General features: G+C 37.8%; 1 long non-coding RNA gene and 1 pseudogene across 1 annotated transcript; both read left to right on the forward strand.

Moving 5' to 3' along the window:
- Nucleotides 1-1,267: 1,267 nt before the first annotated feature.
- LOC130541037 (uncharacterized) lies at nt 1,268-7,031 on the forward strand. Its single transcript, XR_008955079.1, has 5 exons — nt 1,268-1,289; nt 1,480-1,506; nt 3,616-3,661; nt 4,481-4,564; nt 6,779-7,031. It is a non-coding gene; the product is annotated as an uncharacterized LOC130541037 (long non-coding RNA).
- Nucleotides 7,032-37,193: 30,162 nt separating this feature from the next.
- Nucleotides 37,194-38,152, forward strand: LOC100985408 (nucleoredoxin-like; annotated as a pseudogene).
- Nucleotides 38,153-72,089: the final 33,937 nt, after the last annotated feature.

The following is a 72,089-nucleotide window of genomic DNA, read 5'->3' on the forward strand; positions in this document are numbered from 1 at the left end:
GAACATTTGTATTTATAGGAGGTCAGAATATCAACATTAACAGAGTTTGGAAGAAGCTGTTTACAACCCTCAGGGATGACTTTGAGAGATTAAAGTGCTGGGTGCCTGGGTGATATTTCAGATATGAAGGGAAACAACAGTTAGCTACTTACCATTTTCTTCTTTTTTTCAAGACGGATGGAGACTTGCTTACTAAGTTAAGTGATATGTGTGAGGATTCACACTGGGGAAAACCAGAGGGAGATAAATGATGCCACAGAAGAATGGGCATACTGTGTGGCTGAGAGGCAGGAGGCAGAGTGGATCCAGAGTGGCCAGAGGCTGCATAGATGGGAATTTCCAGGAGAAAGGAGAGAAGTGAGGAGCTGAGACTAGGAGAAGAACACTAATGGATAATGGGGGGAGCACGGAGATGGCCAATAGGTGCTAGATAGGCTTCTCCTCTGTGATGTACATGCACCTCTCTTCAATAATTCCCCATTAAATTTGATTAAACATTTTATTTCTCATTGTGGAGTTAAATTTATTTCAGCAATGCATCAAAGTTCAGTCTTAAGGTGCAAGGCAAAGACTGAGTACCCAGGCTGAGACCTATGACATCTGGGTTACAAGTGTGAGGTAGCATATCTGGTAGCTGTGGATACTAAGTGGAAGAGTAGCCAAGGCTGGATCTTCTAAGAAATGTGTGGCTTCTTCAGAGAGCAATGGGTCTGGCTTTGTATTTCTGATAGACAACTCTTACCACTTGTGTTGTTACACTACTGTGAAACTCTCTGGTTTCTCTAAGTATAAAAGAAACTCCTGTCTCTATTCGCTGGTCTTAAGAAAGTCAACATCTGGCTTGGTTTGTGACCAGCCTTCCGTGATCTTTCCTGGGCCAAGGGTTTTCCTCCCAGTCATTTGACAATTTGAGACACTGATGATGCTGTTTCATTTTTCTGGTTTAAGGAATGGTTCCAGATTAAGATTCCACAGTTGTCAGGGATGCTATTGTACTCTATTATCCTTTATCAGCTAGTGTGTGTATGCATTTGACAGCTACCCAGTTGGCTCTGATGAGGTGTAGAGAATCCTACTGAAGATAGGGCACATTAGCATACTGAGTATTTTATGCTGAAGGAAATTGAGAAAACTGCGGAAGCAGAAAGTTACCTATGACCTTCTCTCTTAAAGACCCGCATGTGACAAGTGTCCTGCTCTATACACAAAGGGAAGGAACTACACAAACAGGCCAAGAAGAATCTGGAGAAACAGTCTTTTCTAAGCTCTCCCCAGTTTACTGACACTAGGTCATACCTCCTTTTTGTTTAATTATACCTTTACAGGACTATCTATTCTTCATCAAACCTAAGCATAAAAATATACAGTTTTCGCTGGGTCTTCATTTCTGAAAGCTGTCATGTCAAGGAAAACTTATATTAAGCTTATATTAAATAAATTTGTCACACTTTTATCTTGTTAATCTATATTTTGTTGTAGGAGTCTCAGCCATGAACCTAATGGTGGGTAAGTAAAGAAGATATTATTTTCTCCCTTACAGCTGACAGCAACTCAGAGTCATCATCTTTTCTGCATTACTGCCCTCAACTAATGGGAATGTGCTTGGCCCAGGGGGATACATTCCCCAGACTTTGGCCAATCTTTGGCTGACATGGGGGTGCAAAAGTCTAACCCCTCTAACTCAAAGTATGACCAGCTCTGTGGTACAACTTGTGCTCCAGAGCTCCTAGGGGGTCAGACTGAAGCAAGTCACCACCTGACACTAGGTGTTTAGCTTTTCTCCCCTTCCATTTCTTTTTCCCTTACTCTCCTTCTCTTGAGACTACTCCCCTAATAAATCACATAAACAGAATGTCTGTCTTAGGCTTTGCTTCCAGGAGCTCTATCCAAGACAATAGTTGAATCCAATCCCAAAGTATCAGCTGAATTCAAATGAACCTTTAGTCTTGATGTTCTCATTTTCAGATAATGGAAAATCTTTATTCATTCAAATATTCAAGTGGGAAAACATGAGTCGTTCTGGATTTTCACAACTCATATCCAGTTACCAAATTCTGTTCATTTCCTCTCAAAAATATACTTCAAAGATATCCACACATCTCCATACTGTGCTCTGAGTTCAAGCCTCCATAATCTCTCATCTCTGAAATAGACTTTGTGCCTCCAAATATGTTCTCTATACTACAATCATAGTAGCATTTCAGAATTTGGTGCATGCTTATTAAAATCCTTCAGTGACTCACTATTGCCTATAGCAGTGGTTCTCAGTGGAGTTTATTCAAAGCTTCATGAAGTGAGACATCATAGTCAAAGCAGATATGAAAATCCAGGTGTCTTCTAGTAAGCAGATATCTTAGAGACATTTGCAACAATGTAAAATAATGACACTCCTTCCTAAACTTTCCTTGTTTTGGAAGACATATAGTTATTTTTCCTAAAAGTATTTTATCTAAGTTTGCATATAATGAGCTTATTATTTTTAAAAAATAAGTTAATAAATGTTTCTTAAAATGCATATTTCTCAGGCTTAAATTATAATATGATGAAATAAATAGCTGTGACTCATATAAACAAAAGCTCTTTAGGGTTCTTAATACTTTTTAAGCTTGTAAAGAGATTTTGAGATGGAAATGTTTGTGAACCACTGGCTTACACAATCAAGTCAAAAGTACCTAGAATGTCATCCAAGATTAGCCAGGACTTTGATCCCACCTTTCTCTTCATCCTCCTCTTTTGCCACTTTCTGCCTTTACTCTATATCTTGGTGTAATAGATGCTTTGATAGCTGCAAACCCTGTGCCCCACACCCTTTAAGCCTGAGCATTCATTCTCCCAGCTGCTTGGAGTGCTGGCTTCTGGTAGATCTCAGATGAATTCCTTTCTGGGAATCCCTCAGTCATAGCATGCAGTCTCAACCAGGGTTTACCCTCCCTGGCTGAGGACAGCCTGAATTCACTTACTTGTCAAGGCAAGAATACAAAGGCCTGGACCATTTGCATCAATTTCCAATGCTGACTCTGCAGGACCATTCCAGCTCCAGAGAGTCCCACAAGCTTGGTCAAGGCCTCTGCTGCAACTGTGTCTCACTTTTCCCTCATTCAATCCTGAATCCTCGCTCTCTCACAGGTGATTTTCCCAGAGCTCCACTCAATAAACCTCTGCCTCAGAGGTAAACCTCTGCCTCAGAGGTGAACCCCTGCCTCATTCTGTTACCCAGGGAATCATCCCTTTAACTTCTGGTGACTCTGAACTGTTTATAAATCCCTGGACATCCCATTCTCTTTCATTCTGCCTGATATTGTTTCCTTTACCTGACTACATCCTTCAATCTATATATCTAGATAACGTCTACATAATCTAGATCTCAATACTTACCTCAAATACTGTCTCTTCCAGAGGGTCTTTCAGGAGGGCTGCATGCTCCTAATTTGTGCCTCTGCAGTAATTTGTTCCTCACTCTATCAAAGACATATCATACTATATTGAAGTAATCTGTCTCCTCAACTAGCCTGGATGTCATAATGCCCAGGGCTTGCGTCTGATTAATTGTATGTCATTTATATGGCCTTCCTTGGAGAAGACACTCAGTAATCCTATATTAATCTCTTTTATGAGGCTTGAAAAGTGGAGTACGGCTTCTGCATTTCTATACAACATTAAGGTCAGTAAAGAAGCCTTGTGTGGCCTTTCAGTTGCTGTTGCTTATGAAAATATTCTGCATTTAGAAGACATTTAGCCTGCTCTGTGCCAGAAAATAAAGTTTCTCTGAATCATAAGTCAGGGTTCTTGAGACCTATAAGAAACTACTGAGGCAGATTTATTGAGCATTGGGGCCAAACTTGGGAATACGATGAGAACATACGTGTGAGAAACCAGCCGAGGAAGAAAGATTTGCGTCTTGTGGGAATATGGTTATCCTACAGCAGCAAAATTTAATGAAAGTGTTTCAAGAGTCTCAGAAACCTTCCTGTAAGGGATCCCTGAATAATCAGGAAGTGCTCCTGGGAGAACTCAGAAATTTCCATATGATGGCATGTGTTGGCCAACGATATGTGTTCATGGCCAATATCTTAACTATATATTTTTGAGAGACCCTGAGCCATATCCAAACAGCTAAGCCACTCTGGAATTCCAAAGTTTTAAGGCAGTTTTTGTTACACAGCAATAGATAACTAACACATGTATCCAGTAAAATAAGTGAAATCTATTTCCATCATGTGCTTTACATTAAAATTCAACCAAAAATATGGATTGTCTAATATAACGTCACATCTTTTGTGAAGTGTTTCAAAATAAATTATCTTATTCACATTGTATAACCCTATTAGGGGTGTATAATTAAGCAGATTTTTACATGGTAGGAAGCTAGGTCTCAAAGAGGTAAGGTGACTTAACCATGTTTTCACATCTAGAAAGTGAAGAAGTCAGAACTCACACCCAGTTCTCTCTGACCAGAAATCCCATTTTTTTCTTGCTACAGTTTCAAAGGACAGATGAAAGCAGAAGAGCCATAGAAGAAGGCTCTCGGTGCTCAGTTACTGCTACATCTTTACCATCCTGCACGGTACACTCATTATGTTAAACCTTGATTGAAAATATGACATCATTGCATAATCTATATTTCTTTATGTTTGATCTAATTTTTCCAGAATTCCTTTTTTTTTTCCCCCGAGATGGAGTCTTCTTCTGTCACCCAGGCTGGAGTGCAGTGGAGCGATCTCAGCTCACTGCAACCTCTGCTTCCTGGGTTCAAGCAATTCTCCTATCTCAGCCTCCTGAGCAGCTAGGATTACAGGCACTCGCCACTGCGCCTGGCTAATTTTTTTGTATTTTTAGTAGAGACAAGGTTTCACCATGTTGTCCAGGCTGGTCTTGAACTCCTGACCTCGTGATCCGCCTGCCTCAGCCTCCCAAAGTGCTGGAATTACAGACGTGAGCCAGCGCACCCAGGCCAGGGTTCTTCTTTAGACAAAATATCAAGTGAAAAATCCACATATCGATTCTGGCTATTGTGAAGAAATAGGCTTTGTGAACGTCAGTTTGAAAACTATGATTATGTTTTTTATCTGGGTATTCAGACAGAAGAATACTGAAGATTATACCTCTTTATTATACTCCTGTCTACAGAATCACAGAAGAACAGATAAAATGCGACATTAAGGCATAAGCCATATTTCATGTTTATCCCTGTATCCTGAATACCGAATTCCATGTCTGGCCTATGTTAGATAATTAATAAGTAAATGTTGATTATTATAACATGTGATAGATGGGCAGCTTTATAAAACAAATAGACTCTTACCTTCTAGCCAACGTTGGTTAAAGATATATATAGCTGTATAGAAAGAAATGCATGAATCTGACAGGAAATAATTCAAACATGAACACATTTCTTGATGGAGATTATTCAAGTTTTATACAATAGTACCAGTGAACGATGTCTGAACCTCATTATATTTAGTTATATTAAAGAAAAAGCTGTTACATTAAGGAAAATACTGAGCTATCACTTTTTCATTTTATCCAAGGAATATGTGGCATTTTTCATGCCTCATATTGAATGAAATTACTTGCTTTCTACATTTATTCTCTATTAGCATTTTGCCATTTGGGGTAACATTATCATTTTGATGAAGATAAGCATTTCATGTAGGAACATTTAAACAAGTTGAATTGCAGTCCATGTAAAAATTATACTTGTTTGCTTCATGAATACTTAATAATTACTTAATTATAAAAAACAAGCCCCAATGTCTTTTATTAGGTTAAGGTAGAGAAACTAGCAGATTTTAGACTGTATGCTTAAGGGTTATAATCATTCTTATTTTTCTTTCACTCTTTTCCACTGTAGTCTATTACCTGTCAAATTCTATTTGGAATACAGGGATTTTTTTCGTTGTTGTTGAGAAGAAATTAAAAACAGATTTGTTTAGCTTACTATTCTACTTCCAGTGACTAAAATTGGTATCACTGTATTTGACAATGATGATGTGATTTCTGCTGTCTTTGAGGAATTTCAGCTCACACAATTTGGCATTGCAGAACCAGGCCCTACTAAGAGGATCCCATTCACTGAAAAATAAGGAGGAAATTTCAACAAAACAACCAGTGTTGTATGCTTAAACACATTTATAGGAAGACAGTAATATTGTTCTGTGCTAACAGTTGCTTGATTTCTGGTCTTTCAGGGAAAAAAATGACAAACAGTTTTTCTATGTAGTTAGAGGGGTCACTTTGCTCAATTTAGGCCACTTAGTCTTCTTCAATACTGAAGATGAAAACTCGGAGCTACACTGCCTTAGTTAAAATTCTGGCTCTGCCACTAACTAGTGTGTGATATTCAGCAAGTTGCCTAACTTATCTGTGCCCTTGTCCTTAACAGAAAGATGAGGTTAATAATAGTATTTATTTCAGTAAGGGTATAATGAGGATTAAATAAACCAAGCTTACTGAGTGCTTATAATAGAGCCTGACACACAGTAAGTTCTCAGTCAAATTTAGCTACCATTCATTTATTCAACAGTAGTTTTGTTATCATTTTTCTTTTATAATTCTACTACAGTGTCTGTAACTCATGGAACTAACAGCAGTAACTCTTTCACAGAAGGTATTTTCTCACATTGAATACGGTCACACCAAGGCTTCAGATTGCCATATGGGTTACCATCTAAAAAAGAAATTTATAGTACATTCTCATAGAATTTCTCAAGAGGCCATGGAGAAAATTCCTCTCAATTCCATATGATTGATAAAAGCATATTTCTTCTCTTCTCTGCAGCCTCTTTTACTTATGGCTAGATTCCCACTAACAAATGTTGGATAAGAAACAGTATCTGAATCACAAGAACAGAGAGGTTAGGAGAAATAGTTTTGCTCACTCCTTGGTGAAACATCTATTAATGCAATACTCCAGTCCTCTCTCTATCCTTACTCACATGAAAATGCAATGGTTCGATTTGTAAAGGTAAATAAACAGATGTGTTATTTTGCATGTATCTACATTATACTTGATATTTGAAATCTGCCGTCAACTCTTTGCCTCAGTAGTCTGCCAGTTTTACTTAGTAAGTGGGTAGCAGAGAGTCCAAGTCAAAGGATCTACAAGATTCTTTCATTTCATTTCAAAGATGGAAAATGACAGACACTAAAGCTCACAGAAGGCAAGCAATTCTCTCAAGAGTAAAGAATATATATGTTAATAATGCATTAAAATAATATTCCTTACATTCTGGTTATAAGTATACTCTCCAAATTGACTGTTTTAGTTTTTTATGCAGGAAACACTCTTAACCATTTATTCAACTTACTCCCCATAAGCATCTGTTTTTACATCTGCAAAGCAGGGAAGTTCATAGAAAACAGTAAATCAAAAGACAATAATCTGTGTGAAGTGCTTAGTACTTTGTGCTACATAGCAAATCCTTGATTAATGGTTGTCACTATCATTATTAATAATATCATTGTCATTGTCATTATTAGCATGACAGAGGCAATACCATATGCAAAGGAATATTACTACCAAAAACACAGTACCTCCGGAGACCAGAAAATTGTTGGTTGGTGATATGGTTTGGCTGTGTTCCCATCCAAATCTCACCCTTGAACTGTGTCAAGGGTGGGGCCAGGTGGAGATAATTGAATCATTGGGGGCGATTTTTTCTCATGATGAATAAGTGAATAAGTCTATTGAATAAGTGAATAAGTCTAGTGAATAAGTCTCATGAGGACTAATGGTTTTATAAATGAGTTCCCCTGCACAAGCTCTCTTGTCTGCTGCTATGCAAGACATGACTCTGCTCCTCTCTTGCCTTCCACTATGATTGTGAGGCCTCCCCAGCCATGTGGAACTGTGAGTCCATCAAACCTCTTTCCTTTATACATTACACAGTCTCTGGTATGTCTTTATTAGCAGCATGAGAACAGATTAATACAGCTGGACTGGCATGTTTTATGTATATCTTTCAGTGTCAAGAATTGGGGCTGTAAAATTGACATTGATACATGTTAAAAGCCTTTTAAAGTGTTAAAGTTTTATCCTATGGGCAAGGGGAATCCACTGATATTTTGATGTCAAAGCATGAGAATTTGGTGTTAGAAAGATAATTCTGGCAGCAAAGTGGAGCATATACTAGAAAGTGTAATAGTCTGTAGGCATTGGCCAGCAGGCTCAAAAGATGAAAGACTGAGTTCTAATTTAGGAGCTATAACAGAGAAAAGTCTTAGATTCTTCATTTTTGGAATTGAACTAACTTTTCTGGTCAGCTAAGCCATAACATCCACATTCTTTCTTTCTTTCTTTTTTTTTTTTTTTTTGAGACGGTGTTTTGCTCCTGTTGCCCAGGCTGGAGTGCAATGGCACGATCTCGGCTCACTGCAACCTCCACCTCCCGGGTTCAAGCGATTCTCCTGCCTCAGCCTCCCAAGTAGCTGTGATTACAGGCACCCACCACCACGCCCAGCTAATTTTTGTATTATTTTTAGTAGTGATGGGATTTCACCATGTTGGCCAGGCTCTTCTTGAACTATAGACCTCAGGTGATCCGTGCGCCTCGGCCTCCCAAAGTGCTAGGATTACAGGCATGAGCCACCGCCCACTGCCAACATCCACATTCTTTTAAAAAATGCGCTAATATAAGACATGCCATCCAAATTTCCAAAATCCTTTACAAATTTCTAAATTATTTAGGAACCAAGACAATATGACAGATTAAATTATGAAATGCCTAGATGTTGTTCAGAGAAATATTTTGGATGTTTACGATCAATATTTTTAAAGAAAGAAATGAAATTTTTAAGCAAAGATTTTCTAATAAGGATAGAAATTCTGGTTATATTTAACATACTAAGAATCAGATAATTTAAACATTTTCCATTATCATTCATAAAATATAAGTAATGACTAATTTTCTGTGAGTTCACTTCTTTTCTCAAATATCCAGAATGATGGGCCTAATCTCTGGAATAATGAATCCTTAACAACTTATTCTGTAAAGAGAAGTTTGTGTGTGTGTTGAACTATTTTGACTTTTGGTACGATTTGATTGAATCAAGCATTTGTTTATTTTCCTTTACCCCTTAGATTTCTTAGCTTGACTTAGAGGTCAAAACATAGCCAACCATGCATGAGTTATTCCTTCCAAGGCCCTGGTGTGCTGATATATACCTATCGTCGGTACTTAGCCACATTTCTTTATAATCTTTAGGTGGCAGCTCCTGGTATGTAAAACTCACCAAAATTAGATGCCAATCTCTAACTGCAGCCTCAAACCTGTCTAACAATTAAGACACTCTTCTCTGTTAACAAAATGTTTTGAGAGTAAGAAGATAAAATTTTTACCAAATCTTTAACCAAAAAATATATAATAATAATAATTAGTATCATCATCATCATCATTATCACCACTGTATTTACTCTGAGGGAATGTCAAGTTTGTTTTTGTATTGGATTTGGTTTGGCTTTATTTTGTAAATCTCTAAGAATCAGAGTTTAACCCCTTGGATGAAGTAAATTTCACTTCATCCAACAGTATTTGTTGGATGGAACTGTATTTGTTTCAGGTTCTAATATCAAGACACTTGTTAGTTTTGAGAATTAATAAACATTTTTTGAAAATCATTACCACCCAAAAAATAGGGGTGATTATTTTCTTCTCCTTTAATTTTTCTTTATTTTCTAAAATTCTATAAAGACTAAAAAAACCCATCATAATATATATAGCCCAGAAACTTTTGAAGGCTTTTTCGCATATAGGAAACTTCCTATTTTGAATCCCACTTCACGGAGGTAGAAGCCAGACACTCGCTGTTCCAGTCCCTCTTGCAGCTGGGGTACAGGCTCTTTCACTCAGATGTGCTCATGCCACATTTTAATTTGGAAGATAGTGATGTGAAGGTGGTGCTCCCTGGAACTGGTTTTGTAGGGAGTAGTGGCAGAAGTTCTAAAGGTACCCACTTGCCCACATCTGCTAGGAAAGCTGCGGTCCTGGGCCTACCTACTAGTGGCAGCAGCATTCATTACTGGAGCTGCCCAGTTGTGTCACTGGATACATTTCTGGTGGTCTAGCCTCCACACCAGATCCTCTGACCATCACAGACATTCTGTGAGCTAGTCCATATAATTTAATACATTTATTTTCTGTTTAAACTAGCCAGAATGGCTTCTGTTCTTTGCAACCAAGGGCCCTGATATGTATGTGTGTATTTTTCTATACATACATGCAAACATCTTTTTAAAAATTTTTTAAAAAGCTACAACCACCACTATCTCAGTCTCCTGGGATAGTATTTATTTATTCATTCATTTGACAAAGGACAAAAAAAATATATTGAGTGGCTATTGCCTGAGGCACAACACTAGGCACTGATATCATAGACATGGTCCCAGCCCTCTTTGGCATGCAGACAGTAGCTCTTATATCCACTTTCATATTGATGCCTACCTTTAAAATACAATGTCACTACAAGTATCATATCACATAAACCATGCTTACTGCTTTAGATGAAATTGGTCCTTCACTCTTCCACAGCTGAAGAAACCATGGAGCGCCACCATTAAGATAATATTCTAATACAAGGGAAAGGTGAATTTATTATATTTCCAAAAACATCAAATTTATACATTTATGAATAAAAGTAAAGGACTTTTAAAAGAGCAAAGTTAATTAATGTATACACATCAACTAGCTATTTGATACCTAGCAATATGTTAGGTGCTAGAAGAGGAGTAATAATTAAAACTCTTAAGTTGCTGGAGTGCAGTGGTGCAATCTAGGCTCACTGCAAGCTCCACCTCCCAGGTTCACGCCATTCTCCTGCCTCAGCCTCCCAAGTAGCTGGGACTCAGGCGCCTGCTACCACACCCGGCTAATTTTTTGTATTTTTAGTAGAGACAGGGTTTCACCGTGTTAGCCAGGATGGTCTCAATCTCCTGACCTCGTGATCTGCCCTCCTTAGCCTCCCAAAGTGCTGGGATTACAGGCATGAGCCACCGCGCCCGGCCGGTTATTGGTTTTTTACTTACCTTATCACTAGAGTTGAATAGACAATTTGAGCAAGCATGAGACTGTCAGAATAGAAAACTATATATAACAAAGCAGGTTACGGATAACATACTATAAAATGTTAATTTTATTTCAAATTAATGATAATAACATGAAGTATACAATGAAGAAATAAATGTGGGCTGGAAAAGGCAGGGATATCTTTACCATGACATAAGATTTAAGCCCTTTTTTTGGCAATGGTAGTGTAGGTTTAAATTCTAGTTTTGCACCCCAGTTAAAATGGCTTTTATCCAAAAGATGGGCAATAGCAAATGCTGGCAAAGATGTGGAGGAAAGGGAACCCTTGTACACTGTTGGGGGCAATGTAAATGAGTACAGTCACTATGGAGAACAGTTTGAAGGATCCTCAAAAAACTGAAAATGGAGCGATCATATGATCCAGCAATCCCACTGCTGGATATATACCCCAAAGAAAGGAAATGAGTGTATCAGAGATATCTGCACTCCTATGTTTGTGCAACAGTCTTTACAATAGCTAAAATTTGGAAGCAAACTAAGTATCCAACAACAGATAAATGGATAAAATATACATATACACAATGGAGTAGTATTCCGTCATAAAAAAAATGAGATCTAGTCGTTTACAACAACACAGATAGAACTGGAGGATGCTTTAAGTGAAATAAGCCAGGTACGAAAGACAAACATTTAATGTTCTCACTTATTTGTGGAATCTAAAAATCAAAACAATAGAGCTTCTAGACATAGAGAGTAAAAAGATGGTTACCAGGCACTGGGAATGGTAATGAGGGGCTAGAGTGAGGGGCGCTGGGGATGGTTAATGGGTACAAAAAATAGAAAGAATGAATAAGACCTACTATTTCATAGCACAATAGGGTGACTATAGTCAATAATAGCTTAATTGTAGATTTTAAACTAATTTAAAGAGTGTAATTGGATTGTTTGTAACTGAAAGGATAAATGCTTGAGGGGATGGATACCCCATCCTCCATGATGTGCTTATTTCATATTATAGTCCTTTATATCAAAACATCTCCTGTACTCCATAAATATACAGACCTACTATGTACCCACAAACATTTAAAATATAAAAAAATAAGACATTTTGGTTCTGGCATTTACTTGTCGTAAACCTTGACCAGTTTCTTAGCCTGTCTGGCATCAGTTTCCTCATGGATAAAATGGGGGTAGTGAAAGAATCTACTTCTAATGTTGCCAGGATTAAATGATTTCTTATATGTAAAGTGTTTAGAGTAGTACATACTAATACATTTTAGCTATTAGTAGTATGCTTTAGCTTTTAGTATTATTAGTATGTGATTAATTTTAGCTATTAATATTGCTTATTAATATCAGTAAGGAGGGTGCATTTTTTGGAGGTGGAAGGCAAACAGTAAAAATATGACTTAGGACTGAGCATCACGCCAGCATGTTAAACTGCCCCCATACCATCAGATAATGCATTGCTCCCCAAGTTCTGTCTTTAAACAATGAATTGCTTCATTATATGTATTACCAATCTCATTCTTCTTTACTACTTCCATTATTCTGTTTCATACACAATTGTTTTTATTACCTGGATGACCATTATATATTCCTAGTAGTAAACTGCTTGCATGGGATTTTATATTCTTTAATGGATACTAAGGAATGTAATAATCATATATTCTTTTCATACCACCTAGGTGACATTACTCTTTTCTTAATAGCTTCTCTGAAAAACTACTAATAAGCTGAAGAAATGTGAGCATATAACATGCAGAACTAGTGGTGCAAATACAGAGTTTGTAGTGGAGATCTGTGATTTTTGTCTCCTGCTGCATCCTTATCTGAAAATACATTGACTTGCCATGGGAATTCATGCTTACCACTTCTCAGACCATGACCCCATCCCCTGATATCAAAGGTGAACACGTGACCTAGGCCTGATCAATCAGTCCAAATGAAGGGATCAGGAATGGGCTTAAGGCTTATGGTGTATGCCTTGTCAATAACAGTCTTCCCAGAATTGTTGCTAGATCTGGGGTTAGAGGGTGGAGGAAAGGACTCTCTTGTTGCCAACAGAAAGTAAGTTTATAGCTCCTGGTGGCAGCTTTTGTTACCTCCCAGGGGAAGACCCTCCCTAAGAATACACGTATCAAAGCAGAGACAGGAAAATGAAGGAAGATAGACTGTTAATGACAACATCAGGGCATTCTCATCCAGTTTGATAATTGGACCTTTCAATTGTGCAACAAAATAAACTCTTTGCATAAGCAGGTTTGAGTTTGGTTTCTGTCTCTTATGACTAGAAGGGTTCTAACTAATATACCTCCATACCCTTTAAAATCTCATTGGTGGTTCTCTTTGGCATTATTTTAATAAACATTAATATATTCATTATTTTAATAAAAAATTAATATATTCGATATCTGGATCATGAACTCATAAGTGGCAAAAATCTATATCTTGGTCATTGTTTTTCTTGTTACTTCTTAATTTAGTTCCAGGCATATGTAGTAATTCAACCAACGTATTTGACATGAAGCAAGTACTCGACGATATTTATTTCCTGCTTTTTCCATCCTATTTTTTCCCATTTTAATTTTCAAACACTGTTCTGGTGGCTGCGGGAGCACTGTGTACAGACAAAGTCTATCATCTTATAAGTGCACTTCTTAGTGGGGAGACATGAAATAAACAAGGAAACAAACAAATAAATAAACATAGCTTCAGGTATCCTTTTTAGGTGTCCTTAAAAAGAATAAAGCAGGATAAAGAGGCAGAGAATGGTGCTGATGGGATTTAAATAGTGTGAAATCCAAAGGTCTTTCTGAGGCAATGGCAATTGAGCAGAGACTTAACCAAAGTGTGGAAAGGAATTATGGGGAAAGAGCCTTTCAGGAAGAAAAACCAGCACATTCAAAAACACTGAGATGAGAATATGCTTGATCGTCTGAAGAACAGCAAGATGTTGGCATTCCCCTCCACTAAATTAGCATGCTCATTTTTATCAACTTATTTGCAAAAACAAAGTATGCTTATGGCAACGTGAACCATGAAGTGGGGAGGAGGTGCAGGATGCATATTTCAAAACGAGCTATTTAGCAACTTATTAAAAATGATCATTGGGTGTCTTGTCTTTTATACACCTTTGCATGCTCAGGTTAATGAGGGAATAAAAAGTGTGTTAAATAATCCTTTGATAACATAATCGCATATTATCCCTTTTCTTCTATGAAACTGAAAATAATGTGGCCTTGGAAGGAAAATGAATGGAGGATCATTAAGCTCCCTTACTTCAAACTTGAGAAAATTAAATAACTTGTCAAACTTATACAAGTTTTACACTGTTAAGCTAAACATTGCAACTTAAAGTAGAAACAATTCTCGACCAATTCACATGACATTTCATTAACTATTTCAGTCAATTCTATCAGTCTATCTCTTTGTGGGGAACAAATGTTAAGTAGGAGGGATGATATGATTGGGCATTTTAGCAAAAACCAAAATATGGCAAAACAAACCCTAATTCTGTTTATATGAGACTCTTGGTGCTTTACATGGCTTTATGTGGCAACAGAATTTTTTTTTAAACTGTCCTTTCCAGAGACTATCATTTAGTTTGTAGTACCTAGTTTAGCATTTAATATTGCTAAGCTTTTAAATTAGATGAATAAGTAATACATTTTAATATTAGCAAATGAAAAAAACAACGCTGATAATTCTTTAGCACCTCTCAGAATAAATGTTATATAAAGACAGTGTAAAAAAGTGAGTATTTGACAGTTAATTTTTAACGAATTAGACACCTGCTATCTCCATTAGTATTCCATTTACTACATATAATACATATTTTTTAAAGTATGAGTTGTTGTGCTTGCTCTATAGATATTTATAGTCTAGGTGAATGAGCCAATTATTAAGCTATCTATTGTCTCTCAATTTCAAGCCACCAACCTACACTGGCTTTACGATGCCAGAGCTGGGACTCTGTAAACAACATTTTGGCATTGCCAGCTGCATTCTGTTAGTTTCTTCTCATAGGAAGCACTAGACAAAGAATCCAAATCTGGAGGAGGAAGGGGGGATATATTTTCCTGTTTCTGATGTTGCTTCCTGTTCTTGGTCGGTGACATCCTAGCAACATTTTTTCACCCTGGAAGCGGCAGTTCATTCAAGTTGCAGTCACTGATTCTATTTTGTGGCTTTTCCAGCATTCACAGAACCAGCCTTCTCATGCCTCTCTAGAGACACCAGTATCAGCTGGACAGGACTCCTTTCTCAGGCATTGGAATATCAGTTCCACTGGGCTCCTTTCCCAAGAGAAGTCAGGGGAGCTATTTCCTGTAGTTATTGACTCCGTGATATTTTAGTGTTCACTTTTTGCCTTTTCGGTTTTCAATACCTGTGTAAGAGTTGTTTCCTTAGGGGTTTGAAGAGCTATACATATAAAACTATACACAACACCCACAAGTACAACAGATTTGTGAAGACAGAGAAATCAATGCAAAGTTGGAAGAATAATTTTTGCTAAAACACGTATGTACATGTCTGATAACAATATTTAAATAAAATGTTTATAGTTCTAAGTATTATAATTCATCATTCACATTTTCACATGTACCAAAGAGCATGAAATAGTTTAACAGGAGCATTTAGTGAGTTGCTGCTGAGCTAATAGTTAATGTATTTCAGGAAATGTCAAAATCTGTGTTGTTTCTTAATGTATGAAGCCAGTTTGCTCAGTTTATGCCTCTTTCTAAAAGATTTAAAATATTTTCTATTTTTCTTGTTGAGTAAGGAGAACACGACTTGGAGATACATCAGCAGTTAGATTTTGGAGAGATTTGTATTTGCTTTTCGTATCCCTCTGTATTTAAGAATGTTTCATAAGTGGGATGTATTATTATTATGTTTTATATTTTAAGCTCCGGGATATGTGTGCAGGATGTGCAGGTTTGTTACATAGGTAAACGTGTGCCATAATGGTTTGCTGCACCTATCAACCCATCACCTGGGTATTAAGCCAAGAATGCATTAGCTATCTTTCATGATGCTTTCCCTCTCCCCACCCTCTGGGCAGGCCCCAGTGTGTGTTGTTTCCACCGCCCATGTCCAGGTGTTCTCATTGTTCAGCTCTCACTTATAAGCAAAAACATGCAGTGTTTGGTTTTCTGTTCCTGTGTTAGTTTGCTGAAGATAATGGCTTCCAGCTCCATCCGTGTCCCTGCAAAGGACATGATCTCATTCCTTTTTATGGCTGCATAGTATTCTATGGTGTATATGTATCACATATTCTTTATCAAGTATAGGACATTTGGGTTGATACTATGTCTTTGCTATTGTGAATAGCATTGCAATGAACATACATGTGCATGTATCTTTATAATAGAATGATTTATATTCCTTTGGGTATATACCCAGTAATAAGATTGCTAGATCAGATGGCATTTCTGTTTCTAGGTCTTTGAGGAATTACCACACTGTCTTCTACAATGGTTGGACAAATTTACATTCCCACCAATAATGTAAAAGCATTCCTATTATATTTCTCCACAGCCTTGCCAGCATCTGTTGTTTCTTGACTCTTTAATAACCACCATTCTGACTGGTGTGAGATGGTATCTAACTGAAATGCCAGGTCACCTGCAAAGGGAGGCCCATCAGAATAACAGTGAACCTCTCAGTGGCAACCCTACAAGCCAGAAGAGATTGGGGGCTAATATTCAACATGTATTGTTTTATAAATGAAAATAAAACATCCTTTTAATAAAAATTAGTGAATAAATAAAGGACAGAAGGATGAGAAGAGGAAATAAGACGCAGAAGGGAGAGAATTTAGATGGCGCAGATTGGCAATGAACACAAAAAAATTACATGACATAAAAAATATCATCAGAATCAGGAAAAGAGAAGTACAGACTAGACCAGAAGACAGCAATTATCTGTGTTATACTAGCTAATACTTTTCACAAAAAAACCTGGTGAAAAGAAGTTGTAAGTTTCTATCAAAACCCCACATTACTGTGTTTATAATTTGAAGTTTGATGAGATTTAGGGAGATTTAAACTAACGGATTCCATTTCCTCACTAAGTCATGTTATCTGAAAACACTTGCCTCTAAGTCTGAGCTATGGCTTATATTTTAGGGAAAGAGGAGCAGGTACCACCTCTAACAATGAAGTTACCAGTAGTCTATGGGTCTCAATGCTGACCTTTTGGAATGCCAGTTGTTGGCAGGGAGAAGATTCTTAAATATCTGTAGATCCCTTCATATCAGAAGCCTGGAGGATTTAGTTATAACATTTTTACATAAGAGAAATCCATGCCAAACAGAGAGAAATGAAAATCCCAACTCTTCTACCCAAGCACTTTGTGGAAAGAAAGGCATTGAGAGTAGAATGCAGAAGGGTTTTTATATCCTTGCCTTCCCTTTCTTAAGGTGGAAACCCGAAGTGGAGCTGTGGCAGAAATATTCAAATTAGTAAGAAGGTGACCAAGAAGAGAAGTAAGGAAAAGGAATGTGTGGTGAGTTTCTCAGAGTGAAAGAAGAGAAGGTTTCAAGTCTTGAAGAGGTCCCCTGACTACAAGGAAAATAGAACAACTGGTAGGTGGCAGTAGCTAGACAGATCAGCCTCACGCAGCACCCTGGCTCCATGTGAAATGTGCAGCACATTAGAAATCTAGAAGTTCCTATGTGCTCCCCTATGTGAAGGGGAACAGAGTGCTGAGAGGTCCAAATAAAGCAGCATGACCCTGAGGGTGGAAAGAACAGGCTGCCAGGGATGGGAGACTCCATGGCTGGGGCAACTGGCTGGGACTACATACTTCTGAGGTGTTGCCAACATGTCAGGCAGGATTGATTTTACTTCAGCCATCACAAGTCCAAGGAACCAAGCAGAATAGTCATTTCACTCAGAAAGTGTGAGGACTCAGTTTTTAAGGCCTCTGTCTTTTTCCACAGCCCAGAAAAAGGGTTCCATAAAGCTCCTCCACTTATCCACCAAGTGTCATCTTGGAGGAGCAGTGGAAAGAAGAGGCTATCTGAAACACTGAAATTAAATTATTGGGTAGAGCATATTTGTGAGATTGGATAACAGTTTTTCCCTTATTTACAAGAGATAGAGACTCCTGAGGGAGATTAGAGTCAGAAAAAAATATAGAAATTAAATTTTCTTTGCACATCTAAGAGTAATATGAGTGAAATTTTCACCTGTCTACAACTGTATGCAAGTGTGCCTCACAAAAATGCATATGTTCTTCATTATTGGTAATTAACCTAATAATATTTATAAGGTCTCATGGTAAATAATTGCTCAGATAATATTATATCTATTGATTGGGTTCTCCTTAAATATTCTTTTCAAGATTCTGATTTTCTCCTAGAAGGAGCAAAGTCAGGTAAGTAGCTTTCATTAATAGAATGCTCTTTTATCTGGGTTTATTCTGAATTCCTAAGTCTATAATCAAAAGTTTCAGTGGTCTCTCCTACATCCTACCTATTAGACACTTCTGTGTTTCGTTGTCTCTTTCTTTCATAATCACTCAAGTCTTGAAGGAATTGTTTAGTGGTTTTCATAAAAGTAGTTCTTGGAATTAAATTATTAATACGACTTAAAATTGTCATTCTTTAACAACCATTTAAAACAGTAAGCTCCTTTTAGACAGTTAATATAGTGCATGTTGATGTTTGCAATATGTGGTAAGGCTAAACCACAACCAAAATTCCTCTGTATCCCTACCAAAAATCAATCAAAGGAACAATAACTGAGGTAGTCTCTTTGTGACTTAACATGACATGTCCATATTAACAAATTTGCTAATGATATAGTCTCACATTGTTCCTAGGACGTGGGGTAATGCTTTCATAAAATGAAGCAGACAGAATAAGCTCAATGACTAGCACATGGACAGCTGTTCATGCCAATTGCTTAGTGTTGAGAAAAATAGCCAGGAACTTGGAATCGTAGGATCTGGATTTGAGTCCTTGCATTTCCTGTTTGTGTCGTGTGGCTTGAGTAATGCACATATTCCTTCTGAGCTCCAGTTTTTTCATTTGGACAATGGAAATCATCCCTCACAGGACTGAAGGGATAATAATCTAGATCATGATTTGGAGAGTAGAGGCTCTGGTGCTTTAAAACGCTTCACCAAATATCCAAATGCTCTGTTCATAACACCCTTGCATCAGATAGGAAGAGGTTCTATTGTCCAAAGTGAGGACAAAAGCTCTCTCCCCTTCCATAAAATACTGATAAACACTTCTTCCTGGGACTTAAAAAAGCATACTATTCGAAAGCCATAAAGCTACATTTTGTTCACATGCCTCAAAAGCACTATATGAAAGAATGGCATGACCATATAGCGGTGACATTGCTACATAGAGGACCATTTTCTTCACCAATCACCAGGAAAGGATCTGTGGACAGGATTATGGTAGAATGAGAAGAAATTTTAAATGATTTTAAAAACACAGGGAAATTTCGTTTATCTCTTTGAGTTGGAAAATAGGAGGCCATCTGAATTTCACAAGAGTATTCTATTGTTACCAGACTTGGTTCTTCAGATATCTTACAAGCAAAACCCTCTTCTTTGGTCCCACACACACACATTCTCAAGGTCATTGTTCTCAATATTTTAATCATCAAATTTTATTTCTTGAGTCCCCAAGAGAGTTTCCAATTCCATGTTGAATCAAGTTAAAATTTTCTGATTATTCATAATGAATGCTGCCCTCTTACCTTTACCTCCAAAGTAGTTCTGATTCTTGCTAGAGATTGATTTACCACCACTGAGTAAGTCACTCAAATGTCCTCCCTTAATTGTCATGTCTCTTTCTACCTGTCAGACTTTTTTTTTTTCTTTTTTTTAAGACTAAGTATTGCTCTATTGGCCAGGCTGGAGTACAGTGGCGCAATCTTAGCTCACTGTAACCTCTGCCTCCTGGATTCAATTGATTCTCCCACCTCAGCCTTCCCAGTAACTTGGATTACAGGTGCATGCCACCGTGACTGGCTAATTTTTGTATTTTTTGTAGAGATAGGATTTCACCATGTTGGCCAGGCTGGTCTCGAACTCCTGGCCTCCAGTGATCCTCCCACCTCGGCCTCCCAAAGTGCCAGGATTACAGGGGTGAGCCACCACACTGGCCCCCTCTCCGACATTTTACATGCTGTTCTCACTGCCTGGAATGCCTTCTCTCATCCTCTACCAGCTGAATTCTGCTCAAGTTTTATTATCTCCAAAACATTTGCCATATCCTTCCTTTTATACAGTTAGCCTCTCCACTCCTATGTACATGCATGTATTCAGTTATGTCTTTTTATTCCTGTATTATTTGTAGTATTATGTGGGGTTTTTCTGCTTTTAATGCCAATGCCCTTGGTATATGGCAAGTGCTTTCATAACAAGGCTTATATTGTCTTCTGTTTTATTTTCTTTATTTTCCTCTTCTTCTTTCCCAACTTAATATTACATATGAAACATTGGGAGAGATTCACCAAAGCAGAAGAGAAGGTCTCTGCTCTCTGATGTTCACAAACGTTTTCATAAAAGAAAAAGTCATTTGACAAATCTGCCAGGTGCTGAGAGTGCACAGCTGTCTCATATAGTCCCGGCTTGTGAGATCTCTCCTGCTCAAGCACACACAGCTTCTTTACTCCTTTGCTGGAGGGTCCAATCATGGGCCAATCAGGAGCAGGAAGAGCAGGGAGAGAGAGGAAGGAGCATACTTTCTTTATGCAGTGTGTCACCTACAGCAGGACCAGCTGGGGGAGTGGAGAAAATTTAGATTTTAAGAATCTTTGAAGTTTTGACTATTATAAGGGACTATTACTAGACACAATGAATTACTGAATTGAGATTGCAGTTTTATCTTTCTCTTATTTCCTAAGAATAACCAGGAAATTATGAGGCTCTTCAAGTTTTTATCCTATGGGAAGGGAAAGAATATCCCCACTAAGCAGGTTTAACAATATTGTGGGAAAGAGAAGAAAACCGACTTTTATGATTGAGTCCTCATGAGTCCTGCTTGTATAGCATGATGTGATTTTTCCACTTGCAGTAGAATTTATCTTGATAGTATAGGTTTAAGAAATGCACCAAATCTCTCCATTCGCTCCTTCGTTGTTTCTTTTGTGACTAGCAATGTCTATTTTTGAGATATCTGACTTAAAGTTAGTTGCTGAAAATTGAACCATTTCCAACTATAAACTCAATTTATACAAAGTTGGAATGAACTTCTGATCTAATGAAACTTGAGCTGAGCATCACTTACCAAGAAGTAACACAACCATTTTTTTTTTGTTTTAAAACCTAGTGAGAACTTTTGAACAGACACCAAACCTGTATTTTTGAAAACCACTGAACCAGAATGAAACTAGAGCATCAGAATATTTTCTGAAATAAACTTGAACCAAATTGATATTTTATTTGGCCCAAATCCCTGGTTATGATAAAGTATGATCACGTAACAGAACAAAGTTAAACAGCCCACCCAGAGCTTAAATATGTGGCCTTTCACTCATTAGTACCATGTTTCAAAAACTAAAACAACTGAAACTTAAACTAATCACTATAATATGCATGAGTAGAGGGCTTAATGATCATTTTTCTCAAAAGGAAAGTCTGAATTTATAAAGATTCATGACTTACCCAAGATCATGTAGAATATCAAGGAAGAATTGGGATGTTTCAAACTCTGTTTTCCCTTGGGTTTTGCATAAGAAGAGGCAGGTTCAAAACTGTAACCTAATTCATATACACTGATTAATTTGGGGAGTACTTCAAATAATTGGCATTGATATTTGCCAGTAGTAGAAGCTGTCAAAAAGAGAATTGCCATTCTCATTACCAAAGCTGGTTCTTTTTCCTCTAAGAACAATTCAAAATGCACATAGCAATTCCCCATTGTGTTGATTGGTATTATCTGTGCCCGAAGTTTAAATGTTTCCACACTGGACTGACCTGTGTATATCAGAATGTCACTATTCTCACTGCCTTGTGACTCACTGAACTGGAACCATGACCAAGTTTAACTAGAAAAGGTCTTAGGCAAGGGTTCCAGCCCAGAGACATCTCTTGGGGGGCTTCTGTGTGGACATGAGTTACATTTGCCACCACTCCTTTAATTTATTAAAGGAAATAAGGAGTCCTCTACATGACTTGGGCAAGTGACTATCGGTGTCTTATTTCTTACCAACTGCAATTACACACTGGGGATTTATTCTTCTCAGTATTTTTATGCACATAATATTGAAAAGCAAAGGTTGCTTTTTAAAGATATGCATCTATGGCTGGGCGTGGTGGTGGACGCCTGTAGTCCCAGCTACATGGGAGTGTGAGGCAGGAGAATGGCATGAACCCGGGAGGCGGAGCTTGCAGTGAGCAGAGATTGCACCACTGCACTCCAGCCTGGGGGAGAGAGCAAGACTCCGTCTCAAAAAAAAAAAAAAAAAAAAAAAAGATATATATCTACAGAAAACAACGTCCCAAGTTGCTTTAATAAACAAAGTGTGTTTTTTCTTCTCTGGGACACTTCAATGTGTAATATCAAAAGGATAGCTCTGATTACTTTTGCATCAACCTAATAATAAATCGCTTGACACTAAAACTGTTTCCAAGTAGGGGTTAATTATTTTATGTCATTTTATTTTATTTATTTTTTCAGATGGAGTCTCGCTCTGTTGCCCAGGCTGGAGTGCAGTGGTGTGATTTTGGCTCACTGCAGCCTGTGCCCCCCGGTTCAAGCGATTCTTCTGCCTCAGCCTCCTGAGTAGCTGGGACTACATGCATGTGCCACCATGCCCAGCTAATTTTTGTATTTTTAGTAGAGGCAGAGTTTTGCCATGTTGGCCAGGCTAGTAGAGATGGAGTTCTGCCATGTTGGCCAGGCTGGTTTTAAACCCCTGACCTCAAGTGATCTGCCTGCCTCAGCCTCCCAAATTGCTGGGATTACAGGCATGAGCCACTGCTCCCAGTGGGTTAATTATTTTAAATGGACAAGAGGTAAGCATTGATGCGTCATTTTCTCTTTAATAACAGCTCATTTGCCAGTTTTATCCTGGTAACTGCTGAACCGTTTTGCGGAAAGGTGTTTCAAACAGGCTTTAGTGAGCCTATGGATTATCTGTAGAAAAGCTGCAAAACTCTTTGGTGATGGAAAACAAACACTATCTAAGCTTGAACCTTATTTTGTATCAATGCAGTCATTAAAAATTCACTTAACATTTTTATTATGCCAATAGATCACAAGTCTAGATAATGGCACAGTAGAATGTATCCTGTTCTCTTCTGGTGCTCAAGTGTGATGTATTGCTAATCCTGTAAGGCGTTTCAGGGCCATGTTTTATGGGTTTAATCTCCTAGGACAGCACCCTGGTACTTATATCAACTCACATGCAGGCAGTTTTACATGTGGCTCAAGTTATTGCCCATCTGAGTGCTGTGCCTTCAGGATTTCCCAAGCAGGGTCAATTGCATCCACTTGCTCTCCTTCCTTCTGTCTCCTAACTAGATGTCTACTACTAATAATTACTTTACCAATAGACGATGAATTTTCTATTGCTCGCCTAGGCAAGTATGCTTCCTATCGATTTGGGAGGTTGCCTGTTTAGTACATCGTGTGCTCATCCTATTCTGTCTTTGCAGCACAACCACGGACTCGGGGGCCAATCTGTCATTAAACATAAGTAAATAAGAAGATCTAGATCAACAGGATGGAAAATTCCTTTTCCCTGCATCATATTCACTCATTCCACCTGCAGATTCTAAGCCAGCCATTCTTGGGACATAGTTCCTGTCTTAACAATAAGCATACAAAAACTAAAGCAAGTTATTGATTAAGGAGGAAATAGGTTTGGATAAAGGGTCATCTTGATTCTGTGCTTTACTTCAATGGTCTAGACTCTCTGCCTGAGTTCCAATGCTCTTTTGCCTGATTTCTAAAATATTGCAACGCCCAAACTCCCAGAATGACAGTTACTGCTTTGACCTTCAAAATTGACCTTGTCCTTCATGATATATTAATCCTAACATGCACATTATTTAAACTTCCCACCCACCACTTGTTATTCCTGTGTATCTTACCTGCACCTGTCTCATCTGTTTCTGATACTTAACACTTCTCTGACTTCAGATGCATGGTTACACCTTCACACTGGAGGGCCTACCTACTAGGTCCAGACATCTACATCCATCATACCTACTGCTTTCTGAGACATGCCATGATTGTTTACCCCTCAAATTCAGCGTTTCAGCCTCCCTTGACCTCCAGACCCCTAAGCTCCTAGTCTCAAATCAACCATAATTTTGTAGTAGTCAGTGCGAAGAGGGAAACATCAGGTTACAACAACACATACTAAGTAAATGAGATATAACGCTCATTGTAATATTTGCCTTTAAAATGAGTAAGCTTGTTAAGATAAATATATTTGTACTTGGTAGAATTTCAGCTGCAGTGATAAAAATAATTTTGGACCTTTATAGGGAATGAATCCAGAGGCAAGGGACTGAGTCATTCTTAAACACCTATGCTTCATTCCTGAGTTTGGATCAGCCCTTGGCTACCAGCACTATCCACTCCCTGCCCTGTGCCAAAAAGACAAACATGGGGTCCTATGGAAGCTGTATTTGCAGGGTTCCCAGGCTTTGATTCTTATTAAAATACAAAAAAAATACCCCTCAAAGAAGTGACTATTCAAATTTATATCTGCTTTTTGAGACTTGGCTAGAGTTTCCGTTTATGTTCTCAAAGACAAGGGAAAAATAAGTAGATTTTACACTTAGGATGGGTGTAAAGATAAGAAGGGGTATAAAGTGGAGAAGATGAGGCAACCAACAATAAGCTTAATCACCTTTGCAACTTTGCAGAGGGTTGGTTTGGGTTGCAGTAATAAATTATCTGGAAACAGTTAACCAAGTGTCATTCTGAAACTATCTAAGTCAGTGATTGAGGAAAGATGACTTAGAGATTCATAAGCATTGTGTAGAAAACTACTTTTCTGTCTTGTGATTGAGGAAAGATGACTTAGGGATTGATAAGCATTGTGTAGGAAACTACTTTTCTGTCCTTAGCATAGTTATGGCAATGGGAAATAGCTGGCAACCATTGCTTAAAAATTTATAGATCAAATATTTTTCCCCCACTTTCTAAAAGTATTTGTGTCATTTTTAACATTGGACCTAGAGTTAACAATATTTATAGTGCATTCAAACATTTGTTAAGAAGGAAGATCTCATGTTAAGTGTTCTTATCACAGTTTTTAAAAATTAAAATAAAATAATAAAAAATGCTTTTCGAATATACAGTTTGGTGGTATTCATTTTAGCTGCATTTGGACTAATACTCGAAATTAAATTCTGAGGTATAATATTTGGGATTTTTAATTTGGTTATCAACTTGAGATATTTAATAATTAAAGCACTATGCTTTGCTTCTCCTAATTGTTTTACTTTCTAATAGAATTCCCTATTTTGGACAAGTCTTATCAATGTCAATTGCCCATTTATTTACCTTGCTTCTTTGAATACCAAACCTGGTTCTAAATGGCTTTTATTTTCTCTTGTTATTTCTTAGATTTCTACTGATTTGTAAGCATCAAGTAGTGTACTTACCCACTTTTGTCAAAAGGATATTGTCTTTCAGCTATACAGGCTTCTCTCTCTCTCTCTTTCACACACACACACACACACACACACACACAGAAATTATAAAATTATTGACAAAATCGCCAACAATCCTTAATTAACAGAGCCTGGTAGTACAACTATGTTAATGACATTATACACTCCCTGTATCAACTAACACAAGACACAAATATTGTTATATGCTTTATGCTATCACATATGGGTTAACATTAAGGTTTTTATTATAAAAATAATAATTTAGCTATTTTCCACTTATAGAGCCTTTCACATCACCTCATTTGACACTCATTATAGCTCAGTGATATACAGAGGGCAAATTATTCTTCATATGCACAAGCGTGTGCATGAATATGCATGAATACACACACACACAGACACACACAGACACACACAGAACAGATGGTCACCAACTTACCATGGTTTAATGTAGGATTGTTCAACTTTATGATGGTGTAAAAGTGATACACATTCAATAAACACTACACTTTAATTTTTGAATTGTGATATTTTCCCAGGCTAGCTATATGTGGTATAACACCCGCTTGCAAAGCTGGGCAGTGGCAATGAACAGTTCCTGGTCAGCCACGTGATCACAAGGGTAAAAAACCTAGATTTTACAGTGTACGGTGTTGCCAGTGTTTTTTGGATATCCTGTTTTGTGTTTTCACATCCCATTATGTCTACAAAATGCTCATCTGCATACAGCATTCCACACTTTTTTATAAAATAGGCCTTATATTAGATGATTTTGCCCAATTATAGACTACTGTAAGTGTTCTAAGTATGTTTCATATAGGCTAGGCTTAGCTATAATACTGGGTAGGTTAGGTGTATTAAATGTATTTTCAACTTATGGCATCTTCAACTTACCATGAGTTTATGAAGACATAACCCCACTATAAGTCTAGAAGCATCTGCATCTTGTCCAAGTTCATGCAATTAGATAATGGCAGTGCAGAAATTCAAATCCAGTTTTTCTAACTTTCATTCCAATGCTCTTTCCATTCAATAATATATCCATCCAATTTTCACCAATATTATTATTGTAGTTATACCCCAATGGATCTATAAGTATAATATATTTCATTAAAAATATGTGGACAATTTAACAAAACTAATTTTATTTTAAAATATATTTGCTGAATTTACTATAAAGATATATTTATAAATGTAAATAATTTCCACTTAATCTATCCTTTGCAACAAAAAACAATGAATTTTCAAGCATTGGGTTTTTAAGAATAAGTCAATTCATATCTATTTTCTGCTCGTATTTCACATCCATTTGATACCAAAAAATGAGTTGCAGGCTAAGTTAATCATGGAAATATTTTAGGAGACAGGAAAACTAAAATGTATTCTTGATTTTCTATGTGACCTTACCTACTGTACTTAACCTTTTTGTTGAAACTTCGTCTGCAAAAGATTCTTCATAATTGTACCATCATAATTATACCAGATAATAATCTCATCAGTATGCAGGAATTCTAAGTTCTTCTGGAAATAAGAGAATACCATAAACTCCAGGACTCTCTATCTCCTAAAGCATGGTGATGAGATTCTGTCATGACTGTCTAGGAGTGGTAAAAAAAAAACCCTGACATTATTGCTACTGCCACCATCACCAAGGCAAAGTTCACTCATAGATGACATCATTCTTTCCCAAAAAGCGAGAATTTAGCTTCAGAATATTCTTTTCCACATAAAACTCCAGGTGGCTACCCCAAAGTTGTTGCTCTTTATGCTCAGATCTCAGAGTATGGTCAGAGGACCAGAAGCATTGCCCAAGAGCATGTTGAAAATGTAGAATCTCAGTCCCTGTCCTGATCTCTTGAATCAGAATCTTTATAAAACAAGATCCCCAGGTGGTCCAGATGTGCTTTAATGTTTGAGAAGCACTCTGTGTGTGAAATATGTCTTCCATTCTGGACCCTCTGAGATGTGTTAGCAGGAATGCGTGCAAGTCTTCTTCTGATTGGGGGCTATTTGCATGGACAGAAGTTGGAGATAGCCCCCCAGAGCCCCATGGCCTCTGTATTTAATTATGATAGAAAAGAAAATAAGAAAAGGGACCATCAAGAGTGGCCCCTCCTGGGACTCTTCAATTGCCCTGGTCTTTGTAACCTGTATGGAGTAACTCTGCATAGTTACAGAGAGAGTAGCTCTCACTTACTTTCTTTGCTGCAGAAGAAAGTACTTGAAGTTGACACAGTTTTGGCTGTCTGTTACGTACAAAAATACTAATGGTTAAAATTATAAACATCTTTTTAAAAATGTAATTCTGTTACAAGATAAATTATGATCTAAACTTAGTTCCAAATGGAATTAAAACTGGGGTGTTTCTTTTCAAACCGTCAGTTTGTTTACGCAGTGGCTTCAGCCCTGAGCAGAATCACCTTCAAAGTGAAAACAATTCTGGCTTAGAACTACCGGTTCCTGTGAAGCAACCCTAGGTACCAGGATGCTCCAGGTCCTGATTTGTTTGTGTAATGTAAACTTAAACTTATGCAGTAACATATAAATAATATATACGCAACATCTTCCATTAATAAAAAAAAAAGGGCAAATGGGTTAAGAACATTTGCAGAGCCAGTCCCTCTTCTGACCAATGTGTAAGAATCTCCAATTCCTTCTAAAATTATTTGTCAGGCCTCATGGTGCATTATGAGATATTCTGGAAACTTTTGATTCGAGTGGAAGAGTATTTTAGATACTAGGGCAACATTTCTTGGCTCTCCTATCATCATAGTCTGGGAAGACTTCACTTATCACGATGGATCTCTCACTACATGATTAGGAGGCAGACAAAATTTAAGTCTAATTTCATCTGAAGTAGCATAGGTGCAAGTGTTAGAGAAAGAAAGAAATATTTTCATGTTGTCTGCTGAAAAGGAAATAATTCCTTTTGCATTTGAAATCATTCCTCTTTTTGACTTTGCCCATCCACTTCCACGTACATGAATGGGAATTGAGCCTTTGGGAATCAGAGCCCAGATTTTTCCAGGATAATCCTACAGTCATGGTGGCAACATCAATACTTGCTAAGAGTTGTATATAGAATTGAAGAAAGGTTCAATGTAGGGAGCAAGTATTGAGGACAACCTGGCCTTACCACATGTGCTCTGAACCAGTGAGAAACGCTGCAGGTCTATAGAGGAGGAAAGCGTGGAATCTGCAGTGTCTTTCCTCATACATTTGTGTTGGGATCATTTAATGTTTGTAGTATGAGAGAACAAGTATAGATGTCTCAAAATTCTTTCTTTTTGTACCTGTAACAGGGGTATACGTGAAAGCCAAATAGTCCATCAGCTGGCTATATTGCAAATTTTAGGACATTTGAGCAGTAGTAATGGCTAAATCCCTTCTTTGCACAACTCCTCCTCTCCCCCTACAGAATGTCATGGTGCGGATAGGAAGCATGTGTTAACTGACCTGAAAACTTTTTTTCAGCTTGGGTTGATTTGAAGAATGAGAACTTTGTAACCTCATGTTTCATTAAAAAGGGTTACATTTGAAAAGCAAGTTGATTAAGTCCTAACTTGTTCCACTAACAATGAAAGGAATAAAATGAGATTAACTGCTTCATTTCCAAAATGCTGTGCTGACCAAGAGTTTGCAGATTTCTTCCCCTAAGCATTTTCTGATTACAAAACAGCAAACAGCAATAGCCCACTCTCTCTTTCAATGTTGAAAAGCAAATGACAAGAGCACATTGTGTTGGTACTTTATCACTAGTATTTTTTCCAAGAACAAAATTTGTTGAAAAATCATAAAACAAACCTTCGGTTTGGGGGTTAGATTGTTGTTTTGTTAAGCATGGAGGGGCAAAACACACATTACCAAGAACATCAGGCATGAATGATGGCCAGGAAGTGGAGTTGGTGCATGCTTGTTGCCAGGGGTTACGATGTAGCTCACAGATTTCCCTGCTACCATTCTTTGTTAGTTTTTTTAAAATTCATATTAGTTTCCTTTTGAATGACACTGTGACAGTGTCATTGGCTTTTTCCCCTTGAAAGCATTGAATTCCTGAGGGTTTTTTGTTGTTATTGTTGTTTGTTTGTTTGTTTGAGATGGAGTCTTGCTCTGTCGCCCAGGCTGGAGAGCAGTGGCATGATCTCGGCTCACTGCAAGCTCGGCCTCCCAGGTTCATGCCATTCTCCTGCCTCAGCCTCCCGAGTAGCTGGGACTACAGGCGCCCACCACCACGCCCGGCTAATTTTTTGTATTTTTAGTAGAGATGGGGTTTCACTGTGTTAGTTAGGATGGACTCAACCTCCTGACCTTGTGATCCACCTGCCTCAACCTCCCAAAGTGCTGGGATTACAGGCGTGAGCCACCGCGCCTGGCCAAATTCCTGAGGGTTGTATCAGCATTTTGACTTAGTATGATATGGGAAGGTCTCAGGTCTCTCCCGTTGTCCTGTATCCAGGGCTCACACCAATCAATCAGCACAGGGTTGGGATTTGGTGCTCCCACCCTGCCTCCTGTGAATAGTGCTACAGACATGGAAAATGCTCTTAGGTTTTGGCTTGTAAAATAACTCAAATGTGATGAACACAGAGAAGATGACTCTCATAATTCTGTCCCTTGTCAGATTTCCCCAAGACTGGGAAGTCTTTTGATATTTTTGCGAGGGTTGGAGGTGACTGGAAGGTGATAACATGCATACACATGCTTCTGTTGTTCTTTCCAGGACGGGAAGAGCCCAGTAGAAATGTCATTGGCAGCTCCAAACAAAGTCAATCTTAAGTTGTATTATAATCATCTTGGCAGGCAAGCATTTTATTATCTACTTGTTCAAGGACTTCTGGCTGCTGTTACTGACAGCCTAAATTTCATAAATGGACTCGTAAGCAGTTAGTAACAGCCAGGTGAATAGATCTGTCATTCACTATGTGGCTCAGTGACCAAGAAGGATAACATATCCATACCCCAGTCCATGAGAACACTTGAGATAGGACAAGGAGGCTACAGGAAAGTTTCTATTATATTTTATGGGTAGTGAGTGTGTTATTCAACGATGTTACTTAATGCACAGTTACTGTATATAATGGACATGGATAGCCAATTTCAGCAGACTGCAATAAAACACACTAAAACTCAGCTAAACCTGACTTACTCATTGGTGATTCAAAAGTTACTAAAAGATTTGAAGTTACTGAATCAGAAGTTATTGAAGGATCAGAAGTTACTGAAAGATAAAGTGTCTTCATTTTAAACTCAATTGATCTTGTCCTCTATGGACAAATATAAATGGTTGTTCTCTATATGAAGGAATGTTAGATAAACCAGCCAGTATTTTCTACAGATCTTGAAATTTATATATCCAGCTATATAATGAATACAATAATATGTCAGAATGCCAATGAACTCCTGGACCCACTTGGTCTTTAATGACTCACATTAAGCTAAATTGAAAGAAAGAAATGTAGATATATTTATTTAGTCAGCCAGGAATTTCAAACATATCTACTTAATAATTAGTCTGTTATTTTGCAGAAAACAAAACATTACATTTCCAATAAATATTCATTAGGAAGGAATATATACCTTAATTAAGACTGACTGAAAACAAACCAAAAAACCAAACCAAACCAAACCAAACCAAACAAAATTGAAATGTTAGGTGATTGTTCATCTTGGCTTGTCCTGTTCTCTTATTGTAGAATATACAGATTTCGCATATATAGATTGCTGTCCCATTTCTTTCCCTTGATTTTATTTTCAAATAGAATATATTAAAATATCCTCAAATTACAGCTAATATATAGGAGTTGGGATCTGGGCTTGAACTCAAACTCTGTTACCTTAATCTGTCTGGATGCCTGGGAAGTAGCCTACCATAAGTTGATTTGCATAAGGAACCTAAGCGTTCCCTGAGGAAGACTTATCCAGAGAAAAGGTGCCTCAAAAGTAGCTCAAAGGGAGACTGAGTCTACAGCAAGCAATGAGTACAATGTCTGTTATCTTGTTTGTCACCCAAAAAAGCCCCATAGAGTCGTAGGCAGAAATGAATGTTAAGTGGAATGAAAATACCTCTTTATGAATTATTCGCAATGCCACGCAGCCCTTTTGTACAGTGTGAAAAGGGAAAGGGAGATGCACCACATTTTAGGGCTTATAACAGCTCAGTTTTGACATTTTCTGAGTTCTAGAGACTGCAGTTTTACTCAATATTAACCCAGTCAGACCCACAGCAGCAATGTCATTGAGAACATTGCACTAAGGCACTGTCACAACAAGGTGGCTTTGGACCCATAAAGCAAGGTGGCAGCAAAGATAGTGAACAATGTTGGATTCAAAAGGAAAGGTTAGTAGCCTATGCCACGTGGGGGCTCTCAGAATTAATCATCTTGGGGCACTTGGCGGGGCACTTGGCAGGGCCTTTGAATCTCAAAAGAGAGGACGAGGGTGAGCCAAAAAAATCTTATTTTGTTGGCAGTGTAATTTAATTTTATATACCTCAGAGCTCCCACAGCTTTATCCAAATTACACTCCCTAACATGCATCTGTAAAGCCAAAAGATCAGAGAAAGGGGCAACATGATTTCTTAAGTGCTCCATTTTCTAAGAAAATACAAGGCTATATCTCTCCTTAATGATTTGTAATTAAAATCATTCAGGTAATTATGTTTAATGAATACTATCTCTCTTCATCTTAAAGCATCCTGAATGAGTCAGGAAGAAAATATTCTTGCTGAAGATAAATACACACATGCCTATGTGTGTGTACACCTCTCTCTACCCACCTTTTCTTGTTTCTCCCCCCTCCACAAGGAACAGGACATGCCATTATTGGCAGCTGATGGGGCAGAGCCCCCCAAGTGAATAGACAGGGGTGCAGTTAAGGGAGCTTTCCTCTGGTAGATTAGACAACTACCAGTTCTATGTTTATGAGTGGCTTTCCCCCATATAACTGTTAGACAAGACTATTCACCTGTTAGTGTCTACATTCTGTGCTTTGAAAATCACTGTCAGAATTCATGAGGCAGCACTTTACATGTGGAATCAGCTTTGCTTGGGCTCCCCTGAATATACCTTAAGCCCCTGCCTTTTTCACATTGTCTCCCTTTCTTCATCACTATTTTAGGAGAATGCAAGACCCATCAGCCGTAATACACTCATTTTCCCTAAGAAAACACATAGATAAAGAATACAGAAGATATACAAAACATACTCTGGGCCCCTGAATCCCACTGAAAGACTTCATGAAGCTTCTTGGGGATTTGTTTTGGTCTCACATTGATCTTCCCTGGTGCTAGAGCTCTAAGCCAATGCCTCTGGCCAATGGTACTGCAAAATCCTTTTTAAGTGTGTGCACACTCTGGTTCCCACCATAGGGAGAGCCCTTCTAAAGGGACCTGAACTGTTTCTTTCCAAAACTTTGAGCCCCAGATGTTCTCACAGGCCAAGAGCTGTTCTCGGAATTCAAAGGAGAGCTGGTGCTTTTACAGAGCTGAGTAGTGGCAGTGGGCCAGCTCGACTCATGTGGTGAAGTTCACTGCATTGTGATTTATAAAATGTCCCTAATAAAACTAAAAAAATAAAAATAAAAATCTGTTCCTTATTTACCCTACCCAGTAAAAAAAAAAGCACCATAATGCATTTCTAAGAATACTTAATTTTATGTGTGTGATTATAATTATTTAAACACTTGCTAGCATTTTTCCAGAAGCCCTTTCTTCCTCAGAAGAGCCAAAACATTATTTTCTCCACCCTGATTGTCACAAACAAAACATAATGGATATTTTCTGCTATTAGAAGCCTGAAGAGCATTTAACTACGTGGCATATCTTGAAAGGAAAATTGGAAAGCTCTATTTTTTAAATTCATACTTTCCAAGTAAAGATGAAAGTGGATCAAATTTAAACTAATATTAGAATGCAGAGTTGGGAAGGAAGGACAAAGGAAATTCCAGTTTGTCTTCTTCCCAGTTTTTGTATATAAAGCTCTGTACATGTTTTTAAAAGAATATGCATAAATCCATTCATAGAACACTGTACGTGTAAGTTAGTAACTATTTTTATATCATTAGGATAAACTAGCCTTCTTTGGGCCTCCAATTACTGTAGCTCGAACCTGATGCAAGAAGAGAATTCGGGTCAAGGCAGAGACAAAGCAGAGAAGAGAATACTACAGATGTCCCTTTGGTATTTTCTGTGAACAACTCAATTCTCTAGAGAGCCCTGGTTATAAAAGAGAATGCCCAACAGCTGAGCAGTTAAATGCTAACTTATTGTCAGGCTAAGATAAACCAGAATTTTGGAAACCTTTAGGAAAAAGAGATTGTAACAAGCAGAGAAATCTAGTAGTCTTTATTAAACCAATTCAATATAAGCTCTTGGTATTTAATTATAAGAATAATATCTTTAATGATACACAGAGTACCTGATACTTCGGGGAAGGTGTGGAGCAATTTGGAAACAGACAAAAAGTCTAATTAATGGTGATATCTGGGAGGATAACAAGAAGCCATTTACAGCTATTGTAAAAGTTCTTATAAGATAAGATACATCTAGGGGACTGCTTCTCCAAAGGGGCAATTTTGCTTATATGGGACACTTGGTAATGTCCAGAGATATTTTTGGTTGTCTCAATGTATAGCTATAACTGGCATCTTCTGAGTCGAGACTTTGGATACTTCTAGACTTCATATAACACACAGGACAACTCTTTACAAGAGAAAAACTATCTGGCCCAAAATGACAATAATGCCACAGTCGAGAAACCCTGGCCCAAGAGTACAAATCTCAAGGTTTTTCTTTTGCAAGGTACAGGGTTAAAACCATGTTAAGCTGGGTTAAAACCATGTTAAGCTATCCTTTCCTCAATTAACCTAGAATGCTTACTAACTGGCATGGTTTGGCTCTGTTCCCCCACCCAAATTTCATGTGAAATTTTAAACCCCACATGTCAAGAGAGGGACCTGGTAGGAGATGATTGGATCATGGGGGCAGTTTCCTTTATGCTGTTCTCATGATAGCGAGGGAATTCTCACAAGATCTGATGGTTTTAAAAGTGGTAGTTTCCCTGGCATGTTCTCTCTCCTGCCACCTTGTGAAGAAGGTGCCTGCTTCCCCTTCTCCTTCCGCCATGATTGTAAGTTTGATGAAGCCTCCCTAGCCATGTGGAACTGTGAGTCAATTAAACATTTTTTGTTTATAAATTTCCTAGTTTCAGGTAGTATCATTATAGCAGTGTGAAATGGACTAATACAGATAATTGGTACCAGAAGTTGGATACTGCTATAAAGATAACCTAAAAATGTGGATGTGAGTTTGGAACTGGGTAACAGACAGTGGTTGAAACACTTTGGAGGGCTCAGAAGAAGACAGGAAGATGTGGGAAAGTTTGGAACTTCCTAGAGACTTGTTGAATGGTATTGACCAAAATGCTGACAGTGATATGGACAATGAATTCCAAGATGAGGTGGTCTCAGATGGAGGTAAGGAACTTATTGGGAGCTGGGGTAAAGGCCACTCATGCTATGCTTTAGCAAAAAGACTGGTGGCATTTTGCCCCTGCCCTAGGGCTCTGTGGAACCTTGAATTTGAGAGAGATGATTTAGAGTATCTGGTGGAAGATCTTTCTAAGCAGCAAAGCATTCAAGAGGTAACCTGGCTTATTCTGAAAGCATTCAGTTATATGCATTCATAAAGACATGGTTTGAAATTGGAATTTATGTTTAAAAGGGAAGTAGAGCATAAGGGTTTGGAAAATTTGCAGGCTGATTATGTGGTGGAAAAGAAAAACCCATTTTCTGAGGAGGATTTCAAGCTGGCTACAGAAATTTGTATAAGTAATGAGGAGCTGACTATTAAAAGCCAAGACAATGGGGAAATGTCTGTGGAGCATGTCAAACACCTTCATGGCAGACCCTCCCATCACACGTATGGAGGCCTGGGAGAGAAAAATGGCTTCATGGGTCAGGCCCAGGGCCCTACTGCTCTGTGCAGCTTTGGGACTTGGAGCCCTGTGTCCCAGCCACTCCAGCTCCAGCCATGGCTAAAATGAGCCAAGATGCAGCTTGGGCTGTGGCTTCAGAGGGTGCAAGCCCCAAACCTTGGCAGCTTCCAGGTGGTGTTGGGCCTGTGGGTGCACAGAAGATAACAGTTGAGCTTTGGAAGCCTCCGCCTAGATTTCAGAGGATGTATGGAAACACCTGGATGCCCAGGCAGTTGTCTGCTGAAGGGGCAGAACCCTCATGAAGAACCTCTACTAGGGCAATGCAGAGGGGAAATGTGGGATTGGAGCTCCCACACAGAGTGGCCACTGAGGTGCTGCCTAGTGGATCTCTGAGAAGAAGGCTGACATCCTTCAGACCCCAGAATGGTAAGTCCACCAACAGCTTGCACTGTGCACATGGAAAAGTCATAGGCACTCAACACCAGCTCTTGAAAGCAGCCGCAGGAGTCGTACCTTGCAGAGCTACAAGAGCAGAGCTGCCCAAGGCGTTGGGAGCCCACCCCTTGCATCAGTGTGCCCTGGGTGTGAGGCATGAAGTCCAAGGAGATTGTTTTGGAGCTTTAAGATTTCATGAATGCCCTGCCAAGTTTCAGGCTTGCATAGGTCTTGTAATCCCTCTGCTATGGCCAATTTATCTCATTTAGAATGGGAACATTTACCCAATGCCTGTACCCCTATTGTATCTTGGAAGTAACTAACTTGTTTTTGATTTTACAGGCTCATAGGCAGAAGGGACTTGCCTCGTCTCAAATGAAACTCTGGACTTGAACTTTTGGGTTAATTCTGGAATGAGTTAAGACTTTGGAGGACTGTTGGGAAGGCATGATTGTGTTTTGAAATGTGAAAACGACATGCATCTTGGGAGGGGCCAGGGGCTGAATGATATGGTTTGGTTCTGTGTCCCCACCCAAATCTCGTGTGGAATTTTAATTCCCACATGTCAAGGGAGGCACCTGGTAGGAGATGATTGGATCATGGGGTTGGTTTCCCCCATGCTGTTCTTATGATAGTGAGGGGGTTCTCATGAGACATGATGGTTTTAAAAATGACAGTTTCCCTTGCACACTCTGTCTCCTGCCACCTTGTGAAGAAGGTGCCTGCTTCCCCTTTGCCTTCCACCATGATTGTAAGTTTGCTGAGACCTCCCCAGCCATGCAGAACTGTGAGTCAACTAAACCTCTTTGGTTTATAAATTACCCAGTCTCAGGTAGTATCTTTATAGCAGTGTGAAAGTGGACTAATATACTACCAATACAAATAAGTGATGCTCACTCATTTGTGCATGCTGCTTCTTAGGTAATTAGATACAAAATCAGCTACAGCTCTCCATGACAGGGAGTTGAACCTGGCATCAGAGTACCCACCAGCACCCTTGTTGCGATTAAGAATTAGCAGTGTCCAGGCCAGGTGGACAGAGGAAGCGGGGTCGCCGCTGCCTCCCTACCCACCTGCTTGTGCGTTGGGGTTGTGGTGGGCCAAGATGGTGGGCTTCTTGGAGGAGCAGCTTGGTTAGAAGCTGGTGATGAGCAGCAGCAAGGACGACCAGTGGCAGTGGTAGGACTTCATGTGGGACATGCCTTGGCTGGCGCTGCCCTACAAGGAGAAGCACAGAAACTTTGGAACAATTACCAAATTTCCAATATTCCATTGCTAATATTCATAGATGCCACCACTGCAAAGGTTGTGTGCAAGAATGGGCTGCTGGTGATCTGAGATGACCCAGAAGGTATGGAATTCCCTTGGGGACCTAAACTTTTCAGGTTTATGAAATGACTCACAGTTCCTGGAAAGCAGCATCCCAGAAAGGTCTTACATAGGACCCTATTTCTCTGCACATGGGTGTTCATCCTGCCAAAGCCTCACCCAGGTCCTGGTGGAATCTTATTAGAAGATCAAGGAGGCAGGCCAGAACTTTGAGATTATCTTAGTCAGTGAAGACAGATCAGAGAGTCCTTCAAACAGTACTTCAGTGATAGGTTCTGGCTCACTATCCCCCTTACTGAAAAGGCCTGGAAGTCGCATCCCATCTGGCTGTATAGAATCCAAGGCATTCCCCATGCTCATTGTGCTGGACCCACAGGGCGAGGTGATCATGTGGTGGGGTGAGTGGAGGTGCTTAACGACGAGGACTGCTGGGAGTTCCCATGGCACCCAAGCCCGTGCTGAAGCTCTCTGACTCCAACACTTTGCAGCTCAACTGGCCCCTGCCTCCTCCTTTTTGTGGACTCTGAGGATGACAGAGAGTCCCAGGAAGCCAAGCAGCTGATTCAGCCAATAGCTGAGAAAATCATTGCCAAGTGCAAAGCCAAAGAGGAGGAGCATCACTTCCATTTTTTGTATCTGGGGAGGATGATATGATAGACTTCCTGCAAGGTTACACCAACCCGCCTGAGGCTGCCCCTTTGCTCAGTATCCTGGACATGACAGCACTGATGGAGTATGTGATAGACGTGGGAGGAGATCACCCCTGCCATTGTGGAGGCCTTTGTGAGTAACTTTCTGGCAGAAAAGCTCAATCCAGAGCCCATCTAATGGAGCTCCGGCCTTCTGAGATGTTGTTTAGAATTCAGTCTTCTCCTCCCCTTTCTTCCCTCCACCCTTCGACTTATCCAGTGTGTCCTGAATCACACAACCCAAGTGTCCAACCTCTCTGTGGTGCCTTGCTTCTGCATTCACTACCCAGCTAGCATCCTGGGGTGTGTGTCCTCTCAGCAGCAGCAGAATCCACCATGTTTGGAGACTCTGCTTGGGATCACGAGATGGCATAGCCTAGCCAGAACAAGGACTGCATCACTTTTGCAAAGTCACCAGCTTTTGGTGAAAGATCTGCCAGGGTGTTCTTCCGCAGAGTGAGCGTGAAGGACCAATGGATCAGGGCTCTTGCTCTGACTCTGGTATCAGCACGCACATACAGAGACCCTGACAGCCAGAGGAACTGCCTGGTGACAGCTACATGGAGGCGAAGCAGAGAAAGAGTCTTGATAGACCTCAGCTTAGAGCTGTTGGTGAGAAAGTCCTTTTCTCAGTGACATAGTTTCTTTCAGTCAGAGGGAAAAACAGCAGCTTATCAATGAGTTCTTGAACAAGAGTTTCTCAAATGTAAAAGGAAGCTTGTGGGGATTTTCAGGGTGAGAAAAACCATTTAGTGAAGGTACTAGTTCATATAATAATGGCTTACTGTTACTGAGCTCGCACCTCGTGATGAGAGCTTCTCATTCCTTTCTTATCTCTCTTTCTTCCTTGATCTTGACCTTCCCCAAGTTTCTGCCTGCTTATATGAACAGCTCCCACGGTCTTGAAATTTTGTTAACAGATTCTTCCCTTTGGATATCTATTCCCAAGAAACTCAGCCCTGAGGTTTTAGAGGAGCACCTCCTAGCCAGCACAGACCTCTCACCCCACCCAGCTCTGTGCCTGAGGCCGCTGGACCTCTGCCAAGGTGCCTGCACCCACTTTGGTTACCCTATGGTCATTCTCTTTATTTTCTTTTCAAAGCAGAACTAAAAGGACAAGGAATTACCAGAAGCCTCACATTTTCTGCAGAAGGAACTGTACCCTAGGGTGGGAGTGAGGGCAGGGGGTGTGCCAGCCACGAGTAGGCATTGGATTCCCTTTGCCAGGCCCAGGCAGATCAACCTCTTATTTTGGTGAAAGATCTGCCAGGCAGTTCCTCTGGCTGTCAGGGTCTCTGTATGTGCGTGCTGATACCAGAGTTAGAGAAAGAGCCCTGATCCATTGGCCCTTCACGCTCACTCTGCGGAAGAACGCCCTGGCAGGTCTTTCACCAAAAGCTAAAATAATAGTTCACCAAAAGAGAAGCAACAACTATGCTCTTAGGATTTGGGGTGGAGGGCTTTGGCCTAGGGACTCATGGGGCTTTGGCCTCACTTAATCAGGTGTCAAGGTCTTTAAACAATCCTGGAGATTACCCTCAGCTCCACTCAGCACTCTGCCCATCCAAATCATTTATTTGGAAAACCCAGCCCCTCACAAGCTGTTGACATTGTTATACCCTGCCACATCGGATTATTGGTTTGTAGTTCAGAGGCACAAAATGAGTTGGTAATTAGTTTGTTATTTGATGTTACCAGCCTGAAATGCAATCACCTAACAGGAAATAAAGCAGGCATCTTTGGACATTATCAACCAAAAGAAAAAAAAAAGAGAGAATTAGTAGTGTCCAGGCTAAAGAGTACTTTCATTAACATTTAAGTAAAGGCTGAAGTACTAGGTTGGCTGTCAAAATTCAGAGGACAAGAGGAGAAAAACCCTCAGGGGTTTCCTAATTGGGGGTAAAGGAGGGTGTGCACAAGACTAGAGGCCTTCAAGGGTCTTTGGGTAAATAAGAGATCAAGAGAGAAAGATATCTGGAAATTAGGAAGCAACTCAGGATCTTCCCTTTTGAGTCTGTCTTTTTGAAGGCTTAAGTGTGTAAGACTTTTTTCCTTGTATGGTGCTAGATAGCAATCTATAAAAATACAACCTCCATTCATCCTCAATGTGCTGGTTTTGAGATCTAGCTGTTATTTCAATGAGGAGACTTTATCATGTCCAGGGGTAGGGAAACTGGCAGGATAAGAAGTTTGAGATGAAAGGCATGTGACCATCTCCCTACATCACTGCAGCCATCCCTCTCCCAGACCCTTCAGTAGTGAGGATAGAGGTGACAGGATAGGCTCAGGATAGAGATGACAGGATGAACAAACCAGTAACAACAGATCATGGTCTTTCTGGAGAGGCAGTGGGATCCATTTCCCTTTTTTCTGATTGCCTGCTCCAAAAAATACCTTAGAGAAAAAGGGAGGCTGTATCACTTTGCCACCCCTGGGTAGTAGGGGAAAATTACTGTAAACTGATCATTTGAGAAATGCCAAAAATAAGTGAACATCGTCACAAAAATCACAAGCTTCCAACACAGCCTTTAGATGATTTTTTATGGCAATTAAACATTTTGGGTTGGACACAGTGGTGGCTCATGCCTGCAATCCCAGCACTTTGGGAGGCTGAAGTGGGAGAATTGCCTGAGCCCAGGAGTTGAAGACCAGCCTGGGTAACATGGGGAAACCCCATCTCTACAGAAAATTAATAAATTTTCTCCACATGGTGGCGTGTGCCTGTGTTCCCAGCTACTTGGGAGGCTGAGGCAGGAGGATTGCTTGAATCCAGGAGGTTGGGGCTGCAGTGAGTCATGCTCTCACCACTGCACTCCAGCCTAGGCAACAGAGTGAGACCTTGTCTCAAAAAAAAAAAAAAAAAAGGTTAGAAAAAATAAATAATAAATAAATAAGTAAACATTTTGTATTAACATCATGCTGACCTTTTTCTCACTATTGATTATTTAGCTCCTTTTCCTTGAAAAACTATTTTGGTGAATTCTGTCATTCATATAAAAAAATTCTGAATGCTTAGTAGTAAGTAGTGCATGACTTTATTTTTTAATTTTCCCAGGAGTACATTTGGAATCACAGTATTTCAAGCTAGAAGAGAGGTTGGAGGTTGTATAGTGATAGCAAAGCCTTTTATATGAGGTAACAGAGGCCCTGAAAGTCAAGGACATTATCCAAGGAAATGCTGAGTCACACTTTCTTTTCAGACAATGACTTTCTGATCTGTGTGTTCATTTCCCATTTAAGAATAAATCTCTCATAAAAGGAGTAACATAATCAATTTGGGTTTTGAATCAATGAAACTACTAATATTCTTATATATTATTCCAAGTAGAAACATTTAATGTAATCATACTTGCTGTTGTGAAAACAAACTCTATTTCATTGTTTGTGTAACTTAAATTTCCTACATGACCCATCAAAAATGAATTAATTGGATTTGGCATGTGAAGCTTAGGAAGGATTTTAGAAAAGCTTTCTTATTATTCCCTGCTCATTTTCCACCTAAGAGTTTTTTTCTCCAACAGATGTACACATTTCACATGCAAACCACATGTAAATACATTTAATAGAATTCAGAGCAAGTTTAAAAACATTTCAAAGTGTTTCAAAGCAGACTCACTTCTAGTCTATATCAAATATCACCAATAATTCAATAACCCAGGAAAAGAAATGCCACCAAAAATCTGCAAATTGGAAGGAAAAAAGATGCCGACAAAAGTCGTTGTTTTGGAAGCTCATAGTACCAGAAGAAAGCTGAGCCATTGGTTTAGCCCATCCTCTTGTCTTTAGGCAAAAGTGCCCTAAATAGTCTGTACAAAATGGTCAACGTTTTCCCAGGTAACCTACTTCAATGAACAGTATTTGACACCAATGCCAGAGAAGAAACCTTTTTAAATACTCACTATAGCACATATACTTGACACATTTACATTTCTGAACGAGTTTCTAAATGATACCTGCAAACTATATGTAAGAGAAACAGCAAGACAAGATCATCAACAAAAATACTAAAATGCAGCCATCGCCAAGTTGAAAATAATGTGTGCCATTCAGCTTAGGGTATGCTCAGAACAGCAGCTCAGCTGTGGAAATAGTCACAGTTGCAAATGACTTGATGGACGCAGAAATCATTTAGGACCATTAATAATATTTGAGACGTTTAGGTCAACATTTCTCAAAAGTCATTAAAGCAAAGTTCTAAAAAACTAATACTTCTGTCAATCATGGTTATTATTTAACATATTATTCTGATTACTTATGTCTTCATTCTAACAAACTTGTTTTCAAATATGTTGAAAGCATGTCTAAAGTATAGTTAGTGTTGAATTGCTTTAGTACTCTTAATACATCTCCAAACCATTATATTATTTGCAAATAGATGCACTGTATTTGAATGAGAATTGTTATATAGATGTGTATGCTGGTGAACAGGGAAGGTATTAAAAACACTACAGAAGAATGTGGTAGGTTGCTTTTTAGAAATATTTTAGCAAATTTTTCAGAAAAAAGTATATAATTTATTGAGCTAATTCGATTTCCTCTGTATTTTCTTAAACTCACTTGTTTTCATATTAATTTTTAAAAACAAAGTTTATGTATTTTGTGATTTTATGTATTTTGATTCTGTGAGATCAAAGTATATTTGTAAGAGGTTGATTCTTGTGCCTGATCCTTCATGATAAATATAATCACTAGGAAGATAAGAGAGAGGAAAAAATGAGAACAGTAAATGCAGGCATTTTAAATTTATTAATGTTAACTTCAAATCCATGCTAAGGCTGAACATGTGTAGTAAGAAATGAGAATAGTTGCAAGTATCAATTAAGTTGCAATTCTAAATTTCAAAAACTGAATTTGAATCATGCTGATCAACAGAATTAATGAAGGGCATGGGTGTGTGAACCAATTTGGCTTCAAGAAAAAGACTCTATTTGCTTGGTGTTCTGATTTAAACTGTCTATTTCCTTTATATTTAACAACTATTAACAAGTTTATATGTTATCTGACAGAGTAACAGACTTACAAATGGAATATTATTACTTCAAGCAGAGAAATTTGTTAGTGTGATACAATCATTTGATGCATTGAGGAGGTATCAAAAACATAATTGCTCTGTTGTAACATTCATTTCCCTCAATTACACATTGGTGTGTCTTAATGGTAATGACAGATATAAAATTATGTCTGTTCACCACTTAAAACTAAGTTTTTATTGCTTCTTTGCTAAGCTTTTAATAGAGCCAAACACACTAATACATTGTGGGTGGCTCAGCTTAAGTGTGATCTCACAGTATATTTGTGTTAAACCCAGAGAAATATTGCAGTGTTAATCAACTCATAAAGATGATAACTAATTTACTTTGTAGCAATCTAAGGTGTAACCCCAATTATACTTTGTTTTCCTAATTTTTGCAGAGCTAGCACTATCAGGCAACGTATAAATTTATCTCCTAGATTCCTGAACTAAGCTTTCCAGGGAGCTTTCTCAGCATCTACCTCCATGCCCTCCCTGTTCATCCTTCGTTACTCTCTCAGGAATCCCTAGTCCATTTAGGGACATGATAACTAAGGAGAGAAAGCTAAGGATACCAAACTAGCTCAACATAAATTAAAGGTATAAACTATTATCTAAAGTGAAACTTTCTAGAGGCGGCAAAAAAAAAAATCCACTGTCTTTACTGTATTAGACATGAGGTCCTTAAATTAATTTGGGACTGTTTGTATCAGATAAATTAGCTAACCTCCAACGTGCTCATTTATGTGGTGTTTCTTAAGACGGTGCAGCTTAAATGGAATGCTAGTTGTGCTTTAGTCTTTTCTTTCTCAGATAGCATTAGGGAGAAAACTGTTTCAATATTTCCCTCCTTTTGCCTTGCTAAGAAAGCGTTGTCCATATGAAAATAGCTTTTTCTACATAGAAGCAAGAATATTACTTTTAAACATTTACAACTATTAAGGTTTAGAGATACGATTGCTTTTCAAAGGAGGAAAGAACACAAATATGTATTTTGGACTTGGTGTGATCTAATGATAGGTGATCTGACATACTGTCTCATCTGATTCTTGTGACAATTCTCTGAGGCTGGCATTGTTATTATACTTACCTTTTACAAATGAGTAAACTGAAGATAGTAGAGTAGCCAATTGTCAGAGCAAATGCTGGCCTGTCTTTCAAGCCCAGTATTTTCCACCAACGTTAATGTTTCAGGTTTCTACATGAAGGTTCCTTTTCTTTCAATTCAGTCAGTAATTTCATCGCTTTTTGGAATTATTTCATTTTACAGTGATTTTTTTCTATACTCAGACTAAGTTTACAAAAGTGTTTTACATATTCATTTATTTATTCAAAACGTATTTATTACATCATATCTATTTATTATATCTCGGATATGCCAGGCACTGTGTTAAATGTTAAGGAATTCAAGGAAATAGCCTCTTTTCTACCTGTAAGTTGCCTGTATTCTGGTAAAGAAGCCAAACATGTCCCCGGATCACTGCCGTGAGACTCCGTGAGGGCGGCCGAGCGCCTGTGTAGGAAGCTAGCTCTGGAGGAACAGTGTTTCAAGTATATGTCCCTATTGGATTACTGATTCTGGGAAATTCTAACCCAGCTCCTGTGCATACTCCTAAACCTCAGACTTCTGCTCTTTCCCTCATAACCCATTTTCTGCTCTACAAACTGTTAGCTTCCTTTGCCAAGGAAAGGACAGTGGTCTAGACGTCAAGGAGCCAACATTGTGGCTAGAAATCAATCTCTGTTTCCCTGGCTTTGAATTACTATATGACTTCAGGCTGCCCATTTAACCTTCGCTGGCCGTGGTTATTTATTTGCACAATACAGGTAATAGCTACCTTATGAGTTGCTGTAGGGCTTCATTAGTTAATGTTTACAACATCTTTGAAAATATAGCATGAAAGCTACTAAGTAAGCGCAAATTATTATTATTATTAACATTATAATCATCATCAATCTATTTCGTATATAGCCAAAGGCTGTCTGCAAGAAGTGAATCATGATGGTTCTCTACAAGCCTGGCTCCATCTTCCAGGCTTGATTGCTAGATCCAAAGGCCCGAACCCAATGACAGGCATAGCAATTTAAATAAGTTATTTCTGTGCATGTAAAAAGAAAAATCATCTCACATTCCCACTTCTTGACTCTGTTGCTAGTTGCTCAACCTTTCTCCTGATCGTCATATAATCATCTCTGTGTGTATAAAACATGTAGAAACTCTCCTAGCCAACTGACAATTATCTGGATCCCCTAGACAGCCCTGACATCTTATTCCTCTATTGTGTAAAGCAGGAAACTGAGACCACAGAAAGTGAGTCATAGATTTGAGTTCAAAGTTTGAATGAGCCCACTCTTTGTTTAGCAGTTGAGACTGCGCCTATATGCACAAGCATATTTGGAAAGAGAAAATTTACATTAAGCCACATAAATATCATTTTGATTATAGTTATTTAATAGCTGATTACTAAATAATTATTCAGCCTATTTAAATTCGCTGTTTCTAAGAGTGTTGATAATGACAAAAAGGCAGTTATTTTAAATAGGGAAAAATTCATTTTTAATAATGGATTTCTCTCTGCCTAAAAAAAGTCTCTTTTGCCCTTGTTTCCTGGTCTACTCTGACATATTTTTCATAACCCACATAAAACTTTTGCTCATTTTGGAAACTTCTGTAACTCCCTTTAGACTGTGGTGAATTTCCCTCCCTTGAATGTGTGATGCCTGATTATATGATTTATTTGGTAATTATTTATTTCTCTTTGGCATATCCCATTGTTTTCATTTGCAACTTTTCAAATATCTACACAGTATCTTCTTTTTACAATTAAATTACACAGCCTTTTGTGGGTAACACAGAAGGAGTGTTCATCTTTATAATCCCTGAGATGCTTAGGTTAGATTATTGGAAGTGGGATTCAATAAACGTTTGTTTCTTCTTTTTTGTTCAAATATATTTGGGAGACCATTTTATATTGCCATTGAATATGATGGAAAGCTGCTACACCCTTTCCCTCTGATCCTGGGCACATAGGTAGACTACACTTCCCAGCCTCTCTTGCAATTGAAGTGGGCCACGTGATTGAGTTTGGTCAATGTGAATGGTAGACATCATGCATGCCACTGCCTGAACTGGCCTATTAAAATATTCAGCACAATCCTCCCTGCCTGCACATGCTCTTTACTCACTAACAAGCTGAATGGAAAGAAAACCAAAACCCGAAACAAAACCAAAGGACTTAGAGAAAGGCAAAGTCACAGATAGAAAGATCCCAAGTCCATATGCCACCACTTGGAGAAGAGCTTTCCAAGAGAATTAAGTCACCAGGAAAATCCATGGACGTCTGTTGGGTGAGTAAGAAATAAGAAATAAAATAAATCACTGAAATTTGGGGATTGTTACAGAAGCATAAATTGACTTATAAAACATCTCACAATCATCTTATCCTTAATATATTCAAAATAGAATTCTTATTTCCTTTCTTCTGTATTCCTCAAATCCAGTGCTTCAGCAAGTCTTATCCAAACTCCCTTCAAAATGTATCTCAGTACCCATCAAATCATTCAATTTCTCTCTCTTTTTCTGCATCGTCAGCATGAGTTTGCTCCTGGGCTCTATGATAGCCTTTAAACTGCTCCTGCTGCTTCCATTCTTACCCTTCTCTCTTCAATTTACCCTCTACACAGCAACCAAAACCATTTTGAAAAAACACTACTTAAACCACACCATTCCCTTATTTTAAATCCTTCAATAGCTTATCATTGCATCAAGAACAAAATCCATACTCCTAACCTTGGCCTGCAAGATCCTGCACACTCTGGCCCCAGCCTAGCTCACCACCTTATCTCAGGCTCCTTTTCCAAAAGCCTGCAAAGTCTAGTCACTTGGAATTCTTTCAGCTTCTCTCACAATCTAAGGTTTTATCTCCTCCAGGATCTTCACCTTGAAGGTTGTTCTCCTTTCTCTTCACATGGCCAGCTCCTGGCTACCTTTCATATCACTGATTAGACATCCCTTCTTCAGAGGAGTTCTCTCAGATCACCATATTTAAGAAAACTATCTACCCTCTTTTATCCTTTATTGCAATATCTTGATCTTTTCCATATTAGCAATTACCAGAATTTTAAATTATACTTTTATGCAGCAGATATGAACTTCAGGTCACATGTTCAGAAGTGTACATGTAGTCCTATTTCACATAAAAGGATGAAACTTCCTTTTCTGTACTATTTCAAGACCTCATTCCATTTGTGTATTGATTAGGACATAGGTTTCAGATGCTGTAACAACAAATAAAATGAAACAGTAGCTAAAATATCTTTGTTAAATGTACTGCATCTTCTATATTAAAAGTGTATTTCTTTCTCCCTTAACTGTCAGAGGGTAAGCAGTCCATGGCTAATAAAGGCAGTTTTGAAGTGTCAAGGAAGAAGGCTCTTTTTATGTGGTCAGTCTGTCATTCTTAACATGAAGCTTCCATACCTCGGTATAAGATGCAAGATTCACTGTAATTTAGTGTGGTGGTTAAGAGCAGTGCACCGTTGAGGTAAACAGCTGGGTCAAAAGCAGCTCTTAGATGTCAATTATCATGGCCAGTGAATGCCCTTATATAAACAAGGTCGTTAATTGTTTCTAAAGGAGGTAAGATTGTGAGAAGACATGCATGCTCTTTTGATAAAAGACTTGGAAAAGGATGAAAAAATGAAGAGGCTAAGTATACAGCATTGTTTGAAAACCCAGTCTTTGTTTTATCCTTCTTGATTTGGATATATAGTAAACATATTTCAAATGCTCATAAAAAGTAAATGGTTACAAAAGAAATTAAGTTAGATGTGGTTTACTTTAAAGAAAATCTCAGGAAGTAATGTAGAGGAGGGTATACTTTCAAACTCATTTTATAAGTCTAGCAGTACTCTGATAGAAAAGCCAGACAAGGCCATTACTAGAAAAGAAAATTACAGGACAGTATCTCTCATGAACATACATGTAGAAATCTTCAAGAAAATACTAGCAAACTGTATTGAATAGCACATTAAAAGGATCACGTATCATAATCAAGTGGGATTTATCCCACGGATGCAAGGACGGATCAATATACACAAATTAGTAAATGTGATACACCACATTAACAGAATGAAAGACAAACACTTGATGATCATCTCAACAGACACAGAAAATGCATTTGACAAAACTCAACATTGTTTCATGATAAAAGCTCTCAACAAATTAGGTATGGAAGGAAGGTACCTCAATGCAATAATGGCCGTATATAACAAACCCACAGCTAACCTCATACTCAATGGGGAAAAGTTGAAAGGTTTTTTTCAACATCAGGAACAAGGTAGGGATGCCCACTCTCACCACTTCTATTTAACATACTATTGGAAGTCCTAGCCAGAGCAATTAGGCAAGAGAAAGAAATAGAAGACATCTGAATTGAAAAGAAAAAAGCTAAATTGTCTGTGTTTACAGATGACATGATTTTATATATAGAAAATCCTAAAGATGCCATCAGAAAGCCATTAAAACTAATAAAGTTTTAGACTACCAAATTGACATACAAAAATTAGTAGTATTTCCATACATAAAAATGAACTATGCAAAAAAATCAAGAAAACAATCCATTAACAAAAGTTACAAAAAATAATAAAATCCTAGCAATAAATTTCACCAAGGAGATGAAGGATTTGTAAACTGAAAATTATAAAACAAAATAAATGAAGAATAAAAATGGAAGAAAATATAAATAAACAGGAAAATATCCCACATTCATGAATTGGAAGAATTAATTAATATTGTTAAAATGCCCGTACTATCCAAAACAATGTACAAAATTAAGGCAATTCTTATCAAAATTTGAATGATATTTTTCACAGAAATAGAAAAAAAAACTAAAATTCTAACGGAACCATAAAAAATACCTGAATAGCCAAAGTAATATTGAGCAGAAAGAACAAAGCTGGAGGCATCACACAACCTCACTTCAAAATATACTGCAAGGTTATTGTAATCAACACAGCATTGAACTGGCATAAAAATAGGCACATAGACAAATGAAAGAAAAAAGAGAGCCAAGAAGTAAATTTATGAATTTGTAGTCAGTTAATTCTTGACAAGGTGCCAAGAATACACAGGGGGAACGGGCAGTCTCCTCAATAAATGGTATTGGAGAAACTGGAGATCCACATGTAAAAGAATGAAATTGGATCCTTATCTCACACCATATACAAAAATTAACTCAAAATTGATTGAAGACTTAAATATAAGACCCGAACCTGTAGAACTAGTAAAAGAAAACATAGGAGAAAAGCTCGATGACATTCATCTGGGCAATGTTTTGGATATGACCCCAAATGCACAGGAAACAAAAGTGGAAATAGACAAATGGGATTACCTCAAACTGAAAAGCTTCTCTACAATAAAAAAATCAACAGAGTGAAGAGATAATCTACAGAATGGGAGAAAATATTTGCAATCCCTACAGGTGATGAGGGGTTAATATCCAAAATATATAAGAAACTCCTACAACTCAATAGCAAGAAAATACGTCACCTAATTTACAAATAAGGAGAGGATCTAAATAGACATTATTCCAATGAAGACACACAAATACTGAAGAGGTTCATGAAAAAATGCTCAATATTACTAATCATCAGAGAAATGCAAATTAAAACTATAAATCATAATAAGATATCACTTCACATGTGTTAGAATGGCTACTATGCAATGGAAGATAATGAATGTTGGTGAGGATGTGGAGAAATGGAAACCTTCACACACTGTTGGAGAAAATGCAAATTAATATAGCTATTATGGAAAACAGTATGGAGGTTCTTAAAAAAAATAAAAATAGAACTACCATATGATGTAGCAATCCCACTACTGGGTATACAGTTAAAGAAAATTAAATCAGGACATCTAAAAGATAACTACTTTCTCATATTCATTGCAGCATTATTCACAATAGCCACAATATGGAATGAACCTAAGTGTTCATCAGTGGATAAATGGATAAAGAAAATGTGGTATATATACACACAAGGGAATACTATTTAGCCTTAACAAAGAAAGTAAATCTTGTCATTTGTGAAAACAAAGTTAAACCTGGAAGGCATTATGTTAAGTGAAATAAACCAGGCACAAAAGACAGAAAACACACACCACATGATCTCAGTTATATGCAGAATCTAAATAAGTCAACTGTGTAGAAGCAGAGAGTAGAATGTGGTTACCAGAGGCTGAAGTGAGAGTGAAGGAATGCTGATGAAGAGAGGTGGGGAACTAGAAATATGATGGTCAAAGGAGGCAAAATTTCAGTTAGCTTCAAGAGATTGATTGTACAACATGGTGACTATAGTTAATAAGAATGTATTGTATTCTTGAAAATCACTGAGGAAGTAGATTTTAATTATTCTCACTGCAAAAAAATGGGAACTATGTGAAGTAATGCATATGTTAATGAGGTTGATTTAGCCATTCCACAGTTTATAGATATTTCGAAACATCATGTTGCACCTGATAAATATATACTTTTTAAATTTGCCAATTCAAAAGAAATTGATTAAAGAAACAGGAAGTGATGAGAAAATTCAGAATAGATGTGGAATATGGAAAGAATCATTTGACAGAAGGAATAATTCTGAGCAATAAACAATAACTTATGAATTACCTGGAAGCAAAGAATAACCTGGAAATAGAATTGGGCCTATGGAATCAACAATTCATCTGTGAAAGGAAAGACAAAAATTGTGACTGAAAGTCAGGTTGTTTTTGTTTGTTTGTTCGTTTGTTTGTTTTGAGACATAGTCTCACTCTGTTGCCCAGGCTGTAGGCACGATCTTGACTTACTGCAACTTCTGCCTCCCAGGTTCAAGCAATTCTCCTGCCTCAGTCTCCCGAGTAGAGTAGCTGGGATTACAGGTGCCTACCACCACATCTGGCTAATTTTCGTATTTTTAGTAGAGATGGGGTTTCGCCATGTTGGCCAGACTGGTCTCGAGCTCCCTACCTCAGTGATCCACCCGCCTCGCCCTCCCAAAGTGCTGGGATTACAGGCGTGAGCCACCATGCCCGGCTGAAAGTCAGGTTTTATGTGTCTGGTGAGGAGACTAGCATCAAAGTCAGAAATAAAATGTTAATTGAAAAAAACGTTTGAATTTGAGAATTGTAAGAAATCAGCTCCTGGGGACTGGTGGCTGGACAAGGAGCATGCACACTGGTCAGTTGTCTAACATCCGATGCTTCAGAGTTGTTACATGTTTCAGATGCCTCTTGAGACCACAAGCCACAGCTGTGCAAGGTACAGAATGAACTTGCGGAGTTTTATTAAACCTTTGGGGAAATCAAAGAGGAAATCATCTGCCTCAGTAATTTCCAAAGGAGATGAAGGGTCTACTTTAGAAAAAGTTAGCCAGTAGGCAGTATGTGAGCAAGGAAGAAAGTATAGTAGGTTAAAAAGCTTTAATGTGCTGATATTCCAATTGAAGAGTGTAAAGCAATCGTAATCCTTTCAGACATATGGACAAGAGGAGCCTCTCTTGTTGGATAAAAAGGCTTCTTTGATTGGGTATGACTGGAACATTGGGCATTTGTTGGTGAACACAGAGGGTGGTGGCTAAGAATTAGTAATGGAGCCGGATTAGAAGGAACCACAACATTTTTACTAAATCTCAGTGTGGCAGTTTGTGTGAATGGAATATCCACTAGATATCTATTATAATGTCTCGGTTTCTTTTCTAAGTTTCTTCCATTATTCCCATGTTTCATCTTTTTTTTTTTTTTTTTTTTTTTTTAGAAATAAAACTTTTTTTTCAGAGGAAGAGTGCCATTTTCTTGTCAATAAAAAGAAAACTCTTCTTGAAACTCCCTAATATATTATCATTTAAAGTGAAATATAGAATAAGATGTTAACTATCTATTCTTTTTTAATTTATAAAGATCAAATTGCCAATTAAAAGTTCCTAAGCATTCAAACCTTAAATGTAAGCATTATTAGTTTATTAATAAAATTAATAGAATAGAGTTAATCTTCTAGTAGTTATCTGATCTCAGTTATTCATTACCTTCTACCACAAAAGGCTAAATACAGAATCTCCCTACTTTTATAGAAAAAAATGATAAATGTTTCAGACCTCACATGAAGAACAGTTTTTGCTCTGGTTTTTAGGTATATTCCCACATTTAATGATAAAAACAGAAAGTGATTTAAGAACATTTTTCATGTGTGTCCAAAATGGAAGACAAAACATCCTCTTTATAAACGAGCCAGCAGTTATTGATGTCTGAAATGACCAGTTAATTCATGTAGATGTGTACAGGGGCTTTCAGGTGTACATACACACAAACATATACTCAGTGAACATTCCAAAAGTTCAATATTGTTTTTATATGTGCAGTTTTATAAATGCAGTATATTCTCACAGTAAGAGCTGCTTTTCCCATGGCTTCTGCATCCAAATTGGATCAATTCATCCATTTGATTCTTCCCAAAGGAGACAAAATGACCAAACAATACAGGTGCATATAATCATGTGTATTCTCTAGCAATGTGTGGAAAACAGGAGAAAACTCTGAAGTATTTATTACGTCAGCATTTTCCCAATACTGCAAATGCAATTCACAAAGTGGGAAATATCTAGGAGGGATTGGATATGTTTAAAGAAAATCGAGAGAGAGTTATTTCTTATTGGTGATTATCAGTTATCTTTCTCTGTTGAAAACTCAGATTATTTTTTAACACCCACTAAATTTACACATTTTGACTCTGAATTTAGTTGCTACTTTCAAAACAATTACTTTTGTAGGGGAGACAAAAATGTCAACTTTCTGACCCCCTTTGCCACCCCACCCCACTCAGCTGTCATCACCACTGATAAATGAAGCTAGAAAGTGCAGATGTTTTAAAAGTGTCCCATCTTTTGACAAAGTAAAGTAAAATATTACATGATTATGTATCACAAAAGATATTTTGTTTGTAATTACACAGCTCAAAGATAAGATGGTTTGTTCTGTTTTTGCTCCAAGTCTCTTATCTATATTGACATCCAATGTACAACTAAGAGAGTGAAAAGAACAAGCACCTTCCCAGGAGGATTTTTCTGAGAAGTTTTAATCAAAGATACAAAGGATAAAAGCAGATGCCAGATTCAAAAGAAATAAATAAGGGAGAGATGGCAGAATGTTCCGCAAACACAACTGAGAACTGTAGTTATCTGAAGGCTACAATAAACTGGGTATAAAGGCAAAAATTAGCCCGCATTGTTCAAGGGAGAAAATAAATGCTTTGCAAACAGGCGGCATTCATTCAGTTATTCAGGAAGCTCTATGTCTGTTTGGAGATTGTTTAGGTATTAGGCCACTTTTCCTTGAAATGATTCTAGCAGCTTTCAAGATGTGAGAGGAGATGATATATTATTTCTGTGTAGAGGCAACCTCTGATTTATTAGGAAGAGTATAGGTTGGGAAATTGACCACCCATGTTTTCTTCTCTATCTTCTTTTCCAGATGTATTTTGTGTTTATACTCTGTTGCTCTAGTGAATCACTATAATTTTGTGAATATTTACCCATGTAATAACATACAAAGTTTATAAAATTTTTTTCCTCTAGAAAACTTAAAGCACCTTAGAGACCTTATATGATAAATTTGCATCAAAATCTAATTAGGAAAGAAAGGTCTTTGCTAATCAATAATAACTTATTGAATTCTTTCTAGAAAAGCATTTTATTTTTTACTGAGTCTTACCTGCTTATTAGTATAGAACATTTTAATTTTATTCTATAAGTCAGAAAGTTAAAGAGTCACAGATATATTAAATGAGTTCAAGTAAGGCCAAGAGAGATCTGAAGTTTGGTCAGTTTGATTTTTGGCTACTCTTCAATGTAGCTGAAACCACAGTTATCACTGATACATTTGGTTGCATAATTCATTCTACTGAAGAATGTTTGTTTCTCCCATGCCACACAAGTAGAACTGGCTGGACTTTCCCAGACATGAGGGTGCTAAGGAGGTAATGTAGGCAGGGTCAAGGTCTAGGATAACATATTTCTACCAGGAAATGTGTCACAAGAACAAAGCTGGAAGCCTTATGAACTGCTCCTCAGAATTACTCTTCTTAAATTACAATTGGTATACTATTTTATTAAATATTTACCTGAGAGAAAAATATATACTGCTGATCTATATCTTCCTTTCATCATTCATACATAATTCATACATTCTACACTCATCTACATGAAAAAAAGTGGGTTTCTTATTCAGGTAAAAATGGATACTATCCCTAATATTACAGAAAGAACTCTTTTGAATTCTGGTGCCTAGAAATTGGGAAATACCTAAGCTCTAAATTTCTCATACATCTAGAACATTCTGGTAGAAGAGAAGTGGTCTGTATCATGTTAAACTCTTTTTCAACTTAGCTGACATCATTGGGTACCATTTGATTTGCATATTCAACATATATTGGGAAGTTATTGAGCTAAATGAGGCAAGGAGGAAAGTTTGGGGTAAAATATGCCTTCCCTTGAGCAATATATGAACAAGTGTATTCTTGTAAGATTTGCTAACATAGGATACATTCTTTAGTATATTTGTAACTCACCTAAGGATCCTAACATTCAAGATGTCACAAAGTTATAAATATTTTCATGGCACATAAATAGACACATTTACAGTGTGTTATTTTATGTTTTCAGTAGATTTTTAATAAATGGCTGTGTGGGGATAGCTGTGGTTTAAAATGATAAATTAGGATTAAATAGAGAGTAACTCTCTGTCCCTCCCATCCCAATAAACCTGACTATATCTTGCTACACAGGTTGGTCTGCAAGTTTCATTTGAATGAGAATTTATCTGTGTCTTAGTGAGACTCATTGCTTTAGATTCTAAACTTCAAGAGTGTCTGAGACATGTTGAAGCTTCTGTTACATCCCTAATACTTGCCTACGTGCCTGTCACATGGAAAGCTCCCAATAAATATTTATGGAAAAAAGAGAAGAGGGGAGAAAGTATGAAGAAGGAAGGAAGAAAGGGAAGGGGGAAGGTAGCAGGGAAGGAGGGAAGGATGGAAGTAAGGAAGGAAGGAAGGAAGGAAGGGAGGGAGGGAGGGAGGGAGGAAGGAAAAAAAGGAGAGAGGAAGGGAGGGAGGGATTCTGTGTCATATGCACCAAACTGGGCACTGTTTGTGGCTCAAATAGTCATAGATCTCTTCCTGTGTTGTTGGTTTCTTGATTCTGTTATTAAGGTGACTAGAATGAACAATCTCTTACTAGGAACTCAGTCATCATTTTAAAGACTGGGTTCCAACAAATATCTATCTCTCTGGTTTAGTGTTGCATGCTTCATAAAAATTTTGGTGTTCAGAGCAATTGAATATTTTTGTTTTACTATAGACCATTTTATTTTAATACTTTTTCTTAAAAAGGAATATATACTTTTTGACTACTAAACACTACGTAACACTGAGTACCTTACATGTTCAGAGTAGCTTTGTGTTTAAATCCTGGATTCAGTGAGAACAGTGCTTGCGTCATGTTGCCATGACACACATGTGCATAAAGGCAGTCCTGCTGACTAGAAGGATTTATGGGAAAGAATCTCATTGTGAAAAAAGTTAGAATATAGAAGGAGAGGGAATGTAAGATGTGCTGCTCTTCTTCTCTACTCTCTTGCTGCCACCACTGTAGGGTCCCGTCTTCTTATTCCCACCCCAGGAAGCTACTTACAGTTCTGTCAGCATAAAGGGTTAGATGAAAACTTGTGTCACTGTGAGTTATGCATTATTGAGCACAGATACAGTAAGCACCCGCTGGACTCTTACTCACTGTGGGAGTTTGAATTGGAGCAGGCCACATTCATGGTGTGCCAGGGAAGATCAGGTGGCTGACTGCTGAGTGGCTTCTTCAGGTGGCATTACTATTAGTGAATCTTTGTCAAGCAACTGGTCCTCAAATTTTCAATTTCAGAAGAGTGATCTCAAGAGATTTTCAGTTACTGGACTTAGGGACATTGACACATGCTAGCAAAACTTACGAGAGGATACTATATAAAACATTATCAATTATTAAACACAGTGAACAATGTGACTCCCACATGGCCAAAGGACCCTAATATGTAATATTACACTATGACATAATAGCACATTTTGTCTTTGCAGCCAGACCACATAGAAAGTCAAACTGCAATCAGATCTGTGCTTGAGTAACATGAACTAAGAAAAGGGGAAGTAGTGATATAATTTCAGGGGTTAAGACCACCCAACTAATTGTACCAGGCCTACCTATTTCCATAACATGAATGAATGAACAGATAGGAACACTACATAGATATATGTAGATACACACATATGTATTATACATACATATATAAAATACATATATAACACATATGTATTATATATACATATATATTATATACACACCTGTATAAACACATGTATGTATATGTAGACATAAATAGAAATAGAGATGATAGAGATAGGCAGATATAGATATAGGTAGATGTAGATAGATATAGATATAAATACAGATCTCTCCATACTATCAGAAGGAATCTATGGGTGAAGTAACCCTCCACTGAGTAGATATTTGAAAAATACTGGCAATCAGTAGCATACTTACACCTGGTTAAAGGGATTGGCTTTTGCCCTGGGTCTCACTCTTGAATGTCTTATTTATACTTGTAAAACCAGGAGCCTGTGAGGCCACCTGGAGCTTGGCTCCCTCACATTCCAGACAATGCTCTATGTATTAAAAACTCTAAAATTTCCTGCGTAATTGGTCCTGAGCCTACTTGGATCTGCAAGGGCCTCTTGCTCAGGTCTATCCTCCTTGAGATGGTTTTTGTCAACTTTACACCTACTACTAGATCAAAAGTTGGTCAGGAAGGGAACAGAGCCTAGAAATGTGGACTCGGGGATACACATGGATATATGTGAGGCCCCTCTTGATGCAGCTGGAGCAACTGTGGGAAGAAAAGGGGTTGTGCATTGAGCCATGAGTTCAGGACTAGGAAGGCAGGAGCTGGGTATCTTATGCTGCCAAGATCTGGCACAGAGCTTCCAGGAGTCCTAGAAGTCCCAACATTTTAAATTCAAATCTGTCCTTTTGGGTCCTTATGAAGGTATATTTTGTGAAGTAGAAGGTAGAAGATATTTTATTACAAGCGTGTTAACTTATTTATCTGGCACAGGGTCCTGCAGATGTCATCTTAAGCCCTTTTGAACCTTACCCCCTTCTTTCCTTAGTAAGCACATCAAAACTTTTATTCTTTGATCATATCTAACTATTAAACTATTCTTGTCTGTTTTAGTTCCTGCTTTATCCAAGTTCCTAGAGTAGTATCTGACACCTAATAGAGGCTCAGTAAATATCTATCAATATCAAATTGGGACTGTGATGATTTACCATTGAAACTCTTGCACAATTGCCCTTGTTTGGTGAGAGGAATGAGCAGAAGCACTGTCTTGATGGAGAAGGACTCTCGGGAGAAACTTTCCTGGGCATTCTTCTGCTAAAGCTTTGACCAGCTTTTTCGAAACACTATCATAATAAGCATGTGTGATTGTTCTTTGGCCCTCCCAAAAGTCTAGAAGCAAAATGCTTTGAACATCCCCAAAAAACCGTTGCCATGAACTTTGCTCTTCACCGATCCACTCATGCTTTGACTGGACCGCTTCCATCTCTTAGTAGCCATTGCTTTGGTGATGCTTTCTCTTCAAGATTTTACTGGTAAAGCCATGTTTTAGCTCCTGTTGCAATTCTTTGGAGAAATGCATCAGGATCTTGATCTCACTTACTTAAAATTTCCATTGAAATGCTCTTGTCTGCAGCTGATGTGGATGCAATGGTTTGGGCACCCATCAGGTGGAAAATTTGCTTAACTTTCATTTTTCAGTTGAAATTGTGTAAGCCTAACTAATCGAGATATCTATGGTGTCAGCTATTGTTTGTGCTGTTAATCCTCATTTCTCTTCAATCAGGGCAAGAACAAGATTAATTTTTTTCCATGCAAATTGGATGGTCTTCTGCTGAGGGCTTCATCTTCAGCATCATCTCATCCCTTCTTAAATTGCTGATTATTTGCAAACTGATGATTATTTGGAGCATTTCCCCCATAAATTTGTTGTAAAACATCAATAATTTCATCATTTTCTCATTCCAGCTTCACCATAAATTTGATGAATTCTTGTCGCTCTTACAAGGGATCTTTTCAAATTAATGTCTTATCCTTCCTCACGCCTCAAACTAGACTCTGCTCAGATATGTTATAACAAATCAATATGAGTTTATTTGGGTGTAAAAAAAGTTTTGAAGTCTATGCGTAGTTTTTTTCTTTTTGTTTGTTTTGTTTTGTTTTGCTTGTACTGATTTATTTTTTATTTGGGCTCATCTTTACAGAGCACACACATAGTTTTTCATAATATGCATTTTTCTATGAACTTCTTAAAGACCCTTCCTATCATTTCAAGGACACTTGATTATTATAATTGAGTTATCAGATTCAACTTATATAGTGACAAACTACTCATGATCTTTGCATTTTACAAGTAAATGTTAGATCAAGATGCTATCTTGATCTGTTCCCTGGTTAGTTAGCGATTGTTTTCTTGGGCAGTTTCTTGTTTGTTTTATTGAGGAAGGAGAGATGTTTTCCCTCAAGTTTGATGAATTTGAAAGAGATCCCATGAACAATAACAGACTCTAGATAGAGACTGAGGAAAGGAGTCTCCACTCATCTCACCCAAATAAAGTGTATGTAACCTTGTAAGATCAGAGTCAGTGAATTTCCAGATGGTTCTTGCCATGGCTTCCTGTAAAAACTGATGGACAGGCAAACACTAAAATGCTGTACTGAAAGAACTATGCCACATCTGGCAATATGAATGAATAGTAGTGTATAATCAGATCGTGGATGTAGACAGAGAGATATAATTCACCAGGAATTGAGAAACTGAATATTTACATCACCTATCTAAGGCCAGTTATGTACCAGGGAGATTATCTGGACAAATTAGCCTCTTTTAATTACAGAATAATATTTACTTCTCTTTCTATTGTAAGTCATTTTCTGTCTCCTTTAGATGTTATTTAGAGTTGGAGTAGGAAAGGGGATTGTAGGTGAAAAGGAGCCACAGAGTTATGGCCTTCTTCTGTTTAACTTCTTGCCACTTTCCTTAAATACTTTTTATGTGAAATAGTGAGTTTCAACTTATTTTAGACTTTGTCAATGGTTGTATTCCAAATGTTCTTTTATCTTTTAAAATGTTACTCTGATATTAAACATGTTCCAGATGAATCTGACAAATTCTAAATAGTACGTGATACTTAATTCATAGTGTGGAAGCAAAACAAAATTTGTTCTTTAATTAAACTTGGTTAAAGAGCTAGAGTCAGACCTTCATTCAAATATGGACAATCTTTTAAGAATCATGGTTGTCAGAATAATGAATAACTGTGAGATTCATCCTTACTGTGTATGAAACAATAGTTCATTCATTCTCATTCAATTATGTGAATATACCACGATTTATTTATCCATTCTACTCTTGATGGACATTTGGATATTTTCAATGTAGGGCCATTATGAATAGTGGCACCATGAACATTCTTAAGCTTACCTTTTAGTGGACTTCAGTACATATTTAGGTTTGGTATATACCTAGGAAAGGGTGAGATGTCTGGGTCTTAGGTTTAATTTATGTTCATCTTTAGTAGATAATAAATAATTTTCCAAAACTTTTGTAGTAATATTACTCCTACAAAGAGTATGAAACAATAAAAGAATCTAGGCATAAATGAGTACATTATATTGTATGATTTCATTTTATATAAAGTTTGAATCCAGGGAAAACTAATTGATGGTGAAAGAATTCAGAAGAGTGGTTACTTTCGGGGATATACTGACTGAGAGGCGTCCTGGGAGGAATTTCTAGATGCTGTTAACTATCGGTTTCTTGGTAGTTACAAGAGGGAGTTCATAATTTTGATCTTTTGTCAAGCTGTACACTTATGATTTGTGAAAAATTCTGTATGCATGTTATACATCAATAAAAACTTATTTAAAAATGTTTTTTACTAAAAGAACTGCTTTGCTGGGGAAAGGAAACTCATCCTCATTGGAGTTATTTTAAGCATAGGATAGACAAGCAGTTGGTAGGAAACTTAAATATTTTGCAGAAAATTGGATGAAATAATTTTTGATCCTCTTTTTACCCTTAGATTGTCATTTTCTGATGCTAGGCTAAAGTTTCATATTATTTTCAATTAATCATTCTTCAAAACCATCCACAATTCTGACCAATTTCATCTAAAGGCAAACAGTGTTCCAGGAGCTGAACTTTCAGCTTTTTTGTTTTTGTTGTTCTAATTGATACACAGTGTCCTTAGGTTTTATGGAATTTCACTTGAGTTTTTTTGGTACATCTGCTGTGGGTCTTCTGTCAGAGTGTTCTCAGCAGCAGAACAACTATAGCACTGTTCACATTTCATGTGCATGCTCCTTCCCCTCATTTTCCAAGTGGTGCCAACTTTTCAATGTGTTGGGGCTGCTGTTGACATGTTATTTGCTATTTCAGTCCTTTTGGGTCTTGTGCATGTGAAGGGCATACTAATTGCAATGAAAAACAAATGAAAAGCAAAATAGGAAAGTAGATGGAGTACAAATGCAGGTCGAAAAAAAAATATTTCCTAGATAATGAAGCTAGAAGTAATTGGATGGAGGAAGCCAGGTAGAGAATTCAAAGCACTCTGCAATAGAAGGACTCTAAAGTGACAACAAATTGTCACAGATGATGGTTCTCAAGAGGTCTTGGGAAACTACAAATATGGAGCACCACTAATTTTAAAGTCTTCATTAGAAGATACTAAGAAAAACTAAAATGTAAATAGTCTTTAGCAAAAACAAAGCAACACAAAGAGTCCAGGAGAATTCCTGAAGATTGAACCAGATGAAAAGCCAATGTACACTTTTACATGCAATTTGAGGCTGGTGATATCACTTTAAAAGATAGCATGCATTTCATCAGCTGTCAGTGAATACCTGGAACACAGATTTTGTTTACAAATACTGTTGATTAATTCTGTCTTTGTCTTCTATGAGGCCTTTCTATATCCATGCAGTTGTCCATCCTTTTTTCTTACATGGATTTCTGTCATTTGCAACAAAAAAGTGCTAGCATTCAAATTGGCAATTGTTGTAAAACAAAACAAGGCAAACCAAAACACCTTAGAAAAAAATATAGAACTGACTCATGAGTGCTGGAAGCAGAGAGTATTTGACCATTCCAGAATGGAAGGTTGTAACTTGTGGATAACAATTACTTAGTTTCTCTCTTTGCATTAGAAATTGTGCTATTTGCGTCTGAAAGTTTAAGAATTTGGTAGTACGTTGTTAGATTATTAGAAATCACTGAGTATTTCTGGTGACCTCCATTGACATATTTCAAAGGGCAAGAAGTTTCTGTCTGAGATTTATTTGTTTAAAAGTAGAATCAAAATAACAGGATAAGTACATGACTTTGTTGAAGGAAAATCTAAAATCAATGATCAAAAATCATTGGCCCTTCGAGCTGCAAATTTTTTTTTTTTTGAGACAGAGTCTTGCTCTGTCACCCAGCCTGGAGTGCAATGGCAGGATCTTGGCTCACTGCAACCTCCATCTCCCGGGTTCAAGCGATTCTCCTGCCTCAGCCTCCCAAGTAACTTGGATTACAGGTGCCCACCACCATGCACAGCAAATTTTTTTGTATTTTTAGTAGAGACAAGGTTTCACCATGTTTGCCAGGCTGGTTTCGAACTCCTGACCTCAAGTGATCCACCCACTTGGGCCTCCCAAAGTGCTGGGATTACAGGGGTGAGTCACCACGCTTGGCTGAGCTGCAAAATTAATACAATGTTTTCTAATAGACCCTGCTTCTGATACTGAAGATAACAACAAATTGTCATTTGAAATGGAGATACCACAAAGAGATGAATCAGACAACTACAATTTCACATTGTATTTTTCCTCTTATCCCACAAAGCACTTCTTGCTAATAACTATCATATATAGTTGTGATTAGAAATTAACCTTGGTGTAATATTATTCTAGTTCTGTGTTGTCTAACATGGTTGTCATTAGCCACATGTGGCTATGTGAATTAAAATTAATTAAGATTAAAATTCAGTTCCAGTCACATTTCAAGAGCTCAGTAGCTACATGTGCTGTATGTGTCTAGTCCCTATCATACTGAATAGCACAGAATCCGATAATTTCTACCATTGCAGGAAATTTTATTGGTCAGCTGTGATTTAGTACAATATCACATATGAGGAAAAAATTCTAGCTGCCTCATTCTAGCTTATTGTGTTTTATCTATTCATCAAGGCTGATGACTTCAAGCAGATATTAGGGGAATGAACAATCTTTGGGGATTGTACTTCAGTCCTTATTTGACCACTGGATTTTCTATGTTGCTAATTAGCAAAGAGCATCTACAACAATGACATTGAGCAGCAGCTACTTACGTTTTTATGGTAGTTGTATGAAAAGGATTTTTAGAACTAGAAAAGTTGGCCATGTTTCTCAGCCTCTCAGGCAATTCACAGTCACCAAAATCAGCACCAAGGGAATTGAACAACTAACTTAGGACAACCCAAGAGGGTTCTACAATGCCACTTTCATGGCTAGTCCTAAAAAAGACAGGAGGAAGTTTCCCAGGAGACAGATCTCAGGAGTCCATATTCACCAATTGTGAGGCTTAATCAATTGTCAAGAAGTTAATCACCCATCCAATGCCCATCTTGCTATTACCATCTAGAAGTGCCCAAAGTCTGGTGTATTCACATTTCTAATTTTCAAAATGAGTATTTTTAGTGATGCTATTTTTGTTTTTCCTCAACCATTAAATACTGGGCTTCATTAGGGGAAGAGAGAGTGCCAAGTGTATTGGTTAGTATTTTAGTCCATTTTCTGCTGCTATAACAGAATACCACAGAATAACAGGGTAATTTATAAACAATACAAGTTCATTTGGTTCACATTTCTGGAGACGGAAAGTCAAGAGCATGGCACTGGTATATGGCAAAGTCATCCCATGGCAGAAGGGTGGAAGGCAGAAATGAGCCCAAGAGACAGAGAGAGGAGCTCTAGCCAAACTCACCATTTTCATCAGAAACACACTCCTATAATAACTAACCCACTCTGCTATAACAGCATTAATTTATTCATAAGAGTGAAGCCCTCATGGTGTAAATAACCTCTTAAAGTACCCTCCTCATAATAACTGTTACAGTGGCAAGTAAATTTCAACATGGGTTTTGGTGGGGACATTCAAACCATAGCATTCCATCCCTGGAACTCTGAAACATATGTCCTTCTTATATACAAAGTACATTCATTCCATTAAAATAATTCCAAAAGTCTTAACTCATTCTAGCATCAACTCAAAGTCCAAAGTCCTGAGTTTTATCTTAATCAGATATGGGTGAGACTCAAAGCACAATCCTTCCCAAGGCAAATTCTCCAGTTGTGAGCCTGTAAAATCAAAACAAATTATTTATTTTTAAAATACAATGGTCATGCCATGGGAGAAGGATGGACAGTGGAAGTGAGCACAAAAGACGGAGAGGGGAATCTGGGTGAACTCAGCCTTCTTGTTAGAAGCCCATGCCCATTATAACAGCATAAGATAGACATTCGCATTTCAAAAGGGAAAAATAAGCAAGAAGAAAGCAGTAACTGGTCCCAAGTATGTCCAAAATTCAACGGTCAGACCACATTAAATTTTAAGGCCACGGAATAATTGTTTATTCCATGTGTCACCTCTTGTACACACTGGGGGTTTACAGGCCCAAAGTGCTGGGTAGCACCACACCTATGGCTCTGCTGGGCTCTGTCCATGCTTCAACTCTCTTGGGTTGAAGTTGCATGCACGTGATCCTACAGTTCTGGGATCTTTGGGTCTGCCCCATTCCCATGGCTTCACTGGGCATTGACCTAGTAGGGTTTATCTGCAGTGTTACATCCACATGGCAGATTTCTTCCTGAGTTTCCAGGAAGTCCACAGCATTCTTCGAAATCTAGGTGAAGGCAGTCATGCCCCCACAGCTCTTGCATTCTGCACGCCTGCAAAACTTGCGTCATGTGGATGTCACAAAGGCTTACTGCTTGTACCCTCCAGATAATTGGATCAAGCCACATCTGGGTCCACTTCAGCTGTGGCTGGGGTGCCCAAAAAGTACAGCACCAGCATGTAGAGAGCAGAGACCCAAGGTGCCTCTGGACAGCAAGCCAATGGAAGGCACCCCGGGCCTGCTCCCTGAAACCCTTCTGCCCTCCTAGAGCTCTGGGTCTGTGATGCAAGGGGCAGCCTTGAAGATCTTTGAAATGCCTTTGGGGTCTTTCTCCCATTTTCTTGATGAATAGTACCTGGTTTCCTTCTATCCATGGTAATCTCTTTAGCAATCAGTTGTTTGGCCACATCATCAGTATTCTCTTTTTCACTCTACATGGCCAGCCTGTGAATTTTCCAAATCTTTCAGCTCTGCTTCCTCTTTAATTACAAATTTCATTTTTAAGTCATCTCTTTGCTCTTGCATCTCACTGTATGCAGTTAAAAGTAGCCATGTAGGCCAGGCGTGGTGGCTAACGCCTGTAATCCCAACACTTTGGGAGGCCGAGGCGGGCTGATCACCTGAGGTCAGGAGTTCAAGACCAGCCTGGCCAACATGGTGAAACCCCTCTCTACTAAAAAAATACAAAAATTAGCTGGGCATGGTGGCAGGTGCCTGTAATCCCAGCTACTCAGGAGGTGAGGCAGGAGAATTGCTTGACCCCGGAAGGCAGAGGTTGCAGTGAGCTGAGATCATGCCACTGCACTCCAGCCTGAGTGACAGAGCAATACTCCATCTCAAAAACAAAACAAAACAAAACAAAACAAAACAAAAACAAAAAAAAGTAGCCATGTAGCCACATGAATGCTTGGCTGCTTAAACAGTTCTTCCACGAGATATCCTAGTTCATCATTCTTAAGTTCCACATTTTATAAAACCCTCAGACATGGACACATTTCAGCCAAGGTCTTTGCTACCGTATATAAAAAATTGCCTTTACTCCAGGTTCCAATACGTTGTTCCTCATGTCCATCTGAGACCTCATCAGGATGGGCTTTACTGTCCATATTTCTACCAAAATTCTGCTCATGACTACTTACCTACTCTCCAAGAGGGTTCAGACTTTTACCACAGCTCTCCTCTTCATTGGGCTGTCACCAGAATTATCCTTAATTCTTTGCACATGACAATTCGGGCTTTTTCTAATCTTTTCTTCCAAACTTCTCTAGCCTCTACCTATTACCCAGTTCCAAAGCCACTTCCACATTTTCAGATATTTGTTATAGCAATAGCCCTACTTCTGGCTACCAATTTTCTGTATTAGTTTTTTTTTATTTCTGTTATTATAACAGAATATCACAGATTGAGCAATTTATAAACAGCAGAAGTTTATTTAGCTCACAGTTCTGGAGACTGGGCAGTCCAAGAGTATGGTGCTGGCATATGGTGAAGGTCATGCCATGGGAGAGGGATGGACAGTGGAAGTGACCATACAAGATGGAGAGGGGAATCCGGCTGAACTCAGTCTTCTTATTAGAAGCCCATGACCATTATAGCAGCATTAATCCATTAGTAAGGGCAAAGCCCTTATGACCTAATCATCTCTTAAAGTACCCACCTTTTAATATTGTTACAATGACAATTAAATCTCAACATGAGTTTTTGTGGGGATATTCAAATTAAAGCTGTTAATCCATATATTTTATGTTCCTCAAGAGTCATATCTGGATCTGACTGAGCCATGTAGAAAAGGAATCCTGGGTCGCTGAACTTAGAATGATCATATTGGTTCTGCAACATTAACAAGATGCAATACTGAGTTGTTACCTTTTAAGTTAGTAGTTTGGGGGGTATGAGATGGAGCAAATGAATCACATTAAGCAAGGGTTCATTAGGAATTCTATACGAAAAAGAGGAAATGCATGTGTTAGGAGCAGCCATAGGATGGAATATATAGTGGAAAACTTTTTGGCTGTGGCTAATTCCAGATTTTTAAAAAACATCTCTTTCAGCCTGATACATATTTTTGGTTTTATACAACATGATCCCAAACACCTGACCCAAGTGGATTGAACCAGAGGCAAGTACTTATTCCAAGGCTTTTGCCAGACTCGATTCTATGGCCAGAGCTGTCAGTCTATGGATAAACACCTGATTTGGGCATAATGAAGTGGAGTACGAAAGTCGAGAATGTGATCAGTTCTCCAGAGAAAAGAACATTGAATTAGAAGCAAGTCACAAATCTCTGACTTCTACTCAAAATTTGTAAGTGTATTCAGCCTGGGACAAGTCACTTTATCTCTCTAGACCGAATTCTCTTCATATGTAAAAATGGGGGTTTCATACTGAAATATGCATTTCTAGGGTCTTTTCTATGGAATGTTAATGATCATCATGAAAGGGAAAAAAGGAAAAACTTTGTTAGATATGTGTTTACTAAAGTTTCTTTGTAATAAGGCTTCTCAAAGCATTTAATATGATATTGTGCATCGTAAATCTTCTAGAAAGACTTAAATATACAATATTTCTTTCTTTTATCTCAGACCATTGTTCCCACTAAGCCTCTCACAGTTCCATGTTTCCATGGAACACATTTTGAGAAATGTTGGATAAGATCTTTTCTGGGATCCTCTGCTGCTCCAAAATACCATGGATTTCATATACCAACATCCACTGACTTATCACACAGCCAATGAGGAAGAAAGCATTTAATATTGGACCGGCACCATTCAAAAACAGCCCCTTATTTCAGTTGGAAATCCTGTGAGGCACCTGGATCTATTGCTTGTACAGTGCCAAGCAGGCAGCTTGACTGAATTTTTGTTCAAATCAGGCAAGCCTGTTGGCATTGAGTAGATACGGAGAGTGTGCATTCCTGGGCTCCTTTTCCATTAGCCACGCAGCAGCTGCAGTCCATGGCTGAACTGTTCTTCATCTTAAGTGGGCATGTGTCCAGCAGCATTGAAGAATATAGAAAGGAAAGAGAGGAGAGATGTATTCCCTATTAGAATTTGAAGGACAGTAAACTATTGCCTTATCCTTAACTAAACGAATCCTAGAGTGTATACCCAGGATTTCAATATTTGAAGACATTTGAAAGGCCATCTCATCCAGCTACTAAATGGATATTCCACATCTTATTGCCACTGTGTTAGATATTTGTGTTGATAAGAAACACATTAATTACAAAACAAACTAATGCACCCATAGATATCTAATTGGCAGAAAAGTCTCCTTTTGTTTTGGGTTAAAATGTGACTCCCTACAGATTTCATTTGTTGGTTTAGTTCTTCCCTATGGGGTCATTTGGAATGAGCCTAATCCCCTAATCACATGATAGCCCTGAAAATCAGAAGTCAAGTCACCCTGTAGTTGTAAAGATCACATAAAATTATACCAGTCAAACTGCTTTGAAAATGTTCAATGGCATAACAGACAAATAGAGAATATGATGGTTAGCATACATTGCAACCTTTTTTTTCTTCCGTTCTCAAAGTTCTGTACACAATTCTTGCCTAGGTCGCTGGAACATTTAATATTAAAAGGATACCTACATAGTGAAAGTATGCAATATATGTAACATCATGCTTTGTTAACGTATGAGTACATGTTATAATTGACATTGAACACTTACATAGAAATCCTCAAATCTATATACAACAGCTGAAGTAAAACCATACACTGACAGGGAGTTACTGTCTGAAGGTGAACCATATAATGAATTCTGTAATGGTCAGTCGGTGAGGCACTCAGAGGAGGGGCCCAGCCAGGGATTTGATCTAGGGCACCGTTTGATCTGTGGCCAACTTGGTCACAGATATCTATTACAGCACATTCTATGAGATATGCATATCATTAACTTAGTAACATAATATTTTGTCTCTATGGTGTTTTGTTTTTATAAGTGTATAAATGTAGCTAACATGTGTTTCTGCCAGTGAGAAAGATTTCTTTAGGTGAATCACCATAAAACTTGGGGGGGAGTAAAGAGCTTTCAAATGTTGTCACTACAGAAGCTAAATATGCATTAATCAATTCTTTTGAAGTTTTCCATGAATCATTTTATACCCTAAACCCTAAGGTACTTTAAAAAAACCTTTAAATTCCTATAGTTACATTGAAGAGTTGCTCATTTAACTCAATCTCTTCTCAAGACCTAAAATGCCAGCAAAATAGCAAACATTTAAAAAATCTTAGGTTTAACAGGTTTTGTTATTCCTTCTGTTCAGATGATAATTCAGTATATTTTGAGACTGTTGTGAGAAAAACTTAGATGAAATACTTCTTTTTTTCTATTTTGATCATTTTAAGGGATCATTTTTATTAAATTACTTGTTTTATCTCAGAAAATGGGTTTATTATTTAACGAATTGGCCTCAAACTATCTTGCCTTTCCTAGGACAAATTTTCACTAATGCCATATCAGAAGTAAGTGATTAATTACTCTTTGTGCTAAGAAAGCCACATAACTTCCAGCAAATACTCTGAAAACAAAAATCTTGCAACCTCTTTAGCCTTCTTAATTTTTTTCTCAGAAATTGAATTTTGTTTAATTTGTTTGTTGAAATAGGACTGAAAACACCACCTAAAATACTATGAGTGATCTGGAAATTTTTATATGTAGAACAACATGTATCTAAGTAAATTAAATAGGCCTCTATCATTATCTAGTAAAATTTTCTACCCAATGTAGGAATACAGAGGATTCCTAAAAGGTAAATATTCAATTTTGGTTTCTTCCATTCATCTGTTAAGTTGATGGCAGATAGATAGACAGATAGATAGATAGACAGATAGATAGATAGATAGATAGATAGATAGACAGACAGACAGACAGACAGACAGACAGATAGATAGATAATAGGTAGATTCTGACAGGAAACACAGGTCTCTTAATCAGAAGACAGACTGTTACAGAGCATCTTAGCATAGGTTTTCCAATCCGCCGTGGGCAACAAATTGAGAGAAAACGTTCACTTGAGCATTTATCAGGGTTGGACCATAAGAGAGGAGCTCAGAAATTATGAGATTCAAAGTTTATACAGAGTGCCTGGCATATGGGCCTAACCTCCCTTCCAGAAAAAGAAAGTCCTTCACTCTGGACTGTAAACAAATATTCCCGGGTGGGGTGGAGGGAGGAAGTTTCTTACTACCTTGGAATGTAAACAAGTGGCTCCAGGGTAGATGTTTTTAAAACTTGTACAATACAAATCATCTCTTCCTTCCAAGACATGTTTTCTATTCAGTCATCCTTGAACCAAGTTCACCAGTGTTTTTGCTCACAAAGCCTGGACCATACAGAAACATGGAAATATTCATGGAGTTCCAAACACTGTCTATCCATTCATTTATCCAAAGTCTCCTGAGCTCTTTATAGATCTTCTTCTACATGTACACATATTACACATATTGAAAGTATAAAAAGGTATAAAACCTGCCCATTGTCCTTGGATATCCACAATATACAGTTTGCATACCTGCAGTGGCAGGGGGTTTACTGCTTCACAACGCAATTCATTATATTTTTGAAATGTTCACATTGTTAACAAATTGTGTCTTACATTATACTTAAGTCTGATTCTATGTAATTTTAACTTTTTATTGATTCATTTTAGACCCTCTAGAATAACTTGAAAGAATCAAATGCTAGTATAATTGATAGATTTTAAAATAAATTTTATTTAACTGTTTCCTATTAAAAATAATTTCTGAACATCTCACCATCCTGATTATTTACATGATATATGCTCTGGTTTGCCAATGATCCACTTAAAATATGTTTCTTAAAAAATATTCTAGGTCGGGCTCGGTGGCTCATGCCTGTAATCCCGCCGAGGTGGGCGGATCACAAGGTTAGGAGTTCGAGACCAGCCTGGCCAACATGGTGAAACCCCATCTCCACTAAAAATACAAAAATTAGCTAGGCGTGGTGGCAGGCGCCTGTAGTCCCAGCTACTCGGGAGGCTGAGGCTGGAGAATCACTTGAATCCGGGAGGCAGAGGTTACAGTGAGCTGAGATCACACCACTGCACTCCAGCCTGGGCAACAAGAGCAAAACTCTGTCTCAAACAAACAAATATATATATATATGCTAGATATTTTTTACCAGTCCAGGATGCAGAATGAAATGATTATTTCCTTTTATCTGTATGTGACCTATCTTGGCAGCCTATCACACTGTTTAATTGCCTTTAAAACTGTCTTTTCTATATCTAAATAAGTTATTTATGAGGAATCTTGGCTTAGTACATAAATATTGCTTGATAGTAACCATTGTAAAATAGTAAAAATTACTATTAGAGATTTTATTCTGCTAAAGTTACTGTTAATTATATGCACCATAATTCAAATAATGCTTTGCACTTTCTCATTAGTTCATCTGTTGAATAGTAGGTTGCTTATAAATGTCAATTGATCCAACTTAATTTTGTGCCTGCAATAACTGGACAAATTTCATAAGATAACTCTACTTAATATATTCATAGTTAACAATAATGTGTGTTTTTTAAAAATAAGTATTTTCATTTATCCTGTCTATATTTAGTCTGACTTTATGAATAGACACCATAATAATTTTAACTTGAATGTAATTTCTACTCATAGTAGAAATACAGATCTACTTAAAGTGAATTGAATACAAAAATTACTCTGAGGTTATAAAAAAATACTTTAAACCCATTAGGACAAAAATTTAGAAATCATTCAAAAACAAGTATTTATAAAGTACTTGTATGTTCAACATATTCTTTTGGGCAACAAGGATTAGACAAAATTATCTGGAAATGTAGACAAAATCCTTATGGAGCTGGCCTTTGTGGAGAAGAGACAGAGTATAAACAAGACAAAGTAAATAAAGTTTGTTATATGTTAGATAATGGTAAGTGCTAAGGGATAAAACTAATGCAGAGAAGAGAGACAGAAGGGTGAAAAGGTTGAGGGAGTTTGAAATTTAAGTAGATTTAAAGGTGTTCAGGAATCTGTCATCTTAATGTTGACCTTAATTTCAAATTCCATATCCCTTTAAAATTAAAGAAAGCTTTTAGAAAATTTTCTTTAATGATTTAGTTTGTCATTGATGTTGTCGCTTTTTAATTCAGAAATTCTATTTATTTTTTTCTAGCCATGTCTCCCTCCTTGCTGACTTTCCCATTATAAGAAGCGGACAATGTGGGAAAATCGAAGGTCCCCATTTGATGGGAATTCCTAACAATTTTGCAAGGGGACAAAAATCACATTAGAAAAAAATCTCTTAGTCCAAGCAACAAAAAGCAAGAATGTGTGAAAATATGACAACTTGGAATTAAAATGTGGAAATCACAGATGTTCTAAGGCTGTTTGTGTTTAGCCACGACAACATGAAATTGATTCAGAAACATTTTTCATTTTTTTATCCTAGCCTGGCTTTCCCCCACTCTCTAGTGCTAAACCCATACATCTCTGTGCTCTCTTATGTGTGCTCAGAGAATGCAAGCTTATTTGAACACTGGCCTGAACAAACCAAAGCAAGGAGGACAAATAGACCTGAAGTAAAATCACACATGATCTTCCAATTCCAAAGTGAATTGTTTTTGAGTTATTCCTTCCCCTGGCACAAGTAATTTGTGAGTTGATTAAATGCAGATTTGTTTTCAAATGACAACACTACCTTTTTGAAGCTCTTTTGAGAAATAGGAGATAACGGAAGCCTGATTCTTGCTATTTCAGTGTATTCACCTCTGGAAATTCTGCACAAAACTTCATCTCTCAGTTCAAATCCCTTCTCCTCCACATAGCCTTTGCTAATCAAACCAGTGTACCTTGAAATCTCTATCTGCCCTTCCTCTGGCATTTGTCCTATATGTTTGGATTTGTTAAATGTTCATGTTTTGCTTTATTCCTCTAATACCAAAATTTCTTAAAGACAAGAACCTTTGTTTATGCATTTTCCATATCCTTCATTATGCTTAAAACTTAAGAGCTGCTCGATAATTACTTCCTA

The sequence above is a fragment of the Pan paniscus genome, chromosome 1 (genome assembly GCF_029289425.2).
Source record: "Pan paniscus chromosome 1, NHGRI_mPanPan1-v2.0_pri, whole genome shotgun sequence".
Classification (NCBI taxonomy): Eukaryota; Metazoa; Chordata; class Mammalia; order Primates; family Hominidae; genus Pan; species Pan paniscus.